Below are 72,089 nucleotides of genomic sequence, written 5' to 3'. Positions count from 1 at the left end.
TGATCACCCTGTTTCCGGGATAACTGACTGCCCTGTTTCCAGGGTAACTGACCGCCCTGTTTCCAGGGTAACTGACTGCCCTGTTTCCAGGGTAACTGATCACCCTGTTTCCGGGATAACTGACTGCCCTGTTTCCAGGTTAACTAACCGCCCTGTTTCCAGGATAACTGACTGCCCTGTTTCCAGGGTAACTGATCACCCTGCTTCCGGGATAACTGACTGCCCTGTTTCCCGGGTAACTGATCACCCTGTTTCCGGGATAACTGACTGCCCTGTTTCCGGGGTAACTGACCGCCCTGTTTCCAGGGTAACTGACTGCCCTGTTTCCAGGGTAACTGATCACCCTGTTTCCGGGATAACTGACCGCCCTGTTTCCGTGGTAACTGACTGCCCTTTTTCCAGGGTAACAGATCTCCCTGTTTCTGGGGTAACTGACAAACCTGTTTCCAGGGTAACTGACCGCCCTGTTTCCGGGGTAACTGACCGCCCTGTTTCCTGGATAACTGACTGCCCTGTTTCCAGGGTAACTGATCACCCTGTTTCCGGGATAACTGACCGCCCTGTTTCCGGGGTAATTGACCGCCCTGTTTCCGGGATAACTGACCGCCCTGTTTCCGGGGTAACTGATCTCCCTGTTTCCGGGCTAACTGATCACCCTGTTTCCGGATAACTGACTGCCCTGTTTCCAGGGTAACTGATCACCCTGTTTCCGGGATAACTGACTGCCCTGTTTCCGGGGTAACTGACCGCCCTGTTTCCAGTGTAACTGATCACCCTGTTTCCAGGGTAACTGATCACCCTGTTTCCAGGGTAACTGACTGCCCTGTTTCCGGGATAACTGACTGCCCTGTTTCCTGGGTAACTGATCACCCTGTTTCCGGGATAACTGACTGCCCTGTTTCCGGGATAACTGACTGCCCTGTTTCCAGGGTACCTTACTGCCCTTTTTCCCGGGTAACTGACTGCCCTTTTTCCAGGCTAACTGACTGCCCTGTTTCCATGATAACTGATCACCTTGTTTCCGGGGTAACTGACTAATCTGTTTCCAGGGTTACTGACCGCCCTGTTTCTGGGGTAACTGACGAACCTGTTTGCAGGGTAACTGACCGCCCTGTTTGCGGGGTAACTGACCGCCCTGTTTCCAGGATAACTGACCGCCCTATTTCTGGGGTAACTGACCGCCCTGTTTCCAGGATAACTGAATGCCCTGTTTCCAGGATAACTGACTGCCCTGTTTCCAGGTTAACTGACTGCCCTGTTTCCAGGGTAACTGACCGCCCTGTTTCCGGGGTAACTGATCTCCCTGTTTCCGGGGTAACTGATCGCCCTGTTTCCAGGATAACTGACCGCCCTATTTCCGGGGTAACTGACCGCCATGTTTCCAGGATAACTGACTGCCCTGTTTCCAGGATAACTGACTGCCCTGTTTCCAGGGTAACTGACTGCCCTGTTTCCACGGTAACTGACCGCCCTGTTTCCGGGGTAACTGACTGCCCTGTTTCCAGGATAACTGACTGCCCTGTTTCCAGGGTAACTGATCACCCTGTTTCCGGGATAACTGACTGCCCTGTTTCCAGGGTAACTGATCACCCTGTTTCCGGGATAACTGACGGCCCTGTTTCCGAAGTAACTGGCCGCCCTGTTTCCAGGGTAACTGATCACCCTGTTTCCAGGGTAACTGATCACCCTGTTTCCGGGATAACTGACCGCCCTGTTTCCGTGCTAACTGACTGCCCAGTTTCCAGGGTAACTGTTCTCCCTGTTTCTGGGTTAACTGACGAACCTGTTTCCAGGTGTGAGAAACGTAGCCCACTTAATAATAATTTACACCAAGTCAAACTCTGAAGAAGTAAGTTTATTTAACGTTCTTGCAAGATCGGGTGTCCTACAAGCAGGCACACCGATCAACATATTCAGTTCATGTTTATACAATCCAAATCCATTTGTCCACGCCTTTATTTTACATTATTGGTTATAACGTATTATGACACTAACCTATCCTATGGTTTCTACAGTCTCCTCCTCTGTTTACTTCTCCCCCTACTCTAACTTTCTAGCCCCTAACTCTTGTTTTTGTTTTACCTTATTTGGCTCTCTATTATGTGTTTTAACTTGCAGCTGTCAGCCTTTATCTTCGTGGGGCAGTTTCTTATTCACTACATCCTTTGTTCTAACTCTTGCTGTTTCTCTTTTATCTGCCTAAGCACAATTTTTAAGTGATGTACTGTCCCAAGGTCTGTACTTACATACCCTTATCAATTCTCTTTGTCAGTGATGTACTGTCTTAAGGTCTCCACATACCCTTATCAGTTCTCTTTGTCAGTGATGTACTGTCTTCAGGTCTCCACTGACATATCCTTATCAGTTCTCTTTTTCAGTGATTTCATTATGTTGTGCACAAATGACTTCTTGGTAACTTTCCAAAAGCTGTAGAAACAACATTTCAGTATTTCTTATTCTCACAATTCCCCCTTTTCTTTTCCTTAATCCTTGTTGTTTTCTACATACTGCGGAGGGTTCTCATATGTCCTCTCAAATCCTCTGAGCATTATTTCAGCCGCCTTTTCAATGTCTGTATTTCCGTTGATACTATCCACTTTGTCATTACCTAACAGGTACATACTCTCTTCCTGGTCTCTTTGTATTGACATCTGCTTCGTCAAAGCTGTCTCAATCAATCGCTGTGTCAGCCCTCTTACACAAGGAATAATACAACACCCGATGGCTATTAGTATTCCGACAACCATGATCAGGGAGGTAAAAACCGAGATTATCATGCCTTTCCATTTTCCAAACCAGGATTCAAGCCACCCCGTCAGGGAAGTGTCTGCTCCTGAATATTCGGCCATCTCCTCTGCTAAAGTTGTTAACCCTTGCAGTGCTCGGGTGATTGAACATCGGGTGCTGTGTTATTTGGGATAAATGTGCAACATTTCCCTCCTAACATTGTGCACACGCCTCCTTTTTCTGCTAAGATCATATCTAGAGCCAGTCGATTTTCCCAAGCCATTCTACTAGTGGCATCTAATTGTTCAGCTATACCTTTTACCGCATCTCTAGCATAATTTATAAATCTTTGTTGGTTGTAATAAAGATAATTTATCCAATCTACATTTTTGTTAATAGTGACCCACCAAAACAAAGACTGGAAACCGGCGGTTATTTGGTTTCGGGCCTTGAATTCATCAGGTACCCCTCTTGGGACCCCTATAGAATCCAAGTACACCTGGTCATCAAAAGAGTTCGCTATCGCTTCCCTTTTACCCCTTTCCCTCGTTATTATCTTTTGTTTCTCAAATGCCAAGGTGAATGGTATTGCCAATTGAACAATTGCGCACGTCCCCTTCCACTGGGAGGGTAGGGTCTGTCTCAGGATTTTTCCTCCGCAATACCACCATAAATCCGCTCTGGGAACATTCAATGATGAGTAGTTCCCTCCCCTGACTCTTCCAGTTACGTCCTCAGTCTCTATGCATGACTTCAACTCTCCCATATTTCTGGTTAGCTCCGCACCGTGTCAACATACGCATGATGTGTGATTCACACTGGTGGCTAAAAATGAAGGGGGAGTCCTTGAATCCTTTTTCTCTCGGGGAGGGAACATTATTGACAAGGCTATGCAAGTTTGAATACCCCAAGCCGTCTTATCCTGATATAGGGCGAACATGCATTCCATGCCCTTTCGGTCATGCTCCCACCCCAGCGGGAAAGGTACTACTTGAGCTATCGGTCTACCAGATGCACAAGCATAGCAATTGTTTTTGTTCAAACTTTTTACAGTATATTTTATCCATTCTACCCAGGCATTTGTGTCCCCGTAACCGGTTTCTATCTCAATTGTCTTTCTCAGGTCCTTTACCTCTATTATTTTTACTATGTTAGGATCGTTATGAGAGGTCCCTTTTAGTTTGTTAGATGGTTTACCAGTCTTATCTATTGTTACCTGAAAACAACATTTTAATTCACCTTTCTTTTTCCCTTCTCTAACTGTTACTCCAAACACCTTGTTGTCTAATTGGAAGTGGGTAATACAAAAACATCCAACACATTTTATTTCCTGGCTACTTTTGAAAAGAAAGAGAGAAGGCACACAATATTACAGACAGTATTTCCGCGCTCGCGCCGTTATATTAAAAAAAAAGTTCGTTACTCAAAGTCTTTTTAGCTTTATTTTCAATGGTTCTTCTGTTAATTCGGTTGTCCAAGTTCCTTCCTCGGCCGGGGTTTGTACCGGCCCCTTGATTCTTGTGTAGTGGGTCCAACCTCTTTCTGCTGTTCTTATGGCTGTTTCAGTGGTTAGGAGAGTCTGGTATGGTCTTTCCCAGTTCAGTTGTAGTTTAGTCTCTTTCCACGATTTCACCAGAACCCAATCTCCTGGTTGGATCTTGTGCACTGCAAATTCGAGAGGTGGGGTCTGTGCTAACAGGCCTTGCTTCCTGAGGAATGACAATGAGGAAGACAACGCCAGTATATAGTTCTTTAGAAACGAATCTTTAGTTTCTAAGGTTGGCATCTTGCCCCTGGTTCCCATATCGGGTAATCCGAATAGCATTTCATAGGGGGACAGTCCCACATCTTTTCTAGGGGCTGTCCAAATTCTGAGTATCGCTATAGGTAAACATTTTGTCCAGGGTAACCTTGTTTCAAGTATCAGTTTGGACAGGTGTTTCTTTAAGGTCTGATTCATTCTTTCCACCCGCCCTGAAGAGGGAGGGTGCCAAGGGGTACGGAAGTCCCATTGGATTCCCAATCCCCTAACTATTTCTTGTAATAGCTTTGAGGTAAAATGACTTCCTTGGTCTGAAGTGCTGTGGCTGCCACAGCTTGCACACACTCTGGCCATCCCTTTTAGCTATTTCATTGTGGTTTCTGCCACTTAAAATCAAAGCTCAGCAAAGCTACTATTCCTAACTTGGCTATATTTCCCATTAAGCATAGTGCCATGCCTTTCTGCTCACTTCCACATTCCCCTCTTTTATCATTCTGTGATAACCTTCTCTCTCTACTGATCAACTTATATATGATTATTTATATTCACTAGGATTATGTGGATCTATTTACTCAAATAACATTTAAACAGTATAATATAAAAGCAAATATTAAAAAAACTCAGCAACTGCTGAATCAGAATGGTAGGCTGAGCCACCCTCCAACAAGGGGGTGTGTATTAGCCTGGTCGGTATGTTTTTCATTCTAACTTTGTCAAGTCTGGGTGAGAAGAAGAGTGCTGTTGAAGTATAATGTCTCGCTCTCTCGCTCTCTCTCTCGCTGTACCAGCTGCAAGGCCAAGTTGCCTCTGCAGCCCTGAAGTTATGAAGTCATTTCTGATAAGCTGTCCCTCCCTACAGCACTGAAGCTAGCTTATTAGCAGTACATGACTGATTAATTGTTTCAGGGTAGGCTGAGCCACCCTCTAACAAGGGGCGTGTTTTAGCCTGGTCGGTATGTTTTTCATTCTAGCCTTTCCCTAGGATTGTCATGTCTGGGTGATAAGAAGAGTGCTGTTGAAGTACAATGTCTCTCTCTCTCTCTCTCTCGCTGTACCAGCTGCAAGGCCAAGTTGCCTCTGCAGCCCTGAAGTTATGAAGTCAGCTAGCTTGTTAGCAGTACATGACTGATTAATTGTTTCATCTTAAATGTTCCCATGTAATTCTGTTCTTAAAAATTCTAAAATCTAAATTCTGTTCTCACAGTCCCCCCTTTGATTCTTCAAAACATTTTTAAAAATCAATCCCTTGATCCCACCTAGGTGCCTTTAATGGTCTCTATTTGTCCAGAAACAGCCTTCAACACCCAGAGGGGTCGCACTCAATATGTCGCCTGCTTGTGCCATAAGAGGGGCCTGCGGTAACTCTGTAAAGGCATAAGTTTTGCAGGGGCTTCAACTACTTGTTTACAACAATGCCTTTTACTATCAGATTTCTAAGGTCTTTCATCTGGCCCCGATGGCCGATATTATTGTTCTGCCACTGCGGGTCTTGATTAGGGTATTTCTGTTCAGCTGGTTCGTTTCCCCCTACCCCGGGAGGGTTTTCTCTTTCCCAAATTTTCAGGGGTCTTCTACGAGGACTTTCATTTCCTTTTTAAACACTCTTACCTCTCCTGACGTTAATGGTGCACTAACAAATCCAATTTCATTATTTCCTATTGGTACCTCGCTCAAGGGCATCATTGTCTTAGGAGACTCTCTGTCTCTATCGTCGTCGTTATCGTCGGGTTTAGGGGTGGTCCTTCTTGCTGTCCTTAGATCATATTTGGGTCTTTTTCTCCTTGGTTTTTGACTCTAAATCCCAATACTCCAACATCCGTCCCAATGGACTTTCTGGAGGGATGTTGCCGGCAGACTTTCCTTGTCTCCCATCGTCTTCCTTTTTAGACGATTTATTTCCCATGGTTAACTGAAGGGTCTTGTACCCTACGGTATTCACCTCCTAGCTGAAGGGTCTTATACCTTACGGTATTCACCTCCTAACTGAAGGGTCTTATACCTGACAGTATTCACCTCCTAACTGAAGGGTCTTGTACCCTACGGTATTCACCTCCTAGCTGAAGGGTCTTATACCTTATGGGATTCACCTCCTAACTGAAGGGTCTTATACCACACAGTACTCACCTCCTAGCTGAAGGGTCTTATACCATACAGTATTCACCTCATAACTGAAGGGTCTTGTACCCTACGGTATTCACCTCCTAGCTGAAGGGTCTTATACCTTACAGTATTCACCTCCTAACTGAAGGGTCTTATACCCTACGGTATTCACCTCCTAGCTGAAGGGTCTTATACTGCCCCACAGTATTCACCTCCTAACTGAAGAGTCTTGTACCCTACGGTATTCACCTCCTAGCTGAAGGGTCTTATACTGCAGTACTGAGAAGGTCTTATCCTACAGTTAACCAGTATTCACCTCCTAGCTGAAGGGTCTTATACCTTACAGTATTCACCTCCTAACTGAAGGGTCTTATACCTTACGGTATTCACCTCCTAGCTGAAGGGTCTTATACTGCCCCACAGTATTCACCTCCTAACTGAAGGGTCTTGTACCCTACGGTATTCACCTCCTAGCTGAAGGGTCTTATACCTTACGGTATTCACCTCCTAACTGAAGGGTCTTATACCATACAGTACTCACCTCCTAGCTGAAGGGTCTTATACTGCAGGACTGTAAAATTCACTCCTCAAGGACTTTTGGTTCTTCGAAGGTCTTATCCCACAGTTAACCATAAGTCACCAAGATAATACTTAAAAGTCGTTTTTCTTACCTTGGTCCGTGCACGGAGTTGCCTGACTTCACGTGTGTACCTGCCGCACTAAATACTCGTTCAGAGTGACTTCCCTAGGATCATTTTCAGTCGATTACTCGGGTCCGCTACCAACGAGAGAAACGAGACCGTTTTTAAATTAACGGGACGCGTCTTCTTGTCTGTTGTCGGCCGCGGTCCCGGCAATGATGAAGAGATCCCGGACGAGCCCCCAATTGTGAGAAACGTAGCCCACTTGATAATAACTTACACCAAGTCAAACTCTGAAGAAGTAAGTTTATTTAACGGTCTTGCAAGATCGGGTGTCCAACAAGCAGGCACACCGATCAACATATTCAGTTCATGTTTATACAATACAAATCCATTTGTCCACGCCTTTATTTTACATTATTGGTTATAACGTATTATGACACTAACCTATCCTATGGTTGCTGCAGTCTCCTCCTCTGTTTACTTCTCCCCCTACTCTAACTTTCTAGCCCCTAACTCTTGTTTTTGTTTTACCTTATTTGGCTCTCCATTATGTGTTTTAACTTGCAGCTGTCAGCCTTTATCTTAGTGGGGCAGTTTCTTATTCACTACATCCTTTGTTCTAACTCTTGCTGTTTCTCTTTTATCTGCCTCAGCACAATTTTTAAGTGATGTACTGTCCCAAGGTCTGTACTTACATACCCTTATCAATTCACTTTGTCAGTGATGTACTGTCTTAAGGTCTCCACTTACAGACCCTTATCAGTTCTCTTTGTCAGTGATTTCATTATGTTGTGCACAAATGACTTCTTGGTAACTTTCCACAAGCTGTAGAAACAACATTTCAGTATTTCTTATTCTCACAGAGAGAATTGAATATTTGTAATTCTCTACTCAAGAGGGCTGTGGAAACTCAATCAATGTATGTGTTCAAGGCAAATATTGATAGTTATCTAGATGGTAATTGCATCAAGGTAATTGGGGATAAAGTGGTAAAGTGGAGTTGAGGTAGTTTGATTCAATTGAATGGTGGAGCAGGCTCGACTGGCTGAATGGCCGACTGCTGTTCCAATATTCCTACGATCCTATGTGCCTGTGTTTTTATCGCTGGCTGTGTGTGTGGGGTGATTTCTGAGTGTGTGTGTGTGTGTGTGATCTCAAGGTTGTGAATCTGTGTGTGTGGGTGGGTGCACCAATATTTGTGTGTGTGAGTCTGTGCGTGTGTGTGCATGTCTGAGAGAGAGCGAGAGACAGATTGAGTCTGGGGTGATCTATGGGTGTATGTGTCTCTCTCTGGTTGTGTGTTGGATTTGATCCCTTTAGGTGTGTGTAACTCTGGTTGGTTGTATTGGGAGAGTTTTGTGTATGCGAGTCTATATGAGTGTCTGTGTGCACATGCGTGCACACATATATGTGTCTGACTGTGCACATAGAGTCAATCTCTTAGGCATAGTGTCACCTCTCAGCCTTCGTTTCTCCAAGGAAAATAGTCCTAACATCTCCAATCTATCTTCATAACTGAAATTCCTCATCCGAAAAACCATTCTGCTGAATCTTTTCTGCACTCTCTCCAATGCCCTCACATCTTTCCTCAAGTGCGGCACCCAGAATTGCATGCAATACTCCAGCTGAGGCCGAACTAGTGTCTCATACAAGGTCAACATGCACGTAATCTGTGCCTCTATTAATAAAGCTCACGATTCTGTATATTTTATTCATTGCTCTCTCAACCTGCCCCGCCACCTTTAATTACTTATGCACATATACAGCGAGGTGACTCTGCTCCCGCACCCTCTTCAGAATAGTGCCCTTTATTTTATATTGTCTCTCCATGTTCTTCCTACCAAAATGAATCACCTCATATTTCTTTGCATTGCACTTCACCTCTCTGCCCATTCCACCAACGTGTCTATGCCTTTTTGAAGTTCTGCACTATCCTCCTCACATTTCACAATGCTTCCAGGATTCGTATCATATGCAAACTTTGAAATTGTGCCCTGTACACCAAGGTCTAGGTCATTAATATATATCAGGAAAATCAAGGGTCCCAACACTGAGCCCTGGGGAACTCCACTACAAACCTTCCTCCAGCCCGAAAAACATTCATTAACCATAACTCTTTGTTTCCTGCCACTCAGTCAATCTCGTATCCATGTTGCTACTGTCCCGTTTATTCCAAGAGCTACAAGTTTGCTCACAGGGCTGTTGTGTGGCACTGTATCAAACGCCTTTTGAAAGTCTATGTGCACCACATCAACAGCATTTCCCTTATCAAACCTCTCTGTTGCCTCCTCAAAAAACTCCAGCAAGTTAGTTAATCATGATTTTTCCTTATGAAATCCATGCTGGCTTTTCTTCATTAACTCGCATTTGTCCACGTGACTATTGAATTTGCCCCAAATTATGGGATAGAACATAGAACATAGAACATTACAGCGCAGTACAGGCCCTTCGGCCCTCGATGTTGCGCCGACCTGTGAAACCATCTGACCTACACTATTCCATTTTCATCCATATGTCTATCCAATGACCACTTAAATGCCCTTAAAGTTGGCGAGTCGACTACTGTTGCAGGCAGGGCGTTCCACGCCCCTACTACTCTCTGAGTAAAGAAACTACCTCTGACATCTGTCCTATATCCATCACCCCTCAACTTAAAGCTATGTCCCCTCGTGTTTGCCATCACCATCCGAGGAGAAAGACTCTCACTATCCACCCTATCTAACCCTCTGATTATCTTATATGTCTCTATTAAGTCAACTCTCCTCCTCCTTCTCTCTAACGAAAACAACCTCAAGCCCCTCTGCCTTTCCTCGTAAGACCATCCCTCCCTACCAGGCAACATCCTAGTAAATCTCCTCTGCACCCTTTCCATAGCTTCCACATCCTTCCTATAATGCGGTGACCAGAACTGCACGCAATACTCCAGGTGCGGCCGCACCAGCGTTTTGTACAGCTGCAGCATGACCTCGTGGCTCCGAAACTCGATCCCCCTACTAATAAAAGCTAACACACCATATGCCTTCTTAACAGCCCTATTAACCTGGGTGGCAACATTCAGGGATTTATGCACCTGGACACCAAGATCTCTCTGCTCATTTACACTACCAAGAATCTTCCCATTAGCCCAGTACTCTGCATTCTTGTTACTCCTTCCAAAGTGAATCACCTCACACTTTTCCGCATTAAACTCCATTTGCCATCTCTCAGCCCAGCTCTGCAGCCTATCTATGTCCCTCTGTAACCTACAACATCATTCAGCACTATCCACAACTCCACCGACCTTCGTGTCATCCGCAAATTTACTAACCCACCCTTCTGCACCCTCATCCAGGTCATTTATAAAAATGACAAACAGCAGTGGCCCCAAAACAGATCCTTGCGGTACACCACTCGTAACTAAACTCCAGGATGAACATTTGCCATCAACCACCACCCTCTGTCTTCTTTCAGCTAGCCAATTTCTGATCCAAAGCTCTAAATCACCTTCAATCCCATACTTCCGTATTTTCTGCAATAGCCTACCAAGGGGAACCTTATCAAACGCCTTACTGAAATCCATATACACCACATCCACCGCTTTACCCTCATCCACCTGTTTGGTCACCTTCTCAAAAAACTCAATAAGGTTTGTGAGGCACGACCTCCCCTTCACAAATCCGTGCTGACTATCGCTAATGAACTTATTCTTTTCAAGATGATTATAAATCCTATCTCTTATAACCTTTTCCAACATTTTCCCACAACCGAAGTAAGGCTCACAGGTCTATAATTACCAGGGCTGTCTCTACTCCCCTTCTTGAACAAGGGGACAACATTTGCTATCCTCCAGTCTTCCGGCACTATTCCTGTCGACAATGACGACATAAAGGTCAAGGACAAAGGCTCTGCAATCTCCTCCCTGGCTTCCCACAGAATCCTAGGATAAATCCCATCTGGCCCAGTGGACTTATCTATTTTCACACTTTCCAAAATTGCTAACACCTCCTCCTTGTGAACCTCAATCCCATCTCGCCGAGTAGTCTGAATCTCAGTATTCTCCTCGACAACATTTTCTTTCTCTACTGTAAATACTGACGAAAAATATTCATTTAACGCTTCCCCTATCTCCTCTGATTCCTCACACAACTTCCCACTACTATCCTTGATTGGCCCTAATCTAACTCTCGTCATTCTTTTCTTCATGTTTTACCTATAGAAAGCCTTAGGGTTTTCCTTGATCCTATCCGCCAATGACTTCTCGTGTCCTCTCCTCGCTCTCCTTCGCTCTCCTTTTAGATCCTTCCTGGCTAGCTTGTAACTCTCAAGCGCCCTAACTGAGCCTTCACGTCACATCCTAACATCAGCCTTCTTCTTCATCTTGACAAGCGCTTCAACTTCTTTAGTAAACCACAGCTCCCTCGCTCGACAACCTCCTCCCTGCCTGACAGGTACATACTTATCAAGGACACGCAGTAGCTGCTCCTTGAATAAGATCCACATTTCCATTGTGCCCATCCCCTGCAGTTTCCTTCCCCATCCTACGCATCCTAAATCTTGCCTAATCGCATCATAATTTCCTTTCCCCCAGCTATAATTCTTGCCCTGCGGTATATACCTATCCCTGCCCATCGCTAAGGTAAACCTAACCGAATTGTGATCACTATCACCAAAGTGCACACCTACATCTAAATCTAACACCTGGCCGGGTTCATTACCCAGTACCAAATCCAATATGGCATCGCCCCTGGTTGGCCTGTCCACATACTGTGTCAGAAAACCCTCCTGCACACACTGGACAAAAACAGACCCATCTAAATTACTCGAACTATCGTATTTCCAGTTAATATTTGGAAAGTTAAAGTCCCCCATAACAATTACCCTGTTACTCTCGCTCCTGTCGAGAATCATCTTCGCTATCCTTTCCTCTACATCTCTGGAACTATTCGGAGGTCTATCGAAAACACCCAACTGGGTGACCTCTCATCTCCTGTTTCTAATCTCGGCCCATACTACCTCAGTCGACGAGTCCTCAAACGTCCTTTCTGCCGCCGTAATACTCTCCTTGATTAACAATGCCGCACCCCCCCCCCCCCCTCTTTTACCATCTTCTCTGTTCTTACTGAAATGTTCTACTTTATTGTGTTACAAAAGTGTTGGATTAGAAGGGTTAACTGAATATGTTGATTCAGGGACCAGAATTAATGTCAGTCTCCAGGGATCCTAATTGTGTCACTGGAGAGTTTCCGTTTTCTATTAATATGGGTCTCCTTTCACTTTGTTATCCCATACTATCAGCCCGAGCTTTCCATGCAGCAGTAACAGAGATCAGCGGCTCCAGTTAGAGGCAAATGCAGATTAGAATTTGAGAGCAGCAGATTCGAGTATTGCAACAATGAATCAGAATCTGAGACCAATACATTGGGATGTCTCAACAGCGGATCAGAGCCTGAGAACATTAGATTGGAATGCTCCAATAACAGACAGGAGTGTTTTCTGGGAATTTGATTATCTTTCTGCAAATTATCATAGAATATCATTAGATATTCGAATCCAGCTGGCACTTCGAATTATTCAACATATATACTATCCCATTCTTACTGTTGTTGTTGTCCCTGGTAAGTCTCTCTATCAAACTATTTGCTCTATAAACCACGTTTAACTGCGTTACTGTTCTTGTCACTTACTCTGCCCTCCTTCCTGATGTAGCTGCTCATGATAAGATTCTGCATCCACCTATTAACTCAACCATTGATATCTGACTCTGTTACAAATTCCCTTGATTATTCACTGATTCCAACCCTCCACTTGGCCAACGTCTGAAGCTGAACCAGATAGTTTGCAACCTCCGCAATCCCTTTGACTTTGAGCTGAGTTGCGGCCCCATATCCTCTCCATGCCAATTCTGACTACTTTCACTTCCATAATTCCACCTCTCTCCACCTCTGTCTCAAGCCAACTGTTGCTTAAAAGGTCATCCAGGTTTTTCGCTCAATCAAGACTTGTTATTTCCATTGTTACTTTGGCCAATCTGCCAGTTGCAAGACTCCGTAAATTGAAGCTAATCCTAAACCCTTCCGTGCTATCCTAGCTCACACCAAGTCTTGCCCCAGACTTACAGAACAATACTGGTTCCCGGACGAGGAGTGCCTTGATTCTAACATCTTCAGCCCTTGTGTTAATTATGGCATGGGTGGCAGACAGTGGAGTTCCTCAAGGGTCAGTGCTTCGATCGGTGATTTTAAAAAATTATATCTAAATGCCGTGGAGCTTGGAATACAGAGTGGAATATCAAAATATGCTGATGATTCCAAATGGAGTTGTGACAACCAGTGAGGATGATACGAACTGCCTAATGGGCAGACAGGTGGCAGAGGGAATATAATACTGACAACCTTGAGGTGATGCATTTTGGCAGAATGAATAGGGAGAGGTAACATAAAATTAATGGCACAGCTGCAAAGAGTGCCCAGCAATAGAAGGACATGGTGGTGCAAGTGCTTCAATCTTTAAAGGTGGCAGGAGATATTCAATGAGTGTTTAGAAAATCTTATTGGATTGTGGGCTCCATAATTAGAGGTGGGGAGCACAAAAGCAGGGACGCTATGCTCAACATCTGTAAAACTCTGGTTAGGCCCCAACTGGAGACTTGCATCCAGTTCTCGTCAACATTCCTTGGTAAGAGTGGAAGGCTCATTGAGAGGGTGCAGAGGACAATTACCAACATCATTACAGGGATGGGGGATTTTAGTTATAAGGTTAGTTGAACAGTCTGGGTTTGTTCTCCTTAGAACAAAGAAGATTGAGTGTGCTAGAATAGCGGTGCGCAAAATTATAATAGGCGTAGATAAGTTAGACATGAAAAACTATTCCCGTTAACAAATGGTGCAAGGACTAGAGTACACAGATTGAAGGTTTGGGGCAAGAGATGCAAGGGGAATATAAGGAAGGACTTTATTTTTATGCAGCGGGTGTTAATGACTTGGAACTCACTGCCAACATTGTATTGGAAGTGGGGCAATGAGTTATTTCAAAAAGAAATTGAACGGCCACTTTAAAAATATTAACACGCAAGGCTACAGGGACCAAGCCCTGGAGTGGCACTGACTGGATTGCTCAGTGGAGAGCTGCATGAACTCGATGGACTAAATGGTCTCCTTCTGCGCCATAAATGACTCGATGGTTGTAATTGCTCTTTGTCCTCATCGCTTCAATTAGTCCTATTTTCTGTTACTTCCCCATAGCTCTGCAAGCCTTTCCCCTTCAAGTAATTAGACAGTTTTCTTCTTGAAGTTTTTTGAAAAAGTTCTGTTTGTATCTTGTTGGACTATGTTCCTGTCCTATTTTACTTCATTACTTTAAATACTTGAGCACACAGACATCAGTTTTCATAAACCCAGAATCAGATCTTTATCCTTAGTAGGCTCACGTTACACAATCCAACATGATTACTCAGGCAAATCATAGAATTCGACAGCATTTATGTAACTCTTCTGAAGAAGGGTCACTGACCCGAAACGTTAACTCTGCTTCTCTTTCCACAGATGCTGCCAGACCTGCTGAGTGATTCCAGCATTTCTTGTTTTTGTTTCAGATTTCCAGCATCCGCAGTATTTTGCTTTTATTTATGTAACTCTTTATTACTGAGCCACAATTCACTTTAAACACTCCGGTACCACCCGTCCTGATCACTGTATGGCACCAGCAAACAGTGGTTTACTCAAAGAAATTAGAACAATTCTACCTTTTAATCTTTACATTACATGCACATTAACACTAAATTAATATACATCAAAGATGCACAATGCCGCCGATATGAAAGACTTTTGTTCATCTCAGTCTCTCCCAGTGATTCTGTTACCATTGTTATATGGTCCACTTATCATCTTGTATCGTTTGACTGCTCCAAACACCATTACAATTATCTAAATAACATGTCTCAGGCCTTCAAGACATGGATAAGGGACCTTTCTATACCTTCAACTCGTCAACTGGCCTTAAGCCTGCGTCCCAAAACTTATTTATTCATCATAACTAAGAGGTGTTTACTTCATTAAATCTCCTTGAAGCCTCTCTGCATCCTCCTCACATAACCGTGTGGGAGGGTGAGTTGTGAGGAGGATGCAGAGAGGCTTCAGGGTGATTTAGACAAAGAACAAAGAAGAACAAAGAACAAAGAAAATTACAGCACAGGAACAAGTTGAGTGAGTGGGCTAATGCGTGGCAGATGTGGTATAATGTGGATAATTGTGAGGTTATCCACTTTGGTAGCAAAAACAGGAAGGCAGATTATTATCTGGATTGCTGCAAACTGAGAGAAGGGAATATGCAGCGAGACCTGGGTGTTCTCGTACACCAGTCGCTGAAGGTAAGCATGCAGGCGCAACAGGCAGTAAAAAAGGCAAATGGTATGTTGGCCTTCATAGCGAGAGGATTCGAGTACAGGAGAAGGGATGGCTTGCTGCAATTATACAGGGTCTTAGTTAGGCCAAAACTGGAATATTGTGTGCAGTTTTGGTCTCCTTATCTGAGGAAGGAGTTTCTTGCTATAGAGGGAGTGCAGTGAAGGATTACCAGACTGATTCCTGGGATGGCGGGACTGACGTATGAGGAGCGATTGAGTCGGTTAGGATTATATTAGCTGGAGTTCAGAAGAGTGAGGGGGGATCTCATAGAAACCTATAAAATTCTAACAGGACTTGACAGGGTAGATGCAGGAAGGATGTTCTCGACGGTGGGGGAGTCCAGAACCAGGGGTCATAGTCTAAGGATATGGGGTAAACCTTTCAGGACTGAGATGAGGAGAAATTTCTTCATCTAGAGAGTGGTGAGCCTGTGGAATTCGCTACCACAGAAAGCAGTTGAGGCCAAAACATTGTATGTTTTCAAGAATGAGTTAGGGCGAAAGGGATCAAAGGATACGGTGGGAAAGCGGGAACAGGTTACTGAGTTGGATGATCAGCCATGATCATAATGAATGGCGGAGCAGGCTCCAAGGGCCGAATGGCCTACTCCTGCTCCTATTTTCTATGTTTCATCATGTGCTGATCCCAGAAACTATGTGCTACATAAGTAATACAAGCCCACATTCCCATTATCACTCCCTGCCTTTCTCTCTCCACCTCTATTTATCTTACTCTTTTTCCCCTTCTCTCTCTCTGTCTTTCTCCTGCACTTTCTCTTCCTCGTCGTCTCTTGCTCATAGAATAATGGAATGGTACAGTCCAGAAATAAGCCATTCTGCCTAATCTGTCAGCACAGTTGCTCTTAATGAGCTATCTATTTAGTCACACACCCTGTTTCCTTTCACAGAGTTTTTTTCCCTTTTCAAGTATTTTTCCAAATTCCTTTTAAGTGTTTTAATTCAACAGACTTCTGCCATGATTTAAGTCCGTGAATTCCAGGTCCCAATAATTCTCTGTGCATGAAAACTCTCTTCCTATCACCTCTCGTTATTTAGCAATAACCTGTGTCCTCCTCATGACCCTTCCAGTTAGTTTCCATCGAAATAAAACATAGGCTTTTAAACAAGGCACACTGCATCTAACAGAACATTTAACAAGATATCTGTTCAGACTACAGGCTCGTACATTCCCCTCCACGAGCCCGAAAACCATGGATCCCATCACACTTCGTCAGTCTGTTGCTCGACCTGTCTGCGGGACAGCTCTTCCAATTTAGGCACAAGTCCCCAGATGTTAGAAAGAGCAACTTTGCAAGACCACAGTTTGCCTTTTTGCAGTTTCTGCTGTCCTGATTGAGACTGTGCGGTCGGCAAATTTTATTCTTACTTGACTTTTCTGGAGCGCAACTGCATGGGTTGCTGGGTTATTTCAGTGGTCAGTTAAAGTTCGATCATATTGGTGTGGCTCCAGAGTCACATATAGGCCAGACTGGGTAATGGCAGCAAATTTCCTCCTGTGAAGGGCATTTCTGAACCATTTTTTAATGCTGATTTTAACGCTTCATAAATACCATTACTGAGATTTATCAAATACATGAATCTAAACTCCCCCAGCTTCCATGGTGGGATTTGAACTCTTGTCCACTTAGTGGTCTAGGCGTCTTGGTTACTAGTCCAGTCACATTACTATTGAGCTGCTAAGTGGCAAGCAGCAGTATAGCTACACAAGTGCCAAGTCGTGATCCTCTCCAACAAGAAATAATTGAACCATCTCCCCTGTCCATTCAACAGTGTTACCATCGCTGTGTCCCGCATCATCAACATCTTGTTGCTACCATTGATCAGAAGCTTAAATGGACCGGCTACATGAGTACTTTGGCTACAAAAACAGCTCAAAGGCTGGGAATTCTGCAACTAGCAAGTCCTGTATCCGCAAAGCCTGTTCAACATCCTCGAGGAAAAAAGCGGGACTGCAACAGAAAACTTTTCAGTTGCCTGGATGAGTGCAGCTCTAATGACGCTCAGGGAGCTCAACAATATTCAGGAAAAAAGCAGACCGCTTCATCAACATTCATTATCTCCACCACTGGTGCACTGTGTCAACAGTGTGTACCATCTACAAGATGCACTGCAACAACTCCCCATTTCCCTCAACAGCACCTTCCAAACCAGTGACCTCTACCAGCTAGACGAACAAGAACAGCAAGCACAAGGGAATACAACCACCTGCAAGTTCCCCTCCAAACCACCCACCATCCTGAAACGGAAGTGTATCACCATTCCTGCACTGCCACTGGGTCAATGTCCTGGACCTTCCTGCCTAACAGCAGTGTGTGTGTTTGTACCGAGACAAGATGGACTGCAGTGGGTCAAGGAGGCAGCTCACCACCAATTGGAGATGAGCAATAAATGCTGGCCTTCTGGGGTCCAGGGTGTACTAGCTAGATGGATAAAGAACTGGCTGGGCAACAGGAGACAGAGAGTAGCAGTGGAAGGGAGTTTCTCAAAATCGAGACGTGTGACCAGTGGTGTTCCACAGGGATCCGTGCTGGGACCACTGTTGTTTGTGATATACATAAATGATTTGGAGGAAAGTATAGGTGGTCTGATTAGCAAGTTTGCAGACGACACTAAGATTGGTGGAGAAGCAGATAGTGAAGGGGACTGTCAGAGAATACAGCAGAATATAGATAGATTGGAGAGTTGGGCAGAGAAATGGTAGATGGAGTTCAATCAGGGCAAATGCGAGGTGATGCATTTTGGAAGATCCAATTCAAGAGTGAACTATACAGTAAATGGAAAAGTCCTGGGGAAAATTGATGTACAGAGAGATTTGGGTGTTCAGGTCCATTGTTCCCTGAAGGTGGCAATGCAGGTCAATAGAGTGGTCAAGAAGGCATACGGCATGCTTTCCTTCATCGGACGGGGTATTGAGTACAAGGGTTGACAGGTCATGTTACAGTTGTATAAGACTTTGGTTCGGCCACATTTGGAATACTGCGTGTAGTTCTGGTCGCCACATTACCAAAAGGATGTAGATGCTTTGGAGAGGGTGCAGAGGAGGTTCACCAGGATGTTGCCTGGTATGGAGGGCGCTAGCTATGAAGAGTGGTTGAGTAGATTAGGATTATTTTCATTAGAAAGACGGAGGTTGAGGGGGGACATGATTGAGGTGTACAAAATCATGAGAGGTATAGACAGGGTGGATAGCAAGAAGCTTTTTCCCAGAGTGGGGGATTCAATTACTCGGGGTCACGAGTTCAAAGTGAGAGGGGAAAAGTTTAGGGGGGATATGCGTGGAAAGTTCTTTACGCAGAGGGTGGTGGGTGCCTGGAATGCATTGCCAGCGGAGGTGGTAGACACGGGCACGATAGCATCTTTTAAGATGTATCTAGACAGATACATGAATGGGCAGGAAGCAAAGAGATACAGACCCTTAGAAAATAGGCGACATGTTTAGATAGAGGATCTGGATCGGCGCAGATTTAGAGGGCCGAAGGGCCTTTTCCTGTGCTGTAATTTTCTTTGTTCTTTCTTTGTTCTTCCCAGCAAACCTCACATCCCACGAACAAATAGTATAATGACTGCATTCATAAATCTAAGGATTTCTGATGTTTTATTAATTGTTAACGTGTTCTGCCAGCTTCAAATATTTTGCGTGATCAGCCGAGGATTCTCGGTTCTTGCACTCCATTTAAAGTTATAACATACATCTTGCATTTTCTTTCTTTATTAAGCACCATAAAATGCATTACTTCACACAGCTGCCATGTGTCCACCCATTATTTCCACCCTGTCGATGTCCTGTTGAATTCTATTACAAACATCCTCCCGATCGTCCCGGGCTCATTTTATGCGAAAATGTCGAAATTGTATCCAGTATGGCAAATCTAAGTCGTTAATATATATCGAATACAGCAGTGGTCCTATTAATGAACCCTGGAGAACAGTACCGACCTCCCCTACAGCCCAAACAACAGCCATTCACCACAATGTTGATTAAATCACTCCTAAAGTCTTCTACTATCTTCCTTAATATTGTGTCAATTGCCGAACATTGCATCCTGAATTATATCTAATTTCTCCCTTTATTTATAAAGCTCTGGTTCAGCCAGAACTGGATTTTTGCATCCATGTCTGGTCACAACACTTTACGAAGAATGTGAGTGTCTTAGACAGGGTTCAGGGATCATTTACCAGAACGTTTCCAGTGATGAGCAATTTTAGCTACAACGTAGGTTTGGAGACGTCTGGGTTGTTCTCCTTGTAGCAAAGGAGGCTGAAGAGTGATTTGATAGAGGTGTGCAAGGTTATGACAGTTTTAGATAAAGTAGACAAGGAAAAACTGATGATACAAGGACAGGGGACACAGATCTACAGTTTTGGGTAAGAGATGCAGGTGTATGGGTGTATGTGAGGGAATACTTTTTTGTGCAGCGAGTGGTAGTGATCTGGAACTCGCTGCCTATTGAGAGAAGTGGGATTGGAGACATTCAATGATGTCAAAATGAAATTAAATGGACACTTGTGGGATGTAAACTTGCAGGGAAACGGGTAAAGAGCAGTGAATGGGACTGAATGGATTGCTCTCCAGAAAGCGTATAGGCTCAAATGGGTCAAATGGTCTCCTTTTGTACTGTAATTAACTTTGTGATTTCTCTTCCTCACAGTTAACTTAGTGACGGTTGTGATCCTTTCTCGGGGCAGTTGTGGTCTGTCCAAATGTATCACTCACTACCTGAGGCCATGGCTGTGGTGGATCTACTGGTCATTATCATCGACCTGACATTGAGGCACATTCCCATCGTTTATCGGGAACAATTTATTTTCCTGCGGTACATCCACGTGTGTAATATCCATGCCATCCTGATTTATGCAGCCACTGACTGCTCTGTCTGGTTCACAGTCGCTTTTACCTTTGATCGATGTGTGGCCATTTGCTACCAGAATCTGAAAACAAAATATTGTACTGAGAAAACGGCCACTGCGGTTCTGGGAACAGTGACTGTGCTGAGCTGCTTTAAGAACATCTTCTAGTATTTTATGTTAACAAACCGGTATCGGCTGCGGAACGCGCCCTGGTTTTGCGATGTAACATTCGATGTTCGGGAATCCCCTGTCTGGGTAGCAATCGAGTTCCTTCATCACATTCTGACCCCAGGGATTTCATTTGTTCTGATTTTCCTGCTCAATGCTTTAACCGTCAGACACATTTTAGTGGCCAGCAGAGCACGCAGGAGACTCCGGGGACAGAGCAATGAGAAAAGACCCAGAGACTCAGAGATGGAGAGCCGAAGGAAATCCATCATTTTACTGTTTCTGATCTCGGGGAATGTTATACTGTTATAGTCAATGTCAATGGTGTTTTTCATATGGCGCCGAATGTGTTTATTGTTGTATGAGTCTGTAGATCTACCATATTATGTACAAGAAATGGGTTTCATGCTCCAGCTCCTGAGTTGCTGCACAAATACTTGTACTTATGCAGTGACACAGACTAAGTTCAGGGAGCAGTTGAAGAATCTGGTGAAATATCCATTTACTATTTCTATAAAATTAATTAAATGATGTGATATTCCATTGACTCTTCACTACGGGATCAGTGAAATTGTTCTTTCCCAGTGTGGATTTGGACTAAGTATCAAGTGGCCTTTTGTAGAATGCAAGTCTTTCGCACTGGGGAGTCGGACTCTGATAATTTTCCTTGTATAGACTCTATATCTTGGCTGGTGTGATCTTCGAAACTGTAGCACGTGTCTCTGTGTACATTTTGTTTCTTGGATGTATATATCTGGGACTCTGCATCAAGGGTCCAAGTGTACAGTTGTGTCCCATCCAGTAAACAGTCTGTTCTTTAATTCTCCCATCCACGAATAATCTCGTTTAAGTATGTCATTTTTAAAATTCTTTCAAGGGTTGTAGATGTCACTGGCAAGGCCAACATTTTTCCCCATCCCTAATTGCCCTTGACAACAGAATGGCTAGCTCGGCCATTTCGGAGGGCAGTTCAGAGTAAAGCACAGTGTTGTCAGTTTGGAGTCACATGTAGGCTATACCGGGTAAGGACACCAGATTTCCTTCCCTAAAGACCATTCGTGAACACGATATTTTATTAAAATTATTTTTAATGACAAATCGATGATAGTTTTATGGCACTATTACTGATACTAGCTTTCCATTCCAGATTGGTATTGATTGAATTAAAATTTCACCAGCCGTCATGGCGGGAGTCGAACCTATGTCTCCAAAGCATTTGCCTGGGCTTCTGGATTACTCATTCAATGAAATTACCACTACATCACCATCTCCCCGTTGTCAGGGTCATTGTGGTGGTTCACATGAATACAGCAAAATGCTTAACTGTTCTATCGGTAGCTAAAACATGCCCTCACATGATGATTGCGTCATTTCGAAAGGAATTCATGTCAAAGAAGTGTAGGCATTTAAGTTTCCAATGGGCTTATGGTAAAAACACTGCAATTACACGAGCTTCCATGGCTGTGTTCCCTAGCCAGCAATTTTGCAAAGGGTCTATTGTTCCCAATGTTGGGGCCCTTTGCAGATTTTCTTTAAGTGTGTGAAAAACCCTCACATTCTGGTACTCAGAAATGTGGGATCCTCTGCATTGGGCAGACTGAAGGCAGATTGGGTGACTGCTTTGCAGAACACCTCTGCTCAGTCCAAAAGCATGACCCCCAAGCTTCCGGTTCCTTACCATTACAATACACACCCCTACTCTCATGTCCATATATCTGTCCTGAGATTGCTGCAGTGTTTCAGTGAACATCAACGCAGTCTCGATGAACAGTACTTCATTAGGCACTCTACAGCCTGCCGGACTGAACATTGAGTTCAATCATTTCAGAGCATGACAGCCCCCCTCTATATTTTCATTTTTTTTATTTTTTATTTTTGTTTTATTTTATTTTAGTTTGTTTCATCATTCTTATCATTTGCCTGCCCACTGTTTCTTTTCATGCTTGTGCTTTGGGTCAGGGCTGTTCATTTTTCTGTCCATTAACACCCTCTCTGCACTAACGCTTTCACTTTCAACACACAATTAACATACCATTTGCCTTTGCTCCATGACCTTCTGGTCAGTTATTCTCTGTGACCCTGCCCTATTAACATCTTTACTTTTGTTATCTGTTACCCCACCCCCACTTTATTTGCTTAAAACCTATTAAATTTCTAGATATAGGACAGATGTCAGAGGTAGTTTCTTTACTCAGAGAGTAGTAAGGGCGTGGAATGCCCTGCCTGCAACAGTAGTAGATACGCCAACTTTAAGGGCATTTAAGTGGTCATTGGATAGACATATGGATGAAAATGGAATAGTGTAGGTCAGATGGTTTCATTGGTCGGCGCAACATCGAGGGCCGAAGGGCCTGTACTGCGCTGTAATGTTCTAAAAAAAAACCTTTGCCAGTTCTTGTGAAGGGTCACTGACCTGAAACGTTAACTCTGTTTCTCTCTCCACAGATACTGCCAGACCTGCTGAGTATTTCCACCATTTCTTGTTTTTATCTTATATTCTATTGTCCACATTCATTTTCATGTGTTCAATCGCCCAGCTCTACCTAAACAATTTTCTGTAAACTCACGGCAATATCACATCGATCCTAAAAATATAGATATATATTTTTATTATTCATTCATGGGATGTGGGCGTCACTGGCTATGCCAGCATTTATTGCCCATCCCGAATTGCCCTTGAGAAGGTGGTGGTGAGCTGCCTTCTTGAACCGCTGCAGTCCATGCGAGGTAGGTACACCCACAGTGCTGTTAGGGAGGAGTTCCAGGATTTTGACCCAGTGACAGAGAGGGAACGGCGATATAGTTCCAAGTCAGGATGGTGTGTGACTTGGAGGGAACTTGCTGGTGGTGATGTTCCCATGCATCTGCTGCTCTTGTCCTTCTTGGTGGTAGAGGTCGCGGGTTTGGAAGGTGCTGTTGAAGGAGCCTTGGTGCATTGCTGCACTGCATCTTGTAGATGGTACACACTGCTGCCACGGTGCGTCATTGGTGATGGGAGTGAATGTTTGTAGATGGGGTGCCAATCAAGCGGGCTGTTTTGTTCTGTATGGTTTCGAGCTTCTTGAGTGTTGTTGGAGCTGCACCCATCCAGGGCATGTTGAGAGTATTTCATCATGCTCCTGACTTGTGCCTTGTAAATGGTGGACAGAATTTGGGGAGTCAGGAGATGAGTTACTGGCCGTGGGATTCCTAGCCTCTGACCTGCTCGTGTTGCCACAGTATTTATATGGCTACTCCAGTTCAGTTTCTGGTCAATGGTAGCCCCTAGGATGTTGACAGTGGGGGATTCAGCGATGGTAATGCCATTGAATGTCAAGGGCAGATTGTTAGATTCTCTCTTGTTGGAGATGGTCATTGCTTGGCATTTGTGCGGCGCAAATGTTATTTGCCACTTATCAGCCCAAGCCTTGATATTGTCCAGGTCTTGCTGCATTTCGACACGGACTGCTTCAGTATCTGAGGAGTTGTGAATGGTGCTGAACATTGTGCAATCATCAGTGAACATCCCCACTTCTGACCTTATGATTGAAGGAAGTTCATTGATGAAGCAGCTGAGGATGGTTGGGCCTAGGACACCCTCCTGAGGAACTCCTGCAGTGATGTCCTGGAGCTCAGATGATTGACTTCCAACAACCACAACCATCTTCCTTTGTGCTAGGTATGACTCCAACCAGCAGAGTTTTCCACCTGATTCCCATTGACTTCAGTTTTGCTAGGGCTCCTTGATGCCATACTCCGTCAAATGCTGCCTTGATGTCAAGGGCAGTCACTCTCACCTCACCTCTTGAGTTCAGCTCTTTTGTCCATGTTTGAACCAAGGCTGTAATGAGGTCAGGAGTTGAGTGGCCCTGGCGGAACCCAAACTGAGCGTCACTGAGCAGGTTATTGCTATGCAAGTGCTGCTTGATGGCACTGTTGATGACACTTTCCATCACTTTACTGATGATTGAGAGTAGACTGATGGGGCGGTAGTTGGCTGGGTTGGCGTTGTCTTGCTTTTTGTAAAGAGGACATACTTGGGCAATTTTACACATTGCCGGGCAGATGCCAGTGTTGTAGCTCTACTGGAACAGCTTGGCTTGGGGTCCAGCAAGTTCTGGAGCACAGGTCTTCAGTACTTCTTTTTTTCTTTTGGGCCTCCTTATCTCGAGAGACAATGGATACGCGCCTGGAGGTGGTCAGTGGTTTGTGAAGCAGCGCCTGGAGTGGCTATAAAGGCCAATTCTGGAGTGACAGGCTCTTCCACAGGTGCTGCAGAGAAATTTGTTTGTTGGGGCTGTTGCACAGTTGGCTCTCCCCTTGCGCCTCTGTCTTTTTTCCTGCCAACTACTAAGTCTCTTCGACTCGCCACAATTTAGCCCTGTCTTTATGGCTGCCCGCCAGCTCTGGCGAATGCTGGCAACTGACTCCCACGACTTGTGATCAATGTCACACGATTTCATGTCGCGTTTGCAGACGTCTTTATAACGGAGACATGGACGGCCGGTGGGTCTGATACCAGTGGCGAGCTCGCTGTACAATGTGTCTTTGGGGATCCTGCCATCTTCCATGCGGCTCACATGGCCAAGCCATCTCAAGCGCCGCTGACTCAGTAGTGTGTATAAGCTGGGGGTGTTGGCCGCTTCAAGGACTTCTGTGTTGGAGATATAGTCCTGCCACCTGATGCCAAGTATTCTCCGAAGGCAGCGAAGATGGAATGAATTGAGACGTCGCTCTTGGCTGGCATACGTTGTCCAGGCCTCGCTGCCGTAGAGCAAGGTACTGAGGACACAGGCCTGATACACTCGGACTTTTGTGTTCCGTGTCAGTGCGCCATTTTCCCACACTCTCTTGGCCAGTCTGAACATAGCAGTGGAAGCCTTACCCATGCGCTTGTTGATTTCTGCATCTAGAGACAGGTTACTGGTGATAGTTGAGCCTAGGTAGGTGAACTCTTGAACCACTTCCAGAGCGTGGTCGCCAATATTGATGGATGGAGCATTTCTGACATCCTGCCCCATGATGTTCGTTTTCTTGAGGCTGATGGTTAGGCCAAATTCATTGCAGGCAGACGCAAACCTGTCGATGAGACTCTGCAGGCATTCTTCAGTGTGAGATGTTAAAGCAGCATCGTCAGCAAAGAGGAGTTCTCTGATGAGGACTTTCCGTACTTTGGACTTCGCTCTTAGACGGGCAAGGTTGAACAACCTGCCCCCTGATCTTGTGTGGAGGAAAATTCCTTCTTCAGAGGATTTGAACGCATGTGAAAGCAGCAGGGAGAAGAAAATCCCAAAAAGTGTGGGTGCGAGAACACAGCCCTGTTTCACACCACTCAGGATAGGAAAGGGCTCTGATGAGGAGCCACCATGTTGAATTGTGCCTTTCATATTGTCATGGAATGAGGTGATGATACTTAGTAGCTTTGGTGGACATCCGATCTTTTCTAGTAGTCTGAAGAGACCACGTCTGCTGACGAGGTCAAAGGCTTTGGTGAGATCAATGAAAGCAATGTAGAGGGGCATCTGTTGTTCACGGCATTTCTCCTGTATCTGACGAAGGGAGAACAGCATGTCAATAGTCGATCTCTCTGCACGAAAGCCACACTGTGCCTCAGGGTAGACGCGCTCGGCCAGCTTCTGGAGCCTGTTCAGAGCGACTCGAGCAAAGACTTTCCCCACTATGCTGAGCAGGGAGATTCCACGGTAGTTGTTGCAGTCACCGCGGTCACCTTTGTTTTTATAGAGGGTGATGATGTTGGCATCGCGCATGTCCTGGGGTACTGCTCCCTCGTCCCAGCACAGGCGTAGCAGTTCATGTAGTGCTGAGAGTATAGCAGGCTTGGCACTCTTGATTATTTCAGGGGTAATGCTGTCCTTCCCAGGGGCTTTTCCGCTGGCTAGGGAATCAATGGCATCACTGAGTTCCGATTTGGTTGGCTGTATGTCCAGCTCATCCATGACTGGTAGAGGCTGGGCTGCATTGAGGGCAGTCTCAGTGACAGCATTCTCCCTGGAGTACAGTTCTAGGTAGTGCTCAACCCAGCGGTCCATCTGTTTGCGTTGGTCAGTGATTATGTCCCCCGATTTAGATTTGAGGGGGGTGATCTTCTTGATGGTTGGCCCAAGAGCTCTCTTCATGCCATCATACATTCCTCTGATGTTTCCGGTGTCTGAGGCCAGCTGAATATGACTGCATAGGTGTTGCCAGTAGTCGTTTGCGCAACGCCTAGCTGTTCTTTGTGCAGTACTTCTGGCTGCTTTAAGTGCTGCGGATGTTAAATCGCTGGGGGCTTTCTTGTAGTTCAAAAGTGCAATGCGCTTAGCGGCTATGACAGGTTCCAGCTCTTCATTATGAGATTGAAACCAGTCTGCATTTCTCTTCGCACTTTTGCCGTAGGTGGTCAAAGCTGACTCATAGATGGCATCTCTGATGTGGGCCCACTTGGTCTCAGCATCCCCTGTGGGAGTGTTTTGAAGGGCTGTTACAAGTGAATTTAGAAATTTTTGTAACAGCTGTGGGTGAGAAATTCTGCTCGTGTTGATGCGCGGGTGGCCCTTCTGCTTGGAATGATGCAACTTCTTTGGTCTGAGTCTAACCTTGCTGCACACCAGGGAGTGGTCGGTGTCGCAGTCCGCACTGTGGAAGCTGCGTGTGATTTGAACACTGTTTAAGGCGGCTCGCCTTGTGACAATGAGGTCTAGCTGGTGCCAACGACGTGATCTTGGGTGCCTCCATGAAACCTGGTGACAGGGTTTAGTGTGAAAGAACGAGTTGGTGATGCAGAGGTTATGATAGGTACACAACTCAAGCAGTCTCTGTCCGTTCTCATTCATCCTTCCAACGCCATAGCGCCCAAGGCAGGAGGGCCATGAGTCATGGTCGGCCCCAACCCTGTCATTAAAGTCCCCCAGCAGGAATAGGTGTTCGGTGTTGGGGATGCTGCTAATGATGTTATGGAGTTGTTCATAGAACTGGTCTTTAGCTTCAGGTGCGGAGCAGAGTGTTGGAGCATAGATGCTGAGTAGGTGTACTGGACCAGAGGTGGTGAGCAGTCGGATGGACAGTATGCGTTCCGAGCCATTTGAGGGAGGCTCTATCATGCTGAGCAAGGAGTTTCTGATGGCGAAGCCCACTCCATGCTGTCTTGGTTCTTCAGGATCCCTGCCCTGCCAGAAGAAGGTGTAGTCTTGCTCTGCTAGAGAGCCACTCGCGGGGAGGCGAGTCTCCTGAAGTGCTGCAATGTCCACATTGAATCTACTGAGCTCGTTGTTAATGATGGCGGTCTTCCGAGAATCGTTGATTTGTGTAAGGTCTTCCGACAGGCCAGGACACATAGTTCTGACCAACATATCTTTGTGTCATCAGGAAATTTAGCATCCTTACCTCTACCTTCATCCAAGTCATTCATATAGAATGTCCTGTGGCATTTGAGTCCCCTGCAATGTTCCCTGTGGCATCACAGTATTTACGGTTTACCAACCAGAAAATGACCCATTTATGCCCACTCACGTTCCCAGTTAGCTAGCCAATTCTCCAGCCAGGCTACAATGTTACCCCCTATACCGTGGGCTCTTATTTTGTTTAGTAACCTTTGATGAGGGACCGTGTCAAATGCCTTCTGAAAATTTAAGTCCAGCGCACCCACATGTTCCCCTTTAACCATGTTGCTGGATACTTCCTCACAGAGCTCCAATAAATTAATCAAACACGATTTCCTTTTCACAAAACCATGTTGACTCTGCCTGATTGCATTGAGATTTTCTAAAGGAACTGCTATAATCCCCTTAATAGTGGATTCTAGCATTTTCCCTATGACAGATGTGCGGCTAACTGGCCCATAGTTTCCTGCTCTCTGCCTTCTTCCCTTCTGAATAGCGGAGTTACATTTGCAATTTTCCAATCTGAAGGAACCTTTCCAGCAGCTAGGTAATTTTGGAAAAGTAAAGCCAATCCATCCACTATCTCAGAAGCCACTTAATTTAAGACCCTTGTATGAAGCTTTTGACAAGGTCCAACATGGCAGACTAGTTAAAAGAAATAAACTCCCATGGGATCTAGCGAAATGCAGCAAGGTGGATACAAAATTGGCGCAGTAGCCGGGAACAAAAGGTAATTGTCGACGGGTTATCTTGTGTTTTAGCAACTGGGGGGCGTTTTGCAGGGCTCAGTACTGGAAACCCTGCTTTTTGCGGTATATTTTAACAATTTGGACTTAAAAGTAGGGGGCATGATCAAGAAGTTTGCAGACGACACAAAGGTTGACCGTGTGGTAGATAGCGAGGAGGATAGCTGTAGGCTGCAGGAAGATATTGGTGGTCTGGTCAGATGGGCAGAAAAGTGGCAAATGGAATTCAACCTGGAGAAGTGTGAGGTGATGCATTTAGGGAGGTCAAACAAGGCAAAGGAATACACGATTAATGGGAAAGTACTGAGAAGTGTAGAGGAAGTGAGGGACCTTAGAGTGAATGTCCACAGATCCCTGAAGGTAGCAAGACAGGTCGATAAGGTTATTAAGAAGGCCTATGGAACCTTTTCCTTTATTGGCCGAGATATAGAACATAAGAGCAGGGAGGTTATGCTGGAACTGTATAACTCATTGGTTGGGCTACAACTTAGGTATGGTGTGCAGTTCTGGTCACCTCATTACAGAAAGGATGTAATTGCACTAGAGAGGGTACAGAGGAGATTTACAAGGATGTTTCCAGGACTGGGAAAATACAGCAATGAAGAAAGATTGGATAGGCTGGGGTTGTTCTCCTTGGAACAGAGAAGTGATCTGATTGAAATGTACAACATTTTGAGGGGCCTGGATAGAGAGGAGGTGAAGGGTCTATTTGCCTTCCCGATGGTGGGGGAGTCCAGAACCAGGGGTCATAGTCTAAGGATACGGGGTAAATCTTTCAGGACTGTGATGAGGAGAACTTTCTTCATCCAAAGAGTGGTGAACCTGTGGAATTCACTACCACAGAAAGCAGTTGAGGCCAAAACATTATATGTTTTCAAGAAGGAGTTAGATATAGCTCTTAGGTTCAAAGGGATCAAAGGATATGGGGGGGACAGCGGAGCAGATTTCTGAGTTCGATGATCAGACATGATCATAATGAATTGCGGAGCAGGCTCGAAGGGCCGAATAGCCTACTCCGACTCCTATTTTCTGTGTTTCTATGTTTCTGAGAGGTCAGTGACGAGCGGGTATAGATTTAAAGTGATTGGTAGAAATATTAGAGGGGAGATTAGGAAAAACCTTTTCACTCAGAGCGTGCTAATGGTCTGGAACTCACTGCCTGAAAGTGCAATTGAGGCAGAAACCCTCAACTCATTCAAAAAGGAGTCTGGATATGCACCTCAAGTGCCCTAATCTGCAGGGCTAGGGATCAAATGCTGGAAGGTAGGATTAGAATGGGTGGATCCTGCATAAACCAGGACAGTGAGGATATTACACACCAGGATCGACTCCCAGAGAATATTCAGTTTTTTTATTTTTTATTTTATTTAGAGATACAGCACTGAAACAGGCCCTTTGGCCCACCGAGTCTGTGCTGACCAACAACCACCCATTTATACTAACAATACATTAACCCCATATCCTCTACCACATCCCCACCATTCTCCTACCACTTACCTACATTAGGGGCAATTTAACTATCAACCTGCAAGTCTTTTGAAGGTGGGAGGAAACCCACGCAGACACAGGGAGAACTTGCAAACTCCACACAGGCAGTACCCAGAACTGAACCCGGGTCACTGGAGCTCTGAGGCTGCGGTGCTAACCACTGCACCACTGTGCCGCCCATCATCATAAGCAAAGGGAATGTGCCTCAATATCAAGTCGAGTATAATGACCAGTAGATCTGCCGCTTCCATGGCCACCAGGTACCGAGTGAGACATTTGGAGAGACCACACGTTCCCTGGGACAGAATGACAATCGTCACCAAGTTAACTGTGAGGAAGTGAAATAAACAGTGAAATCATAGATCAGTCTGGGGGCAATGTTACCAGCTTGATTGAGGACTTAATGAGATTTTCAAATGTGTTACTGTATCCAGTGATACATTGAAATGACTGAACCTGAAAGGAAGAAAGGAGAAGGTGTGTGATATGTTGGAAGGCAAGGAGAGATTAAATGACAAAAGGATGATGCTGAAATTGTTGTACTCGACGCTTTTAATCCTTTCCCTGCCTGTTTTAAAAACTGTTCTGTCTCAAAGAACTGCCAGTTCTGACGAAGGGGTCAGCGACATGAAACAATAACATTGCTTCTTCCTACACAGATGCTGTCAGATATGCTGAGCAACTTCAGCATTCTTTGTTCATTTCAGATTTCCAAACTTCGGTGCACTTTGCTTTTTGTACAGAAAGTTAAGCGTTGAATAGACTGAGAGATTCCCTCACCTGTAACAGGCAGCGCCGAATTCAATTATTTGTAATGACTGGCAAGTAGCCTGCTGAAAAATCAAGTGAACAAATAATCCGAATTGTTAACTAACAACCGTAAACAAGATACATTTTGCATCAGTTTGGGAGTAAAAACAGTAGTGTGAAGAAGTACAATGACATTTGTATATTGATCACATGTTCAGCGATGGATTAAATTACTATCCTTGTGACAATTAGAGAGTACTGAACAAGGTTTCACTGAGGGGAAGCTAAAAACAAAACACGGTGTTTTAAAAATTAAACCCGGGTACGGCCAAACCCAGGCAAAGGCTGAAACGGGAGCCCTGGAACCCTTTCTCACCTGGTCATAACACAGGTTATTCACAAATCTGGAAAAGGAAATTGGCTGCACTTCTTTTGTGTCAGTAGTCGGTTCCCACGTGATTGAAATTACAATAGAAATGGCCAGCAGTGGACATGGGAGAAACTTGTGATTGCGCAGAGGAGAAAGCATTTCATTGATGAAAGCTTCTGTCATTTAACAATACAGAAGTTATAGCTGGACTATAAAACAGTTCCGTGGATAAACAGGGAGGCTCTGGCTCCTGGGCACGGCGTTCCTAGCTAGCTCCATAACATTAGTCAAATAACCATTGTTTTTCTGAGCAAACGTTCTTGTCTTTCACCCCCACTCAAACTTCATCCCAACATTTTTTTTTTGCAAGTGATTGTAGGACCAACCTCGATCGCATCCAATGTACATGGGCAGAGATAGACCTGCCCCATGGCGATGCCTCACTGCATGTTCTCCACCAGGCCATTAGGGAAAGACAGGAGGTGCTTTATCCCCAAACTGGCACCAAGAAACTGCCACACCTGACCAAGGTGGTCTGGAAGGAGGTATCAGAGGAGTGAATCAACCGTGATGTCCATTGGAGAAATGTGGATGTAGTTTAGGAAATGGGCAAATGACCTGCTCCGCATTACCAGTTTAAGTGTGATGATCAAACTGTACAACGTGTCTCTCGTGTGTTGATATTAATGCATATTTGTGGGTGGGCAGGTATGCTAGGCGTTGGAATGTGCCGTCAGCCTCAGTGTTGCATGGCAATTGAAGCAAAACCATGTCAAAATCTGGCAGATGTGGGCACTTGGATGCAACTTCCGGCTGGCAGGACAGAACGTGTGATGCAGATGTGTGCAGACAAGAAAGTAAGGCATTACTTGAGGTGTAAATTAGCCTGTGCTGTGTCATGCAGGAGAAGCTTAAACATACTGGGAGAGAAAGATCGAATAGAGCAGGTGGTTTACCTGACATGAGGCTTCTCACGCCTGCTGAGGAGGAGGCTCCGCAGCTAGCAGGAGAGGAGCAGAGAGGCTGGAAAGACCAGGTGATGGCATATGGGCACACAGGTGGAGCGGGAGGCAATGTGTAGCTCTCATATTGGGATGAACATTAATGTAGTTCTGTTTGTTCTCTAGAGCAGTTCGTCATAATCCCAAGTCCAACCACAAACACGTGAAGAGCCTGAAGAGCCCACCTCTGTCCCAGAGATTGCACTGTCACCTGCCTCTTCATCAACCTTCACCAGCACAGGAACATCCGCGTGAGTTGTGAAGGGGTCACATTTAGATTTAGAGTGACAATCTGGTGATTACAACATGGATAAAATACAACAGTGGACAGAGAATGGGACAGTTGTGCCCCTTGGTATTCAGAGGACTGTGAGGGACCAGGCCAGTGCTGAGACCAATGCTGTTGATTGTCATCGGGTAGCCGTCACACTAGCTTGCTGCACATGCACAAAAAGTTAGGAAGACCTATCTCCATGATGCGGAAGGTCCTGCGTAGCTTTATGTGAATGCTGGAGCAGTCCATGCTAGCCATGGGTTCTGCCTTGTCTCTGGCATGTGAGCGCATGGATCCATCCATGGAGAGGTTGGAGGCCACCATGGAGAGCCGAGTGGATCACGAGGACCATATGCTCTCTGACCTGTGTTCCATCACTCTCGCTATGGGCTCAGTGTGGCAGTGGCTAGGTGAGAGGGGGATCAGACATGTGGACATCCTTCAAGGTGCCCCGACTCCTCAAGGAAGGCCCATTCCTTACCCCTTGCACAGGAATTTATTCAGACCATGGCTCCACCATGCGGTGAGGTCGCTAATTGAAAGAAGGCAACCTCCCTGTGTGCTTGGGGGGCTCATCTGTGGGCGATCATTGGCTCACAGAGGAACCCCACCAGGAAAAAACTCCACTGACTTTAAATCCCCTCATGTGCGCTAAACACCCACCATTCCCTGGTGTCCTGGGTTCCAGTGATGGTTCTGATCCCAGGCCTGATTTAGTACTGGCACTGGCTGCCATTCCCTGACTGACCCCAGTGACCTCGCCACACTGGTGTCCGGGGTTCCAGCTCTGGGCCTGGTTCCAATGTCTGTTCTTGTAACATCAGTTCCACTTCTCCCAGTGGCACTGCCGATACTCCTGAGCTTCCGGCCCTCTGATTGTCCAACAGCTCTTGTCGGCCCACTTCATGCCCGAAAAGGGAAGGGAATCTGGCGCCGAGATGTAAATTTCCCGAGGGCCGTAAAATTGCGTCGGGGGTCTGGAGGCCTCCAAATTCCCGAGGTGGGGCTCTCCCCGCTTATTCGACCGGGCGCTGGGAGCCCCACCAATGCCCATAAATACCGCCCGAACAGTCACAAACACATTTACACACAGACTCCCTTAATAAACCTGCCTGGAGAGCTACATCTGCTCTCACTCTCTCTCTCTCACACACACAAAGACTGAAACAAACAGCGATTACAACCTACATACGCAGAGCTAGAGAAATGCATACAGAGACACACACACACCCAGAGATATTCCCCCCAGACACAGACAGAGACACAGAGACACAGAATCATGCAGCTAGATATCAGCCCCAGCACAGTCACAAAACAAACAGTCACAACACAAACAGACACACACAGACTCGAACGACCAGAGATGACCCTTCACACACACACGGCCAGAGACACTCCACAAACACACAGACAGATGCATAAATCCTGCAGTCACCCCAGAAACACAGAGATACACACACACAGTCACATGGGCAGAGATTATTCCAAACACACAGAAGCACACACACGATTACATACACAGTGCTTAAACCCCAGATACACAGCTAGAGATACAGACATACTCACAGACAAACACAGACAGGCAGAGAACCAGTCACAGAAAGCGACTCTCACACAAAGACATCACACCGCACACAACGTCATGACACACAAACGCACGCACCTAGCACCCCACTCCCCTGCCCTGCCACCCACACACATTCACATACACTCACTAATCACACATTCAGAGATAAAAAATCATAGATCACAAACCAGCTACACAGTCAGTGACACACACACTCACACAGATCACACACCCCACAGACTACCAGAGACACAAAAAGAGACTCTCACACCTAGAGGTCACACTGCACACACACACACACACACACACGCAGAGTGACTCACACACCCAGAGATCACCCCCACATCCATACTCAGACACAGACTCTAAAATACTAGATTTACCTCGTGGATTTTAATCCCAGACGTAGGTTTCAATTCCAGATTTCAAGCTTTAATATATTAAAATGCAACAAAAATGTGATGGGCCATTGTTTAAAATACTGGAATTCTTCAGAGTACTTTCCAATGCAGGAACATTACTGAAGGAGTAAGAGAAACAGTGAAGGAGTCAGAGACAGAGACAGAACAGAACAGCGAAAGAGGCAGTGAGAGCGAGTCAGAGAAAGGAAAGGGACAGAATGATAGAGAAATACAGGCAGGGAGTCAGGGAAACACATGGAAAGAGACAGGAAGAAAGGAAGAGGGTGCAGAACAGAGTGTGGGAGAGACGTGGAAAGAGAACGAAACAGAGAGAAAGACAATCAAAGTGTGTGAGAGACAACGACAGTGAATGAGAGGGAGAGAGTGGGAGACAGTGCGGGAGAGAGAAAGAGGAGACATACAGGCATAAAGAGAGAGAGAGAGAGAGAGAGAGAGGTCGAAGGAGTGAGAATGAAGCAGACATGGAGTTAAAGAAAGAAACAGGCAGGGAATGAGAGTGATAGAGTGAGAGAGACAGACAGGGAAGGGAGAGGGTCAGACATTGAATGAGAGAGAGAAAGAGAGAGAGTGAAAGTAAGACAGACAGAACCTGAGAAATAATAAAGACAGTCAGTGTGTGTATGAGAAAAAGAGAGGGAGAGAGAGAGAAATGATGAGGGAGTGAATGAGACAGACAGAACGTGCGAGGGAGAGACAGACAGGGAATGAGAGAGATTCAAAGAGATGGGGAGTGAGTGGGAAACAAAAAGAGCATGAGTGAGATAGACAGGGAATGAAGATTAGAATGAGAGAGACAGACAAATGGAGAGAGAGAGACAGGTGGAACTGCATTTATCCAATGAGTATTGAGCTGTGGGTGGAATTGACGTGTGTCACTGGGTCTTGTTCATTTCCCTGTCCGGGTGTGGAGACTGTGAACGCGTCAGATATTTTCAAACTGCAGCACTGTTCCCGACTAGGGTTTTTTTCAGGTTGTTTTTCTTCAGGTTTGCACTTGCTGATGTTCTATATTCAGTATATTCACACCTAATCTGTACTAATGCTTTGTCTTTCAAAACACCATTAACATATTGTTTGCCTTTGCTCCGTGACCTTTTGGTCAGCTATGTGGCGTGGTCCAATCTGCACCTTCTCCTTTGTTATCTCTTGCCCAACCCCCACCTCACTTGTTTATAATCTGTGACTTTTCTAATATTTGTCAGTTCCGAAGAAGGGTCACTGACCCGAAACGTTAACTCTGCTTCTCTTTCCACAGATGCTGCCAGACCTGCTGAGTGAATCCAGCATTTCTTGTTTTTGTTGTAGGGTTTAGACTGGCTCGGTCATAGAAGACAAAGGGTAGCAGTGGAAGGGTGTTTTTCTGAATGGAGGGCTGTGACTCGTGGTGTTCCGTAGGGATCAGTGCTGGGACCTTTGCTGTTTGTCGTATACATAAATGATTTGTAGGAAAATGTAGCTGGTCTGATTAGTAAGTTTGCGGATGACACAAAGGTTGGTAGAGTTGCTGATAGTGATGAGGATTGTCAGAGGATACAGCAGGATATAGATCGGTTGAAGCCTTGGGCAGAGAAATAGCAGATGGAGTTTAATCCAGACAAATGTGAGGTAATGCATTTTGGAAGATCAAATACAGGTGGGAAGTATACAGTAAATGGCAGAACCCTTAGGAGTATTGACAGGCAGAGAGATCTGGGAGTACAGGTCCACAGATCACTGAAAGTGGCAACGCAGGTGGATAAGGTAGTCAAGAAGGCATACAGCATGCTTGCCTTCATCGGTCGGGGCATTGGGTATAAAAATTGGCAAGCCATGCTGCAGCTGTACAGAACTTTAGTTAGGCCACACTTAGAATATTGCGTGCAATTCTGGTCTCCACACTACAAGAAGGACGTGGAGGCTTTGGAGAGGGTACAGAAGATATTTACCAGGATGTTGCCTGGTCTGGAGGGCTTTAGCTATGAGGACAGGTTGAATAAACTTGGATTATTTTCACTGGAACGACGGAGGTGGAGGGGCGACATGATAGAGGTTTACAAAGTTATGAGTGGCATAGACAGAGTGGATAGTCAGAAGCTTATTCCCAGGGTGGAAGAGTCAGTTACTAGTGGACATAGGTTTAAGATGCGAGGGGCAAAGTTTAGAGGGGATGTGCGAGGCAAGTTCTTTACACAGAGGGTGGTGAGTGCCTGGAACTTGCTGCCGGGGGAGGTGGTGGAAGCAGGTACGGTAGCGACATTTAAGAGGCATCTTGACAAATACATGAATAGGTTGGGAATAGAGGGATACGGTCCCCGGAAGTGCAGAAGGTTTTAGTTTAGACAGGCATCAAGATCGGCGCAGGCTTGGAGGGCCGAATGGCCTGTTTCTGTACTGTACTGTTCTTTGTTCTTTGTTTTTCGCTTTCAAATCGGATCAGCTGGTCAAACTAGTTCTGTGCTGAATTGTCCTGGAGCAACATGTCAATGTAGAGGCCCAACCGAACAGATAGAAAGGCATAATATAAAAGCAAAATACTGCGGATGCTGGAAATCTGAAATAAAAACAAGAAATGCTGGAAATACTCAACAGGTCTGGCAGCGTCTGTGGAGAGAGAAGCAGAGTTAATGTTTCAGGTCAGTGACCCTTCTTCAGAATTGAAAGGCATTGCGTCGTGTTGGAGACTCATGGGATGAAGCCAACAGCTGACCTGGGATGTTTCTGGGTGGGAAAGGTCCCAATCCCAAACCTCCTTCCCTGTATCGACCTCTCCAGAGGAAGAGACACCTCTCTCAGTCTGGTGTGTTTGTGAGTTATGTGGTCTCAATGTCTCTCTATCTAAACCTTTGCTGCTTTCAATCCTCTGCTTTCAAATCGAGATTTGTTATGATGAGGTATTTCTGACAGGTTATCTGCCTAACTGTGAGACGAAGCTCTGGGAGCTTCCTGTACCTTATCTTATCAATCGCTTGCTTTGATTTACCCCATCTGGATTTCCCACTTCTCTTTTCATTTACTTTGGAAATTTTAATGACAAGGTGCAAAGAGAGTGAGAGTGATAAGGCTGGTTATTGGACAGGACCTTCCTCCACCTTGGACAGAGGCCTTCACCCTGAGGCAGCATCCAATGGGTCTCTGAGTTCTTATGTCTGTTTATTACTTTGGGGGTGAATTCTCTCGATCTGAGAGATCGATCTGTAGTAGTCACTTGAAGTGATATCTGTTTGTGGACGTGACTTTATGTCAGATGCAGACCTGCCAATTTAAGTGGTGTGCACTGTGGGTATTTTTCGTTCTGTTCACTGCAGTGAGTTTAGGTGGTGTGCATGGCAGCTATTTGCAGTGGTAAACACTGTGGTCAATTTAAGTGCTATGATATATGGACTATAGATCCACTCTGTGACCTCCCCGTGAAGTCTCTGTAGATGCAGACCCGCTCACTTAGTATTCCGTGGTGTCCCTGAAAGTACAAACCCTCTCTGTTACTTCCCTGTGGAGTCTCTGCAAGGACACGCACTCTCTGGGATCTTCCCCTGTGCAGTCTCTGTGAGGACAGTCCCATTCTGTGACTCACCCCACGGAGTCTTTGAAAGAACAAACTAAATCTGTGACTCCAACTTTGGATTCTCTGAATAGAAAGATGCATTCCGTGACTCCCCTGTGCAGTGTCTTTATCTACAGACTAACTCGATCACTCCCACTTTGGCCTCTCTGTAAGGACAGATGCACTCTGTGACTCTGCCGTGAGTCTCTGTAAGGTAAGACCCACACTATGACTTCCTCTGTGGAGTCTCTGTATGTGCAGACCCAGTTTGGGACTCCTTGCTCGATTTCCCTGAAGCTTTGAAATTTATTTTCTGTGATTTAAGAATTCCAATTTCGCATCTAGTTCAAGGTATACTTTGATGCAGAAAGGGTTTGATTGTAAGAGGTTAACTGAACTTGTTTGCTCAGTGAGTAGAATTGGAATAAAGAGTCGCATGAACGATGTTTTGACGAGTCTGTTTGTTCAGCAACTGTAATTAATGTCAGTTGCAATAACAACTAATGCTCTCCCTTGGGAATTTCTCTCTGCTTTAAATAAGGGTTTCCATTCACTGTGTCACCTCATACCATCACCACATTGCCTCCAACAGAAATTACAACAGCAACTTACATAGAAGAGAAGCTATGAGTCTGATAGATTTTATTGCATCTTATAATGAAGATATGCGAATAAAAAGAATATTTCAGAATATTGAAAAGATTTACTATCCATTCCTCGCTGCTGTTAGTGTTCCTCGTAAGTATTAATGTCCAGTTAGTAAGTTTACAATCCATGTTGCACTGTAATATTAATCTGGCTGACAACATTACAGGCTCAGCTATTAATGGTATTCTATGTTTCAAATTGTTTCATCTTTATTAACACATGAGTTGTTGTTTCAAGATATTTGTACATTCTCACTGCTGTTGGTGCCCTTGACATGTCCCTGCATCCAGATATTACTACTATACAGCATTTAACTCTGTGACTTCCTTTGGCATTCCCCATCCCATCTGCAATGTTGTGGGCTATTGATGGTATACGTGATACCATATTACCAAGGTTCAGATATTCTATATCCAACTGAAGCAGAGACTCTGTGATTAACAAATTTCATTCTGTTGTCTATTCTGAAAATGTACAACATATCAGATGATTTTTTCATGGTTTAGGAGACTTTTTAGCAAATCTTGGAAGATCACCTACCTGTAACATTAACTCTGTTTCTCTCTCCACAGATGCTGCCTGACTTGCTATGGATTACCAGCATTTTCTGCACTTATTTAAGATTTTCAGCATCCACTGTAGTGCATTTTTCTTTTCACTAATAGTTAGTATGTTTCCTTATACAGAATCACAGAAAACAAATTCTGGCAGATCCCACATGCACACACTTACATCTTTACATGTTTGAATTATCATTTGCAGTTAGTGTCTCTTTTTCCACCATCTGCTGTTCTAGATTAGTGCCACTACATCTGACTGTTAGACTAGGGTTATAACATGAACTAACATTCTTAATCAATCGTCACTCATTCAGATTTCAATACATTTATTTCCAATCACTGTTTTGAATGACAATTTCATATACAATTGGATCCCATGCCAATCCAGCACAGTCCAGTTGAGACCATAAATTTATCATCTCGTTTTATCTGCTCATGTTAAAAACCAATTAGTCACGAAGTATAAGGTGGAAACATTTCCATTTGCGTTCAGATACTAAACAAAACAAAAATCGTTGGCGCTTTGTCTGCTAGTTAAGTTGTATGAGCTCGATGCTAAAGGTGCACGCTCAATGATATCAAAATTACTTTAATATTCTAAGCTATTTACCTTTATACCTGAACTGTCCTTGGTACTTATTACCTGACGATTTGCCTATTAAATTACAGCCTTTTCAACATAATTGATTTTGCTAACCCTTTGAATCTCTGTTTAGGCGGCATCTAGAGAATTGTGTCCAGTTCTAATAACAACACATTAGGAAAGATGTGAAGGTCATTGAGCAGGTGCAGAGGGGATTTACCAGAATGGTTCCAGGGATGCGGGATTTTAGCTACAATATTAGGTTGGACAAGCTGTGGATCAACGGAATATGAGGGGAGATTTGAGAGATGTGCACAAGATTCTAACTGGTTTTAGAAAGCAGGCAAAGAAAAGTTGGTTCCATTTGTTGATGGGTCAAGGACCAGGGGACATTATTTTAAGGGTTGGGGAAACATACAGGGGGCAAAACGAGGAGAAGTTTTTTTTGTGTTAGTGTGTGGTAATGACCTGAAGCTCACTGCATGGGTGGGTGGTGGAGGCGGAGACAGTCAATGATTTCAAAAGAATATTGTGGACACTTGAGGGAGATAAACTGCGATAGAGCAAGGGAATGGAACTGATTGGATTGCTCTGTGGAAAACCAACATGAACTCAATGGGCTGAACTACCTCCTTCTGTGCCGTTATCACTCCATGACTATGACTCCATAACAATGAGTTGCACGTTTCACCTGAAAATGTCATCAGTGTTTTTGCTCCTAGCCTGATGTATACCTTCTCTTCTGTTTATTTCCTTTCCCCACAGTTAACTTACTGACGATTGTTATCCTGTCTCGGGGAAAGTGCGGTATCTCCAAATGTGTCACTCGCTACCTGGTGGCCATGGCAACGGCAGATCTACTGGTCATTATCCTTGACCTGATATCGAGACACTTTCCCATTGTTTATTATGAGCATTTTCTTTTCCTGATGTCCATTCCCGTGTGCAATATCCATATGGCCCTGCTTTATGCAGCTACAGACTGTTCTGTTTGGTTCACCGTCACTTTCACCTTTGATCGATTTGTGGCCATTTGTTGTCACAAGCTGAAAACTAAATTTTGCACCATGAAAAGGGCAACTTTGGTATTGGCAACTGTGACAGTGCTGAGCTGTTTAAAGAACATCGTCTGGTATTTTATGTATCTAGGACACTATCGCCTACTGAATAACCCCGTGTTTTGTGCTGCAGATCTAACTGATAGTAATTCAGAGTTATGGGGGACAATCGAAATTATTCACTACATTCTCACCCCTTGTGTCCCATTTGTTCTGATTCTGCTGCTCAATGCTTTAACCGTCAGACATATTTTAGTGGCCAGCAGAGCCCGAAGGAGACTCCAGGGTCACAGCAGTGGGAAGAGTCACAGAGATTCGGAGATGGAGAGCAGAAGGAAATCGATCATTTTACTCTTTGTTATTTCAGGGAATTTCATACTGTTATGGTCACTCTTTACAGCAGTTTCTATATGTAACCGAATGAGTGAATTGGGTTATGTGATATATCGGCCTTATTTCGTACAAGAAATGGGCTTCATGCTACAGCTCCTGAGTTGCTGCACAAACACTGGTATTTATGCTGTAACCCAGACTAAGTTCAGAGAGCAGTTAATGAATGTGGTGAAATATCCCTTTACTCTAATTGTTACATTCAATAAACAATGAGAAGAAATAAAGGTTTCCCAGCATTCGAACCCGAATCCTGCCTCATATGATGCCTGATCCATTCACCCACGTTGGTCCAGTGATGCAGGTTAATATTAAAAGCCTCACTGACATACTCTGTAACCCACTGCCTGAGACACACTGTGAACTGCAAAATACTCCCACTGACCTCAGACATATTGTGACCCTGATGGAGAACACAGGAGAATATTAACAGACTCACTTGGACACTACATCATGACCATCATATGACAGGGCTGAACTGTGATCGATCAAAACTCCCAAACACACTGTCTGATATTTATAACGAGAGTGAGAGAAACCCTCCTGTAAATATTTGTCCAAGCTCCGTGTAAATATTAACTAAATCGCAGAAATCCCTGCGGACTTCAAAAAAGTAACAGAAATATATATTTTTTAGATTAGATTAGATTAGAGATACAGCACTGAAACAGGCCCTTCGGCCCACCGAGTCTGTGCCGAACATCAACCACCCATTTATACTAATCCTACACTAATCCCATATTCCTACCAAACATCCCCACCTGTCCCTATATTTCCCTACCACCTACCTATACCAGTGACAATTTATAATGGCCAATTTACCTATCAACCTGCAAGTCTTTTGGCTTGTGGGAGGAAACCGGAGCACCCGGAGAAAACCCCACGCAGACCCAGGGAGAACTTGCAAACTCCACACAGGCAGTACCCAGAATCGAACCCGGGTCCCTGGAGCTGTGAGGCTGCGGTGCTAACCACTGCACCACTGTGCCGCCCTAATTTGTGCTTTAATTTCTGCCAAAAAACTTGAATAACAAGACCACAATTATAGAGTCACATATTTCATAGGAAGAATCTTTCTTTGCTTTCCTCCAGAGTCATAGAGTGATACAGCACAGAAAAAGCCCCTTCGGTCCATTGTGTATGTGCTGGCCATCAATCGCCTGTATATTCTAATCCCATTTTCCAGCACTTGTCCATAGCCTTGTTTGCTATGGTGTTTCAAGTGCTCATCTAAATACTTCTTACATGTTTTGAGGGTTCCTGCCTCTCCCACAACTTCAGGCAGTGTGTTCCAGATTCCAACCACCCTCTCGGTGAAATTATTTTCCTCAAATATCCTCTAAACTTCCTGCCCCTTCCCCGAAATCTATTCCACCTGGTCATTGACACCTCCGCAAAGGGAAACAGTTTCTTCCCATCTACCGTATCTATGCCCCTCATAATCGTGTACACCTCAACCACGTCCCCCTCAGCCTTCTCTGCTCGAAGAAAAACAGGCATAGCCTATCCAGTCTCGCTTCATAGCTGGAATACTCTAGCCCAGGCAGCATCCTTGTGAATCTCCTCTGCACCCTCTCCAGTGCCATCACATCCTTCCTGTAGTGTGGCGACCGGAACTGTACACAGTACTCCTGCTGCGGCTTAACTAGAGTTATACAGTTCCATCATAACCTCCCTGCTCTTATATTCTATGCCTCAGCTAATAAAGGCAAGAATCTCATTTGCCCTCCGCACCACCTTATCTAACTGTTCTACTGCCTTCAGTGATCTATGGACAAGTACACCAAGGTCCCTCTGACACTCTGTACTTCCTAGGGTCCTACCATCCATTGTATATACCCTTCCCTTGTTAGTCCTCCCAAAATGCATCACCTCACACTTCTCAGGATTAAATTCCATTTGCCAGTGCTATGCCCATCTTACCAGCCCATCCATATCATCCTGCAATCTAAGGCTTTCCTCCTCACTATTTACAACACCACCAATTTTCGTGTCATCTACAAACTTACTGATCATACCTCCTATATTCACGTCTAAATCATTAATGTACACCGCAAACAGCAAGGGACACTATCCCTGCGGGACACCACTGGTCACAGGCTTCCACTCGCAGAAACAACCCTCGACCATCAGCCTCTGCCTCCTGATACTAAGCCAATGTTTGATCCAATTTGAAAATTGCCCTGGATCTTATGGCTGTTATCTTTTTAACCAATCTCCCATGTGAACAAAGAACAAACAAAATTACAGCACAGGAACAGGCCCTTCGGCCCTCCAAGCCTGCGCCGACCCAGATCCTCTATCTAAACATGTTGCCTATTTTCTAAGGGTCTCTATCTCTTTACTTCCTGCCCATTCATGTATCTGTCTAGATACATCTTAAAAGACACTATCGTGCCCACGTCTACCACCTCCGCCGACAACGCATTCCAGGCACCCACCACCCTCTGTGTAAAGGACTTTCCATGCATATCCCCCCTAAACTTTTCCCCTCTCACTTTGAGCTCGTGACCCCGAGTAATTGAATCCCCCACTCTGGGAAAAAGCTTCTCGCTATCCACCCTGTCTATACCTCTCATGATTTTGTACACCTCAATCAGGTCCCCCCTCAACCTCCGTCTTTCTAATGAAAATAATCCTAATCTACTCAACTTCTCTTCATAGCTAGCGCCCTCCACACCAGGCAACATCCTGGTGAACCTCCTCTGCACCCTCTCCAAAGCATCCACATCCTTTTGATAATGTGGCGACCAGAACTGCACGCAGTATTCCAAATGTGGCCGAACCAAAGTCCTATACAACTGCAACATGACCTGCCAACTCTTGTACTCAATACCCCGTCCGATGAAGGAAAGCATGCTGTATGCCTTCTTGTCCACTCTATTGACGTGCGTTGCCACCTTCAGGGAACAATGGACCTGAACACCCAAATCTCTCTGTACATCAATTTTCCCCAGGACTTTTCCATTTACTGTATAGTTCACTCTTGAATTGGATCTTCCAAAATGCATCACCTCGCATTTGCCCTGATTGAACTCCATCTGCCATTTCTCTGCCCAACTCTCCAGTCTATCTCTATTCTGCTGTATTCTCTGACAGTCCCCTTCACTATCTGCTACTCCACCAATCTTAGTGTCGCCTGCAAAATTGTTAATCAGACCACCTATACTTTCCTCCAAATCATTTATGTATCAAAAGACTTACTGAAGTCCATCTAGTCGATGCCAACTGTTTTACCCTCATCTACACACCTAGACACCACCTCGAAAAATTCAATCAAATTTGGTAGACATGATCTCCCTCTGAAAAAACCATGCTGACTTTCCTTGATTAATCCCTGCCTCTCCAAATGGTGATTAAGCCTGTCTCTCAGAATTTTTCCCAATTGTTCCCCTCCCACTGATGTTAGACTCACTGGCCTGTAATTACCTGGTTTATCACTGCTACCCTTCTTGAATAATAGTACCACATTCACTGTCCTCCAGTCCTCTGGTACGTCTCCTCTGGCCAGAGAGGATTTGAAAATCTGTGTCAGATCTCCTGCAATCTTCTCCCTTGACTCACATAGTAGCCTGGTAAACACAGCTCATCTGAGCCTGGGGATTTATCCACTTTTAAGCCTGCTAAAACCGCGAATACCTCCTCCCTTTCAATACGAATTTGTTCAAGTAAATCACAATCCCCCTCCCTGATCTCAATGCCTACATTGTCTTTCTCCATAATGGACACAGTTGAAAAGTAATCATTTAAAACCTCACCTTCGTCTTCACACACAGTTTGCTGCTTTGTTCCCTCATGGGCCCTACTCTTTCCCTGGTTATCCTCCTGCCCTTAATTTTTTTTTAAGAGATACAGCACTAAATCAGGCCCTTCGGCCCACCATCAACCACACATTTATACTAATCCTGCACTAATTCTATATGCCTACCACATCCGCACCTGTCCCTATATTTCCCTGCCACCGACCTATAAATTACTAGGGGCAATTTATAATGGTCAATTTACCTATCAACCTGCAAGTCTTTGGCATGTGGGAGGAAACCAGAGCTCCTGGGTGAAACCCACTCAGACACAGGGAGAACTTGCAAACTCCACACAGGCAGTACCCAGAATTGAACCCGGGTCGCTGGAGCTGCGAGGCTGCGGTGTTAACCACTGCACCACTGTGCCGCCCTTATATACTTATAAAACACCTTGGTATTATCCTTTATCTTGACTGCCACTGTTCTTCATGCCCCCTCTTCGCTCACCTAATTACTTTTTTAAGTATCCCCCGAGGCTTACTATACTCCTCTATGGAACCACTGTCTTCAGCACTCTGAATCTGACATAAACCTCTTTTTGTTCTGATCCAATCCTTTATAGCACTTTGCATCCAAGGTAACCTATTGTTCCTACTCTTCACGTTTACAGGAATATGTTGGCCCTGAACTCTCACTATTTCCTTTTTTAATGACTCCCACTGGTCTGGTGTAGACTTTCCTACAAGTAGCTGCTCCCTGTCCACTTTGGCCAGATCCTGTTTTATCATATTGAAATCGGCCTTCCCCCAATGCAGTACTTTTATTATAAAAGCAAAATACTGCGGATGCTGGAAATCTGAAACAAAAACAAGAAATGCTGGAATCACTCAGCAGGTCTGGCAGCATCTGTGGAAAGAGAAGCTGAGTTAACGTTTCGGGTCAGTGACCCTTCTTCGGAACTGACAAATATAAGAAAAGTCACAGATGATAAGCAAGCAAGGTGGGGGTGGGGCGAGAGATAACAAAGGAGAAGGTGTAGATTGGACCAGGCCACATAGCTGACCAAAAGGTCACGGAGAAAAGGCAAACAATATGTTAATGGTGTGTTGAAAGACAAAGCATTAGTACAGATTAGGTGTAAATACACTGAACAGCAACAAGTGCAAACCTGAAAAAAACAGTGGGTAAGAAAACTGACAAACTAAGATGAAATGAAATAAATGCAAAAAAAGATTGTAAAAAATGTAAAAAAGAATGTAGAAAAAAGGAAGAAAAAATAACTAAAAATGAAAGTAAAATGGGGGGCTGTCATGCTATGAAATTATTGAACTCAATGTTCAGTCCGGCAGGCTGTAGTGTGCCTAATCGGTAGATGAGATGCTGTTCCTCGAGCTTGCGTTGATGTTCACTGGAACACTGCAGCAATCCCAGGACAGAGATGTGAGCATGAGAGCAGGGGGGAGTGTTGAAATGGCAAGCAACCGGAAGCTCAGGGTCCTGCTTGCGGACTGAGCGGAGATGTTCCGCAAAGCGGTCACCCAGTCTGCGCTTGGTCTCCCCAATGTAGAGGGGACCACACTGTGAATACAGTATACTACATTGAAAGAAGTACAAGTAAATCGCTGCTTCACCTGAAAGGAGTGTTTGGGGCCTGGGATAGTGAGGAGAGAGGAGGTAAATGGGCAGGTATTACACCTCCTGCGATTGCAGGGGAAGGTGCCCTGGGACGGGGACGAGGTGGTGGGGGTAATGGAGGAGTGGACCAGGGTGTCGCGGAGGGAATGATCCCTTCGGAATGCTGACAGGGGAAGGGAGGGGAAGATGCGACTGGTAGTCAACACTCCCCCCTGCTGTCATGCTCGCACTCTCTGCTCCCGAAAAAGCTGCTGCAATGAAAGGCAAGTTATTTTAAACGGCCCAAATATATAGAATTTAGAATTTAGAACATTACAGCGCAGTACAGGCCCTTCGGCCCTCGATGTTGCGCCGCCCTGTGAAACCATCTGACCTACACTATTCCATTTTCATCCATGTGTCTATCCAATGTCCACTTAAATGCCCTTAAAGTTGGCGAATCTACTACTGCTGCAGGCAGGGCGTTCCACGCCCTTACTACTCTCTGAGTAAAGAAACTACCTCTGACATCTGTCCTATATCTATCACCCCTCAACTTGAAGCTATGTCCCCTCGTGTTTGCCATCACCATCCGAGGAAAAAGACGCTCACTATCCACCCTATCTAACCCTCTGATTATCTTATATGTCTCTATTAAGTCACCTCTCCTCCTCCTTCTCTCCAACGAAAACAACCTCAAGTCCCTCAGCCTTTCCTCGTAAGACCTTCCCTCCATACCAGGCAACATCCTAGTAAATCTCCTCTGCACCCTTTCCAAAGCTTCCACATCCTTCCTATAATGCGGTGACCAGAACTGCACGCAATACTCCAGGTGCGGTCTCACCAGAGTTTTGTACAGCTGCAGCATGACCTCGTGGCTCTGAAACTCGACCCCCCTACTAATAAAAGCTAACACACCATATGCCTTCTTAACAGCCCTATTAACCTGGTTAGCAACCTTCAGGGATTTATGCACCTGAACACCAAGATCTCTCTGTTCATCTACACTACCAAGAATCTTCCCATTAGCCCAGTATTCTGCAATCCTGTTACTCCTTCCAAAGTGAATCACCTCACACTTTTCCGCATTAAACTCCATTTGCCATCTCTCAGCCCAGCTCTGCAGCCTATCTATGTCTCTCTGTACCCGACAACATCCTTCGGCACTATCCACAACTCCACCGACCTTAGTGTCATCTGCAAATTTACTAACCCACCCTTCTACACCCTCTTCCAGGTCATTTATAAAAATGACAAACAGCAGTGGCCCCAAAACAGATCCTTGCGGTACACCACTAGTAACTAAACTCCAGGATGAACATTTGCCATCAACCACCATCAACCACTTCTTTCAGCTAGCCAATTTCTGATCCAAAGCTCTAAATCACCTTCAACCCCATACTTGCGTATTTTCTGCAATAGCCTCCCGTGGGGAACCTTATCAAACGCCTTACTGAAATCCATATACACCACATCCACTGCTTACTTACCCAGCAGCCCCCTGGTCTCCGCCGAAAACAAAAGGAATTTAAGTTTACTTTAAACTGACCTTCCCAGCTGCTCACTCGCTCGCACTCTCTGCTCCCAAAAAAGCTGCTGCAATGAAAGGCAAGTTATTTTAAACGGCCCAAATATATAGGGTTTTACTTACCCAGCAGCCAAGGCCCTGTTCCCGGCTGACTGAAATAATCAGTGATCGAGTTCCTCTCATCATTGAATGAATTTAATAATTAGAGCAAAGGGGTATTTCATCACATTCTTCAACTGTTCTCTGAACTGAGTCTGGGTCACAGCATAAATTGCCGTGTTTGTGCAGCAACTCAGGAGCTGCAGCATGAAACCTATTTCCAGCAGAAAACCGGGTAGATATTAAGAGCAAGTCCCCAAATACCACATTCGGCTCCAGATCGAAAACACCATCAGCACTGCCCATAAGAATATGAAATTGGCCGAGATAACTAACAGTAAAATCACAGATTTCCTTCGGCTCTCCATCTCTGGGTCTTTCTGACTCACCCCACTGCTGTCAGCTCGGAGTCTCCTGCATCCTCTGCTGCTCAATAAAATATGCCTGACAGTGAAAGCATTGAGCAGCAGAATCAGCACAAATGGAACCCCGGGGTTAGAATGTGATGGGTGAACTCGATTGTTATCCAGACTCGACATCACTGAAAAGCTTCTGTTCTCTCACAAAACCAGGGTTTGTTCGTCAGCCAATACCAACCTGTTAACGTAAAATACCAGAAAACGTTCTTTAAACATCTCAGCACAGTCACAGTTCCCAGAACCACTGCTGCCATTCTCTCGGTGCAATATTTACTTTTCAGCTTCTGGCAACAAATGGCTACAAATCGATCAAGTGACCGTAAACCAGACCGAGCAGTCTGTGGCCGCGCAAAGCAGGACGGCATGGACATTTCACACGTGGATGGAATGCAGGAAGAAAAACTGTTGGCGATAAACAATGGGAATGTGCCTTAATATCAAGTCAAGGATAATGACCAGTAGATCTGCCACTGCCATGGCCACCAGATAGCGAGTGACGCATTTGGAGAGACCGCACATTCTTCGAGCCAGGATCACAATAGTCACCAAGTTAACTGTAAGGAAGGGAAATAAACAGGGAAATTATAAATCAGGCTGGGAGCAACGTTACCAGTTTGATTGAGGACTTATTGAGATTTTCAAATGAGTTACTTCATCCACTGATGTCTTCAAATGATTGTACCTGAAAAAAACAAACGGGAAGGTCAGAGAAGAACAAAGAACAAAGAAAATTACAGCACAGGAACAGGCCCTTCGGCCCTCCAAGCCTGCGCTAATCCAGATCCACTATCTAAACATGTCGCCTATTTTCTAAGGGTCTGTATCTCTTTGCTTCCTGCCCATTCATGTATCTGTCTAGATACATCTTAAAAGACGCTATCGTGCCCACGTCTACCACCTCCGCTGGCAACACGTTCCAGGCACCCACCACCCTCTGCGTAAAGAACTTTCCACGCATATCCCCCCTAAACTTTTCCCCTCTCACTTTGAACTCGTGACCCCTAGTAATTGAATCCCCCACTCTGGGAAAAAGCCTCTTGCTATCCACCCTGTCTATACCTCTCATGATTTTGTACACCTCAATCAAGTCCCCCCTCAACCTGCATCTTTCTAATTAAAATAATCCTAATCTACTCAACCTCTCTTCATAGCTAGCGCCCTCCATACCAGGCAACATCCTGGTGAACCTCCTCTGCACCCTCTCCAAAGCATCTACATCTTTTTGGTAATGTGGTGACTGGAACTGCACGCAGTATTCCAAATGTGGTTGAACCAAAGTCTTATACAACTGTAACATGACCATACGATGGAAAGCAGGAGACACAAAATGATACAAGGATGATACAGAAATTGTTGAACTTAATGTTGATCGTAATCCTTCCCCTCCCTCCATTCCCTGCTTGTTTCGAAACTGCTCCATCTCTAAGCACTCCAAGTTATGACAAAGGGTCATCGACCTGAAACATTAACTGTGTTTCTTTCTCCACAGATGCTGCCAAAATTGCCGAGTATTTCCAGCATTTTCTGTTTTTGCTTTTGTTTCAGATTTGCAGCATTTGCAGTACATTCCTGTTGTATTTAAAGTTAACTGTTGATTGAGCGATTCCCTCACCTGTGACAGGCAGCACGGAATTCAATTTTTTGAAAACATTGGTTGGAATGTGTCCACTGAAAAAAATCAATGAAACTAAGAAGCTAAAGCACTTGTCAAGAGGAAGAAGAAGGCTTATGTTAGGATGAGACGTGAAGGCTCAGTTAGGGCGCTTGAGAGTTACAAGATAGCCAGGAAGGATCTAAAGGGAGAGCTTAGAAGAGCAAGTAGAAGACACGAGAAGTCATTGGCGGATAGGATCAAGGAAAGCCCTAAGGCTTTCTATAGGTATATCAGGAATAAAAGAATAATTAGAGTTAGATTAGGGCCAATCAAGGATAGTCGTGGGAAGTTGTGTGTGGGATCAGAGGAGATAGGGGAAGCGTTAAATGAATATTTTTCGTCAGTATTTACAGTAGAGAAAGAAAATGTTGTCGAGGAGAATACTGAGATACAGACGACTAGTCTAGATGGGATTGAGGTTCACAAGGAGGAGGTGTTAGCAATTTTGGAAAGTGTGAAAATAGATAAGTCCCCTGGGCCAGATGGGATTTATCCTCGGATTCTCTGGGAAGCCAGGGAGGAGATTGCAGAGCCTTTGTCCTTGATCTTTATGTCGTCATTGTCGACAGGAATAGTGTCAGAAGACTGGAGGATGGCAAATGTTGTCCCCTTGTTGAAGAAGGGGAGTAGAGACAGCCCTGGTAATTATAGACCTGTGAGCCTTACTTCGGTTGTGGGTAAAATGTTGGAAAAGGTTATAAGAGATAGTATTTATAATCATCTTGAAAAGAATAAGCTCATTAGCGACAGTCAGCACGGTTTTGTGAAGGGTAGGTCGTGCCTCACAAACCTTACTGAGTTTTTTGAGAAGGTGACCAAACAGGTGGATGAGGGTAAAGCCGTGGATGTGGTGTATATGGATTTCAGTAAGGCGTTTGATAAGGTTCCCCACGGTAGGCTATTGCAGAAAATACGGAAGTATGGGATTGAAGGTGATTTAGTGCTTTGGATCAGAAATTGGCTAGCTGAAAGAAGACAGAGGGTGGTGGTTGATGGCAAATGTTCATCCTGGAGTTTAGTTACTAGTGGTGTACTGCAAGGATCTGTTTTGGGGCCACTGCTGTTTGTCATTTTTATAAATGACCTGGATGAGGGTGTAGAAGGGTGGGTTATTAAATTTGCGGATGACACGAATTCAGTGGAGTTGTGGGTAGTGCTGAATGAGGTTGTAGGTTACAGAGGGACATAGATAGGCTGCAGAGCTGGGCTGAGAGATGGCAAATGGAGTTTAATGCGGAAAAGTGTGAGGTGATTCACTTTGGAAGGAGTAACAGGAATGCAGAGTACTGGGCTAATGGGAAGATTCTTGGTAGTGTAGATGAGCAGAGAGATCTTGGTGTCCAGTTACATAAATCCCTGAAAGTTGCTACCCAGGTTCATCGGGCTGTTAAGAAGGCATATGGTGTGTTAGCTTTTATTAGTAGGGGGATCGGGTTTCGGAGCCACGAGGTCATGCTGCAGCTGTACAAAACTCTGGTGCGGCCGCACCTGGAGTATTGCGTGCAGTTCTGGTCACCGCATTATAGGAAGGATGTGGAAGCTTTGGAAAGGGTGCAGAGGAGATTTCCTAGGATGTTGCCTGGTATGGAGGGAAGGTCTTATGAGGAAAGGCTGAGGGACTTGAGGTTGTTTTCATTAGAGAGAAGGAGGAGGAGAGGTGACTTAATAGAGACATATAAGATAATCAGAGGGTTAGATAGGGTGGATAGTGAGAGTCTTTTTCCTCGGATGGTGATGGCAAACACGAGGGGACATAGCTTTAAGTTGAGGGGTGATAGATATAGGACAGATGTCAGAGGTAGTTTCTTTACTCAGAGAGTAGTAGGGGCGTGGAAAGCCCTGCCTGCAACAGTAGTAGACTCGCCAACTTTAAGGGCATTTAAGTGGTCATTGGATAGACATATGGATTAAAATGGAATAGTTTAGGTCAGATGGTTTCACAGGTAGGCGCAACATCGAGGGCCGAAGGGCCTGTACTGCGTTGTAATGTTCTATGTTCTATGTTCTAAGTGATACATGGGTCATTTTCAAGTTGGCAGGCTGTACTTACTGGATTGCCGCCATGATTGATGCTGGGCCTCAGCTCTTTACAATCTATAATAATGACAGAGCCAAAGAGACAGACAATGATATATCTGAGTTTGCTCATGATAAAAAGCTAGGTGGGAATGCAAGCTTTGAGGATGATGTAAATAGACTGCAAAGAAATATAGACAGGTTAAGTGAGTGGAAAACAAGATAGCAGATGGAGAGTAATGGAGGGAAGTGCGAGGTTTTAAACTTGGTAGTAAGAATAGAAAAGGAAAATGTTTCTTTAACCTTTTTTATATAAATGTTGATGTTCATCTGGACTTGGAAGTACTTGTACAAAGAAGACAGAAAGTTAACACGCAGGTACAGTGAGAAATTCAGAAGACAAATGGCATGTTGACCTTTATTGAAAGGGGATTGGAGTGCAAGAACAAAAAGGTCTTGCTACAATTGGACAGAGCTTTGGTGAGACCAGACCTGGAGCACTGTACATATATTCTTGCATGATCAGGGAGGTGGTGAAATAGTGGTAATGTAACTGGACTAGTAATATGTTGTTAGTAATCCAGAGGTCCAGACTAATGCCCTGGGACACAGATTCAAATCCAATTAATTCCAAATTCAATTCATTCATAAAAATCTGGAATTGAAAGCTAGTCTCAGTAATGGCTCCATAAAGCTATCAAAGATTGTCATAACAACCCCATTTAATTCTCTAATTCCCTTTAGTGAAGGAAATCTGCTGTCCTTACCTGGTCAGGCCTGCATGTGACTCCAGACCCACAGCAATGTTATTGACTTAGAGCTGGCTTCCAGAATGCGCCAGACAGAAATTCAGTTGTTAAGGGCAATTAGAAATAGCCAGCAAGTGCAGAATGAAAAAAGAAACAGCAAAGATTCACTGAATTGTTCCATGGGGTGAGAGGGTTCTCCTATAAAGAGTGGTTGTGTAAACCGGGTATATTTTATCTGATATTTAGAATAATGAGAGGTCAGCTATTTGAAACATGCAAGATTCTGAAAGGGCTTAGCAGTCTAGGCACTGAGAGGTTGTTTCCCATTGCTGGGGAATCTAGAACATAGCGACACAGTCTTGGGATAAGGGGCCTATGATTTTTGAATTGAGATGACTCTAGGAGGAGAGATTTCATCAATCAAAGGTTTGGATTGTCAACCTTTAGAATTCTCTACCCCAGAGGGTTGTGGATTCTCCAAAGTTGAATATATTTGAGAATCATAGAGTCCTTCATTGCACTGAAGGAAGCCCATCAAGTCCACACCGGTTCTCTGAAATGCAATGCAGTCAATCACACTCCACCACTCGATCCCTGAAAGTTTATTTCCCTCAAGTGCTCATCCAATTTCCTTTTGAAACCATTGATTGTCTCTGTTTTCACCACCCTTGTTGGAAGTGATTTCCAGGTCATTACCACTCGCTGCATAAAGAAATTCTTCCTTAAATCTCTTGCCCAGCATATTCAATCTGTGTTCCCTAATCTTTGTATCATCAGTTAATCAGAACATTCTTCCTTGTCTAACTTATCAATCTGGCATAATCTTGAAAACCTCCATCAAATCTCTCCTCAATTGTATTTGCTCCAAGGAGAACAACACCAGATTTTCCAACCTTAGCTTGTATCTAAAATCCCCCATCCCTGGAAACATTCGGGTAAAGCTCCTCTGCACCCTCTCAAGCACCATCACATCCTTCTGTCAGGAAAATACTGTATGCCAAATGGCAAATATTAATTCCATCAGTTGGAAATTTACATTAGCCTTTGAATAGAAAACATCCTGCATGTTATCTTAAAAACACCAGGAGATTGGATTGGAGACAAAAGGTCCAGACAAGAAGCCTAGCTCATACAATGGCTTGCTCCAAGTGATTGAATTACCTCGAATGGTTTCATTAGCACAGCCGCCCAGGCCATTCCCACCCATTGACTTTGAAAGAGCCACCCCCCTCCAACTGTAAATGGATATCCTGGGTCATATCGCACCTTGGATTTCATGAGAAGATTCCAGAAAACCTAATTGGAAACAAAGGGTATGGATAGAACCATGTGACTGTCTGCTCATCGCTGAAGAAACTAGACGTTTTGTGACACAGACAGCAGATGGGCAGTAACTGAGGGTACAGCAGTGAAGATGGCATCTTCTCCCCAGCCTCCCTCTCTCTCTCTCCCCCGCCCCCAGAAAATATCAAGAAAGGAACCGACTGCAACTGGGGAACACCCCTCAAGCTTACAAACTGCTACAGCCAGCAACCAGGGGAAGCGAATAAACTACCACTTCTGCCTTCAGAAAAACTCTGAACAAAGCAAACCAACCAAAGTGCCCTTCGACCAGTGTGACTTCAAGAAGACAGCTTCTGCCGAGGACGACTGGATTTACAGACTTTATTTAAGTTCTCTTTATTCTGGACTTTAATCCAACTATCAAATCTGTTTCCCTCTGTGATCTATTTGTGTGTGTATGTGACACTCGTGTGAATGTGTGTTGAATGTTTAGTGTCTTTTTAGTATTTTTAAAATCGTGTTAGTGTGTTAAATGTAATAAACCTGCCTCTTTCATGTTTAAACGCAAGAAAATGTGTCCGATTGTCTCTTTTGCAATCACATTACAGGAAAAAGGTAAAGCACTCACTGAGGTGGTACGCACAACCACTGTTTTCAGTGGTTCACAGTGGCACAGTGGTGAGCACCACAGCCTCACAGCTCCAGGGACCCGGGTTCAATTCTGGGTACTGCCTGTGTGGAGTTTGCAAGTTCTCCCTGTGTCTGTGTGGGTTTTCTCCGGGTGTTCCAGTTTCCTCCCACATGCCAAAAGACTTGCAGGTTGATAGGTTAATTGGCCATTATAAATTGCCCCCAGTATAGGTAGGTGGTAGGGAAATATAGGGACAGGTGGGGATGTGGTAGAAATATGGAATTAGTGCAGGATTAGTATAAATGGGTGGTTGATGGTCGGCACAGACTCGGTGGGCCATAGGGCCTGTTTCAGTGCTGTATAACTAACTAACTAACCCTGTTGAGGTCAAACAAGAGGAAGGATGTGAGGGGAGCATGAGACCCTCTCCTCAACTGGCCATGACACTTCCTCTGGTGATCAGAACCTCAGATCCTTCCTATCGTTTGGTGTATACTAAGTCTGAGATACACAGATTTCTGGTCTCTCAGGGAATCAAGAGAGATTTGGGAGCAGGAGGGAAAATGGCATTGAAGTCTAAGATCAGTCCAATCATATTAAAAAGCGGAGCAGTCTCATTGGGCCGTACGGTCTACCCCTGCTCATATTTCTCCTGTTCTTATCTTTTTATTTTATCTCTATCTATCTACCCTTCCTCAATGCTTTGGGAAAGGAAATGTGTTTCCTTACCTGGTCTGGTTCACAGGTGTCTCCAGATCCCCAGAAATTTTGTTGAGTCACAATTGCCCTCTGAAATGGCCTAGCATGCCATTAATTTGTCAGGTTGTCTATCACTTCTCCATTATTTACCGATATCCTTCTCTCATTCGTTTATTTACAGTGTACCCTTTCTAATCAGGTGCACTGCAATTTGCAGATTTGTTTTGCTGTCAGTACTGGGAGGCCATTGAGTTGAAGGACCAGGTGATTTCATTTGTGCTGCATTTGAGAGAAACCATTCAGGCACCATCTGAGGAACAAGTCAAGTGTCGATGGGTCAGATTTTCAATAAAATATACCTAGGTAAACATGTATAATTTATATCTACAATATCAGAATCAGATGGAAGATTATTTCAGGACTCTGTGGCACTAATATAACATGTACTTCCGATCCAGTGTGGGAGTGGGGAAGGGTATAAGATGGAGTATGAGATAGAATTTAGTTCTATTGCGTGAAACCCTTCAGCTCTTTCTATGACCTTTCTATTTTAACAATTAGTTTGAGTGGATAGCTCACTGCATTCTTCAGTTCTTCTCTGAACTTTTTCTGGGTCAGGACATAAATACAGGTATTTGTGCAGGTACTGAGAAGCTGAAGCATATTGGCTGTCACTTCAGTGACATAAACAGGATCTGTGACAGGGTAAGAATAAATCTTTGTAATTCGCTGGTAAATGTAAAATACAACCTGCGTCACCCATAACAATATAAAACTGCCAGATATGCTGAAAAGCAAGATGATGGATTTCCTTCGATTCTCCATCTCTGGGTCCTTCTGCTTCTCTCCATTTCTGCAGCCCCGGAGTCCCCTGCGACCTCTGCTGGCCGCTAAAATACTCCTGGTGGTCAGAACATTGAGCAACAAAATCAGAAAGAACGGCACACAAGAGACTAAAATGATGCTAACGATAACATATCCATCCCATGCAGTGGAAGTAAAGAAGACTGGTTTAGTGATGCAATACCAGGGGACATTATCAATTATATATTCAGGTTCAAATCTGAAGTACCAGGGAACAGTCTCTAAACAGCTCAGCAAACTTACAGTTCCTATAACCATGGCAGCTGTTTTCTCAGAGCAATATTTTGCTCTCAGCTTCTCACAACAAATGGCCAGAAATCGATCAAAGGTGAAAGCGACTGTGAGCCAGGCGGAAGTCAACGTGGCTGTAATAATTAGGAAGTAAATAAAACTGCACACGGGAGTAATGAACAGGAATGAATCTGGGAAATATATCTGTCCAATCCTGTAAAATATCGGTTCAGAGATAACAACCAGGAGATCAGCCGCTGCCATTCCAACCATGTAGCAAGTGATACATTTGGAGAGACCGCACTTTCCTCGTGACAGGATCACAATCGCCATCAAGTTAACTGGAAGAGAGAGAGAATAGGAAGCAGAGAAATTACTGATCAGACCTGGAGTCAAAACACCAGTTTGACAGGACCTTGGGTGAGATTTCTACGTTTGTTCACTGCATTGATTGTTGCAAATTGAGTGATTTATCTGGTCCACGCTGATCACACAGAAATGCTTGAAACACAATTATTAATAATGGATTGAGAAATCAATATAGAAAGTGAGTAAATGATCACTGAATCCACTGTAAGGGCTGAGTGAGGGTGCAGTGGCAATCGGGAAAGGGAAAGGGGGAACTGACTGGGTCCAATCCGAAGCTTGGCTCCTGGATATTGTCCAAAAAGGTGAAGGTTGCGAGGGAGGTTCATATGCTTTGTTGATCTGGGTTAAGAAAGCCAACAGGAGCTGGGACAAAACATCAATGTGGATTCCTGGGGTGAAGACTTTGACGCTTAAGGATTGGGTTGCAAGAGGTCCTTTTCCCTTCCAGATCAATCCTAAAGTCACTCACCAGCACCGTGTTCTTTTGTTAATGAAATTGCTTTGTGGGAGTCATTGATTGGGCCAGCATTTCTTGCACATCCCGAATTGTCCTTGAACTGAGTGGCTTGCTGGGACATTTCAAAGGGCTATTAAGAGTCAATCCCATTCCTGTCAGCACGGAGTCACATGTATGGCAGGCTATGTAAGGACAGCAGATTTCCTTCTCTAAAGGGCATTAGTGAATCAGATGGGCTTTTACAGCAAGCTGGCAACAGTTTCATTGTCAGCATTAGACTAGTGATTTAATTCCAGATTTATTAATGGTTGTCAAATTTCATACCTTGGTATGGTGGGATTCTAATCAATGCTCCTAGAAGATTAGTTTGAGCTCTGGATTATTAATCTGGCAACATTACCACTGAGCCACTGCTCAGCATTCAACACTTGCTTTCGCAGAGCCAGTTTGCTAAGAACATTGAGGACTTTGCGCTGTCTCCTTGCAACAGAGTCTGTGAGTTACTATCAATTACTGAAAACACATTCTTTAATAAGCAATTCAGAACAGCTAACGTCCACCATGTAAAACTGTTAACGACTTCTGATGGAATGATTCATGCTGTCAGCCCAACACTTCATCACAATATATTCAGAGCAGGGAATAATCCAGTAAGATTATCAGCGTTGGATTCACAAAGATCACATCAGATATAATGTAATTACTAGAAGATTGAAAGAACAGAGACTTAAAAATTCCATCTTTCAATGAGATGGAACAGATCAGACAGCTGTGTAAAAGAAAAAATCAGCAAGCAAAATATGGCAGATACAGAAGCACAGTTAACACCAATTTAAACCATTAGAAACTGAGGGAATGACTCACCAAGGACTCCAAAGACAGCAAGAGCAGGATAGAAAATGCGTTCTACCTGAGGCATTACTGGATATTCCATTTTTGTGCGAAAGTGATTTTTCAATGTCTTGAAAACATAGCTATGGCAGGCGCTGTGAGCTGAAACCTTCCAATGGGCACTGATTTATACTGGAGAGAACTCTCCAATGACACAGTATTCCCTATGCTCATTGCTATTAGTTACAATCACTTGAACAAACACTTTACACCAGCAGCTTTGACTGCGATGTAAATATTTCCCTGCATAAAACATGATTATCTGAAAGTCCATGACCTTATCTTAGACCTTATAGAAACAAAGGAACATGGAAAATAGGAGCAGGAGTAGGCCATTCGGCCCTTCGAGCCTGCTCCACCATTCATTCTGATCATGGCTCATCATCCAACTCTGTAACCTGTTCCTGCTTTTGACCCATACCCTTTGAGCCCTTTAAGCCCAAGATCTATATCTACTCCTTCTTGAAAAGATACAATGTTTTGTACTCAACTTCTTTCTGTGGTAACGAATTCCACAGGCTCACCACTCTCTGGGTGAAGAAATTTCTCCTAATTTCAGTCCTGAAATGGGTTACCCCGTATCCTTAGACTTTGGCCCCTGGTTCTGCACTCCCCCACTATCGGGAACATCCTTCCTACATCTACCCTGTCAATTCCTGTTCGCATTTTATAGGTTTCCATGAAGGGACATAGGTTTAAGGTGTGAGGGGTAAAGTTTAGAGGGGATGTGCGAAGCAAGTTTTTTACACGGAGGGTGGTGAGTGCCTGGAACTTGCTGCCAGGAGAGGTGGTGGAAGCAGTTACCATAGCGTCGTTTAAGAGGCATCTTGACACATACATGAACAAGATAGGAATAGAGTGATACGGACCCCGGAAGTACAGAAGGTTTCAGTTAAGACAGGCATCAAGATCGGCGCAGGTTTGGAGGGCTGAATGGCCTGTTCCTGTCATGTTCTGTTCTTTGTTCTTTGTTCATTGTTCTTTGCAATCCCCCCTCATTCTTCTGAACTCCAGTGAATATAATCCTAACCGACTCAATCTCCCCCTCATGTGTCAGTCCTGCCATCCCAGGAATCAGTCTGGGAAACATTCACTGCACTCCCTCGATAGCAAGAACATCCTTCCTCAGATCAGGAGACCAAAACTGCACACAATATTCCAGGTGTGGACTCACCAACGTCCTGTATAAATGCAGCAAGACATCCCTGCTCCTGTACTCGAATCCTCTCGCTGTGAAGGCCAACATAACATTTGCCTTTTTTACCGCCTGTTGCACCTGCATGCTTCCCTTCAGTGACAGGTGTACGAGAACACCCAGGTCTCAAAGTATATTCCCCTCTCTATTTATAGCCATTCAGATAATAATCTGCCTTCCTGGTTTTGCTACCAAAGTGGATAACCTCACATTTATCCACATTCTACTGCATCTGCCATGCATTTGCCCACTCACTCAACTTGTCCATATCACCCTGAAGCCTCTCTGCATCCTCCGCACAACTCACCTTCCCACCCAATTTTGTGTCATGTGCAAATTTGGAGCTATTACATTTAGTTCCCTCATCTAAATCATTAATATATATTGTGAATAGCTGGGGTCTTAGCACCAATCCCTGTGGTACCCCACTAGTCACTGCCTGCCATTTGGAAAAAGACCCATTTATCCCTACACTTTGTTTCTTGTCCAGCAACCAATTTTCTATCCATCGCAATACACTAACCCCAATCCCATGTGCTTTACTTTTACAAGCTAATCTCTTTTGTGGGACTTTGTCAAAAGCCTTCTGAAAGTCCAAATGAACCAGATCCACTGGCTCCCCCTCATCAACTCTAACTACATCCTCGAAGAATTCTATTAGATTTGTCAAGCGTGATTTCCCTTTCGTAAATCCATGCTGACTCTGTCCGATTCTACCACTGTTTTCCATGTGCTCTGCTATAAAATCTTTGAAAATGGACTCTCGAATTTTCCCCACTACCGACGTCAGGCTTCATTACTAGGGGCATACAGTACAAATGAAAGGAAGATATTTTAAACAAATAGATTGGAGAAATTGGAACTCTTTTCCTTTGAGAAGAGAAGTTTGCGTGGAGATTGAATAGAAGTGTTTAAATAATGAAGAGTCTGGACAGAGTAGATAGAGAGACATTGTTCCTATTGGTGGAGGGATCACCAGCAAGTGCACACAGATTTAAGGTAATTGGCGAAAGAAGCAATGTCGACATGAGGAAAAACATTTTCACCCAGAGGGTGGTTGGGATATGGAATGCATTACCTACATATGAACATACGAACATATGAACATGTGAAATAGGAGCAGGAAGAGGCCACTCGGCCCTTCGAGCCTCCTCTGCCATTTAAAAAGATCATGGTTTAGAGTGTGGTGGAGGCAGGTTCAATCGAGGCATTCAGGAGGGAATTGGATTGTTATCTGAATGAAAGAATGGGCAGGATTACGGGTAGAAGGTGGGGGAGTGGCAATAGGTAAGTAACTCTTTCAGAGAGAAGGTGCAGACACGTTGGGTCGAATGGCCTCCTTCTGTGCAGTAACAATTCTGTGATCCTGAGATCCCCAAAAGACTCCAACATATTATTATAATAATATATTATATTATGTTTCAATCCCTGGTGGCCTCATCTATCCATTCCGATGTCACATATCTATAAATTTGGTCTCATAGCCTTAATAAACAGCACCAAAAAAATCCACCCATCTTACTTTTGACATTTTCGATTGATTTCTGTACTCTGATTTGTAAATCTCTCTGCACATCCATGGCCCGTACATTCTCACCATTTGTAAAATACTCTGAACTGTTTCTCTTAGGTAATTTAATGACCACACACTTCCCCACAATGAACTTCATCTCCCTGGTTTCGCCCAATCACTTATACCATCCATCTTTCTGTTCCACTTTCTGTTGCCATCGACACTGTACTCTGTCCAGTAACTTTATATCATCAGCAAACTGCCCACAAAGGATAGCGAGATGAAAGGAGAAAAAAAACCCAGTTTGGCAAGATAAACGGTGGAAGATTAGCTCCCCATTTGACCCAAGAGTGATTGCAGTACTTGAGAGGAAATGAAACATGACCACAGTGAAGAGATGAATCTACACATTGAGGAGAAATGTAATGTCTTCAAAACGTCAATGTCAATATAATTCCAGAAGAAAGTGATGAAGGTGACTTCAATGACATCATGCCTGCAACGACTCAGAAATCAGCTCAGTCAAATCAAGCACAGCTAAGATCGATACGGCAAGATCCACAGAGAGGATTATCGATTCATCATCGATTAACTGCCCGATTTGAAGACTATGTCATGCATCAATGGGAACAGTTTTCCTTTGTCTACCTTATTAAAGACTGCCATAATATTTTGCACCTCATTAAATCTCTCCTCAATCTCCTTTGCTGGAAGGAGAACAATCCCAGGTGGTACCAACCTAACTTTGTAACTAAAATTATGCTTCTCTGGAACCATACTTTTAAATCTTATCTCCACCCTCTCAAGGATCATCACATGCTTGCTGAATTGTGGAGACCAGAACAGGATTCAATACACCAGTTGGAGCCTAAACAGAGTTTTTAAAGGTTCAGCATAACTTCCCTGCTTTTGTACTCAATGCCTCTATTTATGAAGCCCAAAATCACGTCTGCTTTACTAACCACTCTCTCAATATGTCCTTCCATCTTCAAAGATCCTGCTGTTCCTGAACACTCCTGAACAACTGTGCCATTAAGTATGTATTCCCTCAACATCAGCCTTCTGCCAAAATGCATCACCTCACAATTGTCTCTATTAAATTCCATCTGCCACTTATCTGTCCATTCTGTCTATTTATGTCCTGTGGTGGTTTACATCATCTTCACTGCTCGTTACTCTTCCAAGTTTAGTGTCATCGGCAAACAGACGCTACCAGACATAGAACATAGAACATAGAACATTACAGCGCAGTACAGGCTCTTCGGCCCTCGATGTTGCGCCGACCTGTGAAACCATCTGACCTAAACTATTCTATTTTAATCCATATGTCTATCCAATGACCACTTAAATGCCCTTAAAGTTGGCGAGTTTACTACTGTTGCAGGCAGGGCGTTGCACGCCCCTACTACTCTCTGAGTAAAGAAACTACCTCTGACATCTGTCCTATATCTATCACCCCTCAACATAAAGCTATGTCCCCTCGTGTTTGTCATCACCATCCGTGGAAAAAGACTCTCATTATCCACCCTATCTAACCCTCTGATTATCTTATATGTCTCTATTAAGTCACCTCTCCTCCTCCTTCTTTGGGAGGAAAGTATAGGTGGTCTGATTAGCAAGTTTGCAGACGACACTAAGATTGGTGGAGTAGCAGAGACTGAAGGGGACTGTCAGAGAATACAGCAGAATATAGATAGACTCGAGAGTTGGGCAGAGAAATGGCAGATGGAGTTCAATCAGGGCAAATGCTTGGTGATGCATTTTGGAAGATCCAATTCAAGAGTGAACTATACAGTAAATGGAAAAGTGCTGGGGAAAATTGATGTACAGAGAGATTTGAGTGTTCAGGTCCATTGATCCCTGAAGGTGGCAACGCAGGTCAATAGAGTGGTCAAGAAGGCATACGGCATGCTTTCCTTCATCGGACGGGGTATTGAGTACAAGAGTTGGCAGGTCATGTTACAGTTGTATAGGACTTTGGTTCGGCCACATTTGGAATACTGCGTGCAGTTCTGGTCGCCACATTACCAAAAGGATGTGGATGCTTTGGAGAGGGTGCAGAGGAGGTTCACCAGGATGTTGCCTGGTATGGAGGGCGCTAGCTATGAAGAGAGGTTGAGTAGATGAGGATTATTTTCATTAGAAAGACGGAGGTTGAGGGGGGACCTGATTGAGGTGTACAAAATCATGAGAGGTATAGACAGGGTGGATAGCAAGAAGCTTTTTCCCAGAGTGGGGGATTCAATTACAAGGGGACACGAGTTCAAAGCGAAGGGGGAAAAGTTTAACGGGGATATGCGTGGAAAGTTCTTTACGCAGAGGGTGGTGGGTGCATGGAATGCATTACCAGCGGAAGTGGTAGACGCGGGCACGATAGCGTCTTTTAAAATGTATCTAGACAGATACATGAATGGGCAGGAAGTAAAGAGATACAGACCCTTAGAAAATAGGCGACAGGTTTAGATAGAGGATTTGGATCAGCGTAGGCTTGGAGGGCCGAAGGGCCTGTTCCTGTGCTGTAATTTTCTTTGTTCTTTGTTCTTTTCTTTGTTCTTCTCTCCAACGAAAACCTCAAGTCCCTCAGCCTTTCCTCGTAAGACCTTCCCTCCATACCAGGCAAAATCCTTGTAAATCTCCTCTGCACCCTTTGCAAAGCTTCCACATCCTTCCTGTAATGTGGTGACCAGAACTGCACGCAATACTCCAGGTGCGGTCGCACCAGAGTTTTGTCCAGCTGCAGCATGACCTCGTGGCTCCGAAACTCGATCCCCCTACTAATAAAAGCTAACACACCTTCTTAACAGCCCTATTAACCTGGCTGGCAACTTTCAGGGATTTATGTACCTGGACACCAAGATCTCTCTGCTCATCTGCACTACCAAGACCTGCTGAACATTGCCAACATTTCCTGTTTTCTTTCATACTGGCCGTTGCCCGTCATTTTAATTCGCCACCGTCCTCCCACTCTGATCTTTCTCAGGTTATAGAGTTGTGGAGTGCTGTAGATACAGGAGGAGGTTCCATTGAAAAGGAGCGTTGTATGGTCTGGGGAAGACGTTCCAGAGATAGGGAGCGTTGTATGGGCTGGAGAGCCTTATAGAGAAAGGGAAGGTAGAAGGAGTGGAGAATGTTATTGAGATATGGAGGGTTGTAGAGACTGGAGGAGGTTTCAGAGATAGGGAACGTTTAGGGACTGGAGGAGCTTACAGAAATAGAGAGTGTTGTGGTCACTGGAGGAGGTTACAGATAGGGAAGGTTGTAGTGACTCGAGGAGGTCATAGGTAAGGAGGGGTGTAGTGGCTGGAGGAGGTTGAAGCTGTAGGGAGAAATCTAGGAGCAGGAAGAGGTTGTACAGATAAGGAGGTATGTAAGGGTTGTAAATGGTTACAGATATAGATAGGGGTGTAGGGACAGAGGGGTGAGCTGAGATAAGGAGGGTATAGGGACAGAAGGTGCTTAGAGAGATATGTGGGCTGGAATGGATGGTGAAGTTTACAGGAAAAGTTGTAGGGGATGGAGGAGGCTGCAGAGTTGGAGAAGGTTGTATTGGCTGGAGGAGGTTACAGAAGTAGGGAGGCTTGTACCGGCTGGAAGAGGTTACAGCGATAGGGAGTGTTGTAGGGGCTGGATGAGGTTACAAAGATAAGGAGGGTTGCAGGACTGAAAGAGTTTACAGGGGTAGAAAAAGGGTAGAGAGGCTGGAGGAGATTACAGAGATGTAGAGGTTTGTCGGACAGGGAGAGTTTACAGAGGTAGGGATGGTTGTAGGGTCTGGCAGAGATTAGACAGATTGCGGGACTTGTAGGGCTGGAGAGGGTTACAAAAATAGGGAGGTTTGTAGTGACTGCAGAATTATACAAAAATGGGGAAGATTGTAGGGGCTGGAGGAGATTGTAAAGATAGGGAGGGTTGTTCGGACTGGAGGAGGCTACAGAGATAGGGAGGGTCTCACAGGCTGTTGGAGATCATGGACGATGTTACGGAGGTGGAAGTAGCTAGTCTGGAAATGTAAGAGCAAATCCGTTACAGAGATCAAATCAAAAATGAACATTTCCACTCCACTGTGTAATGGGGGTAATGGGGAGGGAAAATAGAGTGTCGATAATGTGGTACAGGGAATGTAAGTGGAGTAAAATGGGGTAATTTGGAGGGCTAATGGACATGGATATGAGGAGGGGAATGGCGAGGGGGAATGAGGAAATGAATAGATAAGGGTAATGGTGAAGGGTAACGGGGGGATGAGGAGGTGGAATGGTATGGGGTAATGCAGTAGGGGGAATTGGGATTAGGAATGGGGAAGGGGAATGGGAGGGGTAACTGGGAGGCAATTTGGAGAGGGGGAAATTGGAGGGGGAATGGGGGAAGGAAATTAGCAGGGGGAATGGGGAAGAGAATGAGGTTGTTGAACGGGAAGGAGAATGTGGAGAGGTATTGTTGAGGGGGAATAATGAGGGCTATTGGGCAGGGGGAATGAGGAGGGAAAATTGCTGAGGGGTATTGGGATAGGTGACAGGGAAGGGTATGAGTGAGAGGGTATTAAAAGGGTAATGGGGAGGAAAAATGAGGAAAGCAGAATGAAGAGGTCAGGAGGAGGGGGATGAGGAGAAGAAATGGGGGACAGGGAGTGTAGAGTGGGAATGGGGAGGGAAATGGGGAGGGGAAAAGGGAGCAGGAAAGGGGGCGGGGTCAAGGAAATATAGTAAATGACGTAGCTCAACTAGTTACTTTTATCTGAGGCTGGACAAGATCTAGGTTCCAGTTCTCTGATCTGTGCTGAGATAGCTCAATGTACAGATACTAGAGGGATGTCACCTCACACATTTATACAAACGCAGACACACACACTCACAGACACTCATTCACACTCACATACACACACTGACAAATACCCAGACAGACAGACAGACACACACATACACACCAGAGACTCACTCACACTCACATACACACACTGACACATACCCACACAGACACTCACTCACTGTCACATACACACACTGACGCATACCCAGACACACACACTCACAGACACTCACACTTACATACACACACTGACACGTACCCAGACGCGCACACACGCACACAGCCACTCACTCACACTCACATACACACACTGACAAATACCCAGACACACACACACAGACTCTCTGTCTCACACACACACACACAGACTCTCTGTCTCTCACACACACACCCCTACACTCGTAAACTCACACACACACATACACAAACTCACCTACACACATCCATACACCCATATACAAATACTCTTAAACACACATTCATATAATGTCACTGACACACAATCGCACACTGAGAAACTCACAACCTGGCTCACACACACACTCACACAACTAAACCAACACACACAGACGAATCTTCCCAATATATGCATAGTGTCACTGACATTGGGGATTGTGCTGCGCACAAAATTGGCTGCTGCATTTCCTACATTACAAAAGTGACTATATTAATAAAAGTAGTTCATTGGCTGTAAATCCCTTTGGAACGACTGGTGTATTGGAAATACATGTCTTTCTATTTTTGTCTCACAATTATCGTCTCAAGGCCAGCGCACAACATCAAGAAAATAGAAAATGACAAGAAAAGTTTTTTTTTCCCTCAAAATAATTTGAGCCAGTTTTTTACTGGTGAATTAAGTTAAATATTTAACTGGTAACACGAACCACTACAATATTGGTGGCACAAAGTACAGTTTTCCCTCCGCTCCGAATCTCCATGCAGCAAGTTCCTAACGTTTGCACATATGTTTGGCGGATAGGATCAAGGAAAACCCGAAGGCTGAACACACTAGATCAGTGCTAAAGAACCGCGACAGTTCTGGTCACCACATTACAGGAAGCATGTGATCTCACTAGGGACGGTACAGAGGAGATTTACAGAGGATGTTGCTGGGACTGGGGAATTGTAACAATGAGGAAAGATTGGACAGACTGGTCTGTTCCCTTTGAAACAGAAGAGGATGAGTGGAGATTTAATTTAGGTGTGCAAAATTATGATGACGCGAAATAGAGTAGATAAGGAGGACATATGCCCCTGAACAGAGAAGTCATTGGCTATGTACTTGAATTGCTGTAACCTACAGGACTACGGACTGACAGCTGGAAAGTGGAATTCGGCTAAATAATCCATTTTGGCTGGCACCGGTGTGATGGGTAGAATGGCCTCCTCCATTGCCATGAATTGCAATGATCACATCATTCTCTGCCGTATTAATTTTATGTATGTTATTCGTTTGAGGAGCTGTATTACTTTGTGATATTCTGTTAAGTTGAGGTATTTGTTTGAGACAAGTTATTAACTGGAAGTGGTGCATTAGGTGATCTGCTTCATTAGTTTTGAGTTGTTTTATTAGTGTGAGGTGCTGCATTGATTTGAGACGAGGTATTTGATAATGGATTATGACAGTTTCAGTTGTTGTATTAGTCAGAGCGGCTGCATCACTTTGAATGTATCAATTGGAGGGGCACTACAATTGGAGGGCATGTATTGGTTGTTGGCACTGTATTGGGCTTTATCGGTTCAAGGGGCTGGATGCATTATAGGATCTCTATCACTTTCGTTATGTTCTACTTGTTTAGAGCGTTGTATTAATTTCAGGTGCTGTATTAGATCGAAATGGTGTATCAGTTTGTGGTGTTGAATTCGTTTCAATTCTGTATCAGTTGGAATCTGCCATGTACAGTCACAAGTAACCCACTTAATCAATTAATCGAATTTTCATTGTTAAAGAGGGCAGTCACATCCTAGGGGGAAGTAAAACAGTGCTGAGAGAGACTCTCCAACATTTGATGCTTGATTACTGAATGGACATAGTGGAGTATAGGACATCACTGAAACAACAAGACCTAGAGATGAAACTGCTGGAGTTTGAAAGAACAAAGCTATTGCTGGAAAAATACAACTTCTAATTTTCATCAGAATTGTCCAGTCTTTGGAGTTTTCCAAATCAATCTCAGAACAAAACATATTCGATCACAACATGGACTGATGTCACAAATTTCTAATTCAAAAAGAAAGCAATTTGAACAATATGGCAACCAAAATATCCCAGTGGAGATCCCACAGGGCATAAATTACCGACTGTAGGAATGTCTCGCCTCAGAGTTTAATATAGAGATTATCTGCAGTGTGAATGGACAGATCACATCACACAGAAAATGTATGAAACACTGAACAGTATTGAGAAAATATGTTCTCTGATCCTTGCCACCATTGGTGTTCCTGGTAAGTTATTCTAACATTTGCACTTGTGTAAACCTACGTGTGAGCTGGTCTCTGGTTTTACTCTGTGACAGATCATGTTATACACGAAAGCAGTGGACACCGTTTTACAGAATTTTCAAGCTATTGCCTTTAGTGAACCATCGGGTACTGTTGAATTAGACTTCAGTGAACGCAACACGTTGAGTGAAGGAGTCAGTGAGAGTATCAGTTAGTGTGTCAACATGCTGAGGGTGGGTGGGTCACTAACCAGAGGGGAAAGACAAAATCAAGTAACCATATATTATGGGGAACATCTGTCACAGTAATATTGCACTGCCTGTGGGTCCTTAACTGGAGTGGAAGACGTGACCCCAGTGGCCATGTTATCCTGGAATTATCTACCACTGCAGAGTTATACAGAGTCACTAAGTGGAGTTCAACATCTGATTCAATGAAAATGTTTCCTGGGAATATCTGTCACTGCAGAATTGTACTGACTGTGGATCACTAATCAGAGTGGAAGAGCTGACCCAGGCGGCCCTATATTACTGGGTGAAGCAGATCATGTAGAAATGCAGCAAGACCGGGATAATATCCAGGCTTCGGCTGATAAGTGGCAAGTAGCATTCGCGCCTCACAAGTGCCAGGCAATGACCATCTCCAACAAGAGAGAATCTAAGCAGCTCCCCATGACGTGAGAACATTACAGCGCAGTACAGGCCCTTCGGCCCTCGGTGTTGCGCCGACCTGTGAAACCATCTGACCTACACTATTCCATTTTCATCCATATGTCTATCCAATGACCACTTAAATGCCCTTAAAGTTGGCGAGTCTACTACTGTTGCAGGCAGGGCGTTCCACGCCCCTACTACTCTCTGAGTAAATAAACTACCTCTAACATCTGTCCTATATCTATCACCCCTCAACTTAAAGCTATGTCCCCTCGTGTTTGCCATCACCATCCGAGGAAAAAGACTCTCACTATCCACTCTATCTAACCCTCTGATTATCGTATATGTCTCTATTAAGTCACCTCTCCTCCTCCTTCTCTTCAATGAAAACAACCTCAAGTCCCTCAGCCTTTCCTCATAAGACCTTCCCTCCATACCAGGCAACATCCTAGTAAATCTCCTCTGCACCCTTTCCAAAGCTTCCACATCCTTCCTATAATGCGGTGACCAGAACTGCACGCAATACTCCAGGTGCGGCCTCACCAGAGTTCTGTACAGCTGCAGCATGACCTCGTGGCTCCGAAACTCTATCCCCCTACTAATAAAAGCTAACACACCATATGCCTTCTTAACAGCCCTATTAACCTGGGTAGCAACTTTCAAGGATTTATACACCTGGACACCAAGATCTCTCTGCTCATCGACACTACCAAGAATCTTCCCATTAGCCCAGTACTCTGCATTCCTGTTACTCCTTGCAAAGTGAATCACCTCACACTTTTCCACATTAAACTCCATTTGCCATCTCTCAGCCCAGCTCTGCAGCCTATCTATGTCCCTCTGTACCCTACAACATCCTTCGGCACTATCCACAACTCCACCGACCTTCGTGTCATCCGCAAATTTACTATCTCTAATCTAATCTAATCTAATCTAACCCACCCTTCTACAGCCTCATCCAGGTCATTTATAAAAATGAAAAAAAGCAGTGGCCCCAAAACTGATCCTTGCGGTACACCACTAGATTCTAAAATCCAGGATGAACATTTGCCATCAACCACCACCCTCTGTCTTCTTTCAGCTAGCCAATTTTTGATCCAAAGCTCTAAATCACCTTCAACTCATACTTCCGTATTTTCTGCAATAGCCTACAGTGGGGAACCTTATCAAAAGCCTTACTGAAATCCAGATACACCACATCCACGGCTTTACCCTCATCCACCTGTTTGGTCACCTTCTCGAAAAACTCAATAAAGTTTGTGAGGCACGACCTACCCGTCACAAAACCGTGCTGACTATCGCTAATGAACTTATTCTTTTCAAGATGATTATAAATCCTATCTCTCCTCGACAACATTTTCTTTCTCCACTGTAAATACTGACGAAACATATTCATTTAACGCTTCCCCTATCTCCTCTGATTCCACACACAACTTCCCACTACTATCCTTGATTGGCCCTAAACTAACTCCAGTCATTCTTTTATTCCTGATATACCTATAGAAAGCCTTAGGGTTTTCCTTGATCCTATCCACCAATGACTTCTCATGCCCTCTCCTCGTTCTTCTAAGCCCTCCCTTTAGATCCTTCCTGGCTACCTTGTAACTCTCAAGCGCCCTAACTGAGCCTTCACGTCTCATCCTAACATAAGCCGCCTTCTTCCTCTTGACAAGCGCTTCAACCTCTTTAGTAAACCACGGCTCCCTCGCTCGACAACTTCCTCCCTGCCTGACAGGTACATACTTATCAAGGACACGCAGTAGCTGCTCCTTGAATAAGCTCCACATTTCGATTGTGCCATCCCCTGCAGTTTCCTTCCCCATCCTACGCATCCTAAATCTTGCCTAATCGCATCATAATTTCCTTTCCCCCAGCTATAATTCTTGCCCTGCGGTATGTACCTGTCCCTGCCAATCGCTAAGGTAAACCTAACCGAATTGTGATCACTATCACCAAAGTGCTCACCTACATCTAAATCTAACACCTGGCCGGGTTCATTACCCAGTACCAAATCCAATGTGGCATCGCCCCTGGTTGGCCTGTCTACATACTGTGCCAGAAAACCCTCCTGCACACACTGGACAAAAACAGACCCATCTAAAGTACTTGAACTATAGTATTTCCAGTCAATATTTGGAAAGTTAAAGTCCCCCATAACAACTACCCTGTTACTCTCGCTCCTGTCGAGAATCATCTTCGCTATCCTTTCCTCTACATCTCTGGAACTATTCGGAGGTCTATAGAAAACTCCCAACAGGGTGGCCTCTCCTCTCCTGTTTCTAACCTCGGCCCATACTACCTCAGTAGACGAGTCCTCAAACGTCCTTTCTGCCGCTGTAATATTCTCCTTGATTAACAATGCCACACCCCTCCACCCCTCTTTTACCATCTTCTCTGTTCTTACTGAAACATCTAAATCCCGGAACCTGCAACATCCTTTCCTGCCCCTGCTCTACCCATGTCTCTGAAATGGCCACAACATCGAGATCCCAGGTACCAACCCATGCTGCAAGCTCACCCACCTTATTCCGGATGCTCCTGGTATTGAAGTAGACACACTTTAAACCAAGTTCTTGTTTGCCAGTGCCCTCTTGCGTCCTTGTAACCTTATCCCTGACCTCACTACTCTCAACATCCTGTACACTGGAACTGCAATTTAGGTTCCCATTCCCCTGCTGAATTAGTTTAAACCCCCCGAAGAGCACTAGCATATCTCCCCCCCCCCGGATATTGGTAACCCTCTGGTTCAGGTGACGACCATCCTGTTTGTAGAGGTCCCACCTACCCCAGAAAGAGCCTCAATTATCCAGGAAACCAAAACCCTCCCTCCTACACCATCCCTGCAGCCAC

The 72,089-nt window shown here is 44.6% G+C and overlaps 2 protein-coding genes across 2 annotated transcripts; one reads left to right on the top strand and one right to left on the bottom strand.

Moving 5' to 3' along the window:
* Window positions 1–38,772: 38,772 nt before the first annotated feature.
* On the top strand, window positions 38,773–41,601 carry LOC137365621 (probable G-protein coupled receptor 139). The gene is made up of 2 exons (XM_068027997.1): window positions 38,773–38,884; window positions 40,703–41,601. The coding sequence occupies exons 1-2, from the start codon at window positions 38,773–38,775 to the stop codon at window positions 41,599–41,601; spliced, it is 1,011 nt and encodes a 336-aa protein (XP_067884098.1).
* Window positions 41,602–56,355: 14,754 nt separating this feature from the next.
* Window positions 56,356–61,408, bottom strand: LOC137365620 (probable G-protein coupled receptor 139). Its single transcript, XM_068027996.1, has 2 exons — window positions 61,351–61,408; window positions 56,356–57,257 (listed from the first exon to the last, which is right to left on the bottom strand). The coding sequence occupies exons 1-2, from the start codon at window positions 61,406–61,408 to the stop codon at window positions 56,356–56,358; spliced, it is 960 nt and encodes a 319-aa protein (XP_067884097.1).
* Window positions 61,409–72,089: the final 10,681 nt, after the last annotated feature.

This window comes from Heterodontus francisci, unplaced genomic scaffold (genome assembly GCF_036365525.1).
Source record: "Heterodontus francisci isolate sHetFra1 unplaced genomic scaffold, sHetFra1.hap1 HAP1_SCAFFOLD_96_1, whole genome shotgun sequence".
NCBI lineage: Eukaryota > Metazoa > Chordata > Chondrichthyes > Heterodontiformes > Heterodontidae > Heterodontus > Heterodontus francisci.
This window is presented reverse-complemented; position numbering and strand designations above follow the sequence as displayed.

What these genes read in the sequence shown, in the direction of transcription:
- LOC137365621 (XM_068027997.1), top strand. Translation starts at nt 38,773, where the DNA reads ATGAGTCTGATAGATTTTATTGCATCTTATAATGAAGATATGCGAATA. An exon ending in CGCTGCTGTTAGTGTTCCTC is followed by an intron (nt 38,885 to 40,702) that starts GTAAGTATTAAT and finishes CTTTCCCCACAG; the next exon opens with TTAACTTACTGACGATTGTT.
- LOC137365620 (XM_068027996.1), bottom strand. Translation starts at nt 61,408, where the DNA reads ATGGATGTGCAGAGAGATTTACAAATCAGAGTACAGAAATCAATCGAA. An exon ending in ATCAATCGAAAATGTCAAAA is followed by an intron (nt 57,258 to 61,350) that starts GTAAGATGGGTG and finishes TCTCTCTTCCAG; the next exon opens with TTAACTTGATGGCGATTGTG.